The sequence below is a fragment of the Callospermophilus lateralis genome, chromosome 13 (assembly GCF_048772815.1).
Source record: "Callospermophilus lateralis isolate mCalLat2 chromosome 13, mCalLat2.hap1, whole genome shotgun sequence".
In the NCBI taxonomy this organism is placed as follows: domain Eukaryota; kingdom Metazoa; phylum Chordata; class Mammalia; order Rodentia; family Sciuridae; genus Callospermophilus; species Callospermophilus lateralis.
Genome location: NC_135317.1, coordinates 25,470,062 through 25,541,833, shown reverse-complemented (window position 1 = coordinate 25,541,833; position 71,772 = coordinate 25,470,062). Strand labels below are relative to the sequence as shown.

The 71,772-nt window shown below is 44.9% G+C and overlaps 1 protein-coding gene across 2 annotated transcripts; it reads right to left on the bottom strand.

Annotated features, from left to right (window-relative positions):
- Positions 1–43,157: 43,157 nt before the first annotated feature.
- Positions 43,158–62,712, bottom strand: Gata3 (GATA binding protein 3). Of its 2 annotated transcripts, none has more exons than XM_076831555.1 (6): positions 62,615–62,712; positions 61,646–62,248; positions 58,742–59,278; positions 53,339–53,484; positions 48,176–48,301; positions 43,158–43,922 (listed from the first exon to the last, which is right to left on the bottom strand). In XM_076831555.1, exons 2-6 carry the CDS (start codon positions 61,884–61,886, stop codon positions 43,638–43,640), a joined length of 1,335 nt encoding a protein of 444 aa, XP_076687670.1. In that variant the 5' UTR covers positions 61,887–62,248; positions 62,615–62,712; the 3' UTR covers positions 43,158–43,637. The 2 variants fall into 2 exon arrangements, with proteins under 2 accessions (XP_076687670.1, XP_076687671.1); XM_076831556.1 differs by having other exon boundaries at positions 53,339–53,481.
- Positions 62,713–71,772: the final 9,060 nt, after the last annotated feature.

The following is a 71,772-nucleotide window of genomic DNA, read 5'->3' as shown; positions in this document are numbered from 1 at the left end:
CCTCAGCACCACATACAAACAAAGATGTTGTGTCTGCCAATAACTAAAAAATAAATATTAAAAAATTCTCTCTCTCTCTAAAAAAAATAATAAAAATAAAATAAAATAGCTTCCTTCCACTATTATTATATTTTCTAATTTTGGGGGGCAAAGACGAAATAATTTTTACCTACACAGCCAACTCATTAATTTACCCAACCAACATGTATTGAGCACCTACGATGTGCCCAAAGGAAACTACCAAAATGAGCTTGATGAACAGACAAGTGTTAGAGGGTTTGATCCTAATGATGATCTTAATAGTTCTTTATTAGTTACAAATAACAAAAGATTCCCAATTTGTCTTTTAAGAGAAAAAAAAAAAAAAAACAGCAATATATCTTGCATGTTGGTGCCCCTAAACCTCAGGAACATATCCTCATGATTACTACAGCAAATAAAACCAAAAGTAAGCTCAATATTTGTGCTTTTCTTTTCTCTGAAACTTCTCCAACTCTAGGATAACGTGAATCACAAGAAATATTCAAGAACTGAATCTTAATCTCAACCCACCCCACCCCTCTCCCAAAGTGAGAATAATGTCATCTATTGTGTTCTCAGGACTCCTCTGCAAGAGCCTGGACCAATTACTCAATAAATAAGTCAATATCCAGTGGACGACTACTGGTCTGCTCATGACTCTAGCACCCACTACCACTGTCCAGGTTGGCAAGGGAGAACCAGAGTCCAGGCTGCTCTGAGCATGCTGGGATCTTCTCCCTGGGTCATTGACTTCCTCTTGCCCACACAGCAGCCCAACCTAGTACTCTTCTGCCTGTTGACATTCCCCTGGGCTCTCCCTCCTCTTTCTTCCCATAGGATTCTACTATCCAAAAACAGCCAACTGTCATTAACAAAATTGGAGATTTAGCCAGGCACAGTGGCACATGCCTATAATCCCAGCGGCTTGAGAGGCTGAGGCAGGACACGAGTTCAAAGATAGCCTCAGCAATGGTGAGGCACTAAGTAACTCTAAGCAAACAGTGAGACCCTGTTTCTATAAAATATAAAATAGGGCTGAGGATGTGGCTTAGTGATTGAGTATTCCTGAGTTCAATACCCGGTACCAAAAGAAAAAAAAAATTTCAGATTTAATTGTGTGCCTGCTCTCACAAATACTTCTAAAGAGCTAAGGGAAGGTCAGGGTCAACGCAGGCCTCTAGAGGTATGTTGCTCAATCTTGGGTCCTTGTAGCACAGGAATGGGGCCGTTATTCTATTTAAAGAAGAAAATCTAAGTCAGAGAAGTCCTGGATGCTCCTCCTTTGGCCACATCTCTTCCCAAGTGTTCTCATAGAGAACCATAGCTTTAGGAATCACATACATAGTAGGAATTCACAAATTTAGACCTCTAGCTCTGGTTTCTCCCCAGGAAGGCTCCGGACCCATAGATCCAACGTTTCCACTTGGATATCTCAAAGAGGGCCACAAATAAATGTGTTCCAATGACAACTATTGATTTTCCTTTCCTAGAATATCTTCCTAAGTTACCACCTCCTTAAATGAAACCCCCATCTACCCATTTGCTCAAGCAAAATGTTTTGCCTGAAATACTAAAATATTTAGAAAATGAAGATTGGGAGGTAGAATAGACTTCTTTGGTTTTCTATTCTTTCCTTTTGCATAGGTAGTACCCACCCTAGGATAATAAATAGGAAGTCCTAGCAAGACTATTATACCCAAATCCCTAGTCAAATAGAGTGAGTTCTAATATTTCCGAACCCATGAAGGTAAAAACTTCTACATGTGACTTGGAAAACCTCATGGCCTGTCTTATTTAACACAGAGAGTTTGCATTTTCAACAGATAAACACTTGTGTTTGGTGGTGTGGCCATTTTAAAGCAATTTTTAAAATTCCAATGTAACGTTTCTTGATAGAGGTTGTGACAAATCACATTGCAATCTCCAAACTCCTTATTCGAAATATTACACCGGTTTAGTTTGCCTGTTACCACAGTTTCAGTTAAGTACATGTATGTTCCCTTCATGTGCTACCAGAGTGACACTTTACAGACTGACTAGCAATCAAACAATCCTAACACATGGGGTCATTTGATTCACTCAATAAAACAACTGGAACCACTCGTCTCAGTAATTCATCTGAATGAAGATCCACCGTTCACTGGGCCATTTAGCACAAACTGAGTCCTGCAGCAACAGAATCCTGAGATTGACTTTAGAATCAAACTTGCCTGGTCAGTTTACGTGTATGTTAGGCGGCACCTACAAAAAGCAAAAACGAGATAAGATTTTCATCTCCAGTTCTTGTGATCTAGCACGTTTCATGCCTGGATTTCAGAGTAGGAGCACTTAGAAGCAAATGAAGCTTGTAATCCCAGCAACTTGGGAGGCTTAGGCAGGAGGATGGAAGGTTCAAAGCCAGCCTGAGCAACTTAGTGAGGCTGTAAGCAAACTAGTGAGACCCTGTCTCAAAAATTAAAAAATAAATAAATAAAAAGAGCTAAGGATATGGCTCAGTGGTTAAGCATTCTTGAGTTCAATCCCTGGCATTAAAAAAAGAAGGAGAAAGAGAAGGAGAAGGAGAAGGGTGAGAAGGAGAAGGAGAAGGAGAAGAAGAGGAGGAGGAGGAAGACGAGGAAGGAAAAGGAGGGGCTGGGGCTGTGGTTTAGGGTAGTGCACTCACCTGGCATGTGTGAGGCACTGGGTTCGATCCTCAGAGCCAAAGGCATTGTGTCCATCTACAACTAAAAAAATTAATTAATTAATTAAAAAATTTTTAAAAAAGAAGGAGAAGGAGAAGGAGAAGGAGAAGGAGAAGGAGAAGGAGAAGGAGAAGGAGAAGGAGAAGGAGAAGGAGAAGGAGAAGGAGAAGAAGAAGAAGAAGAAGAAGAAGAAGAAGAAGAAGAAGAAGAAGAAGAAGAAGAAGAAGAAGGAGAAGAAAAAAAAGCAAAAGCAAATGAGATTCCCGCAGACTTTGGGAACTACAGCTCTTTCATCACACAAACATTCTGTCTGGCAGGAACTCTGAATGAGACCCCTTTCGCGTCTCAAAGCTTTGTTCCTGGGCTGGGGATGTGGCTCAAGGGGTAGCGCACTTGCCTGGCATGCATGCGGCCCGAGTTCAATCTTCAGCACCACATACAAACAAAGATGTTGTGTCCACTGAAAACTAAAAAAATAAATATTAAAAAAATATATTTCGTATTCATATGGCTTAACTTGTTTCATATCTATTGGAAACATAAGAAAGTGAGCCCTGAGGCCCCTTCTTAGCAAATGTTGTTAATGCAGAGAAAAGCAACCTTTCGAGAATGGTGAAGGCAGATGCAAAAGTTGGGGCAGCCTGGAAGATGGGGGTATGAGGGTCCCTCTGAAATGGGGAGCTATTCACTATACCCTAAAGCAATCCCAGATAGCAGGTAAATACCATCAAAACACCTTGTTTCCATTTAAAAACCAAGACTCTGGGGCTGGGGTTGTAGCTCAGTGGTAGAGCACTCGCCTAACATGTGTGAGGCACTGGGTTCAATCCTCAGCACTGCATAAAAATAAATAAATTAAATAAAGGTCTAATAAAATAAAAACTCTGTAAGTGTATTAATTTTCACTAGCTCCCTAATAACATCTGTCCCTTGATTTCACCATTTGGAAATCTCAGTCAATGACCATGAAAATGTTGCCAAGAATGTGGTCTAGTAGGGGGGCCATGGAAAAAAGAGGTGCCTTTGTCTACGGAACACTCCCAAGGGAAGCCAAGGAAGCCCATGTTCCTGTCAATTAACTAGAGGGTAGAATGGGCCAAATCAGCATGGATTCCAATGAGTTCTTTCTCCTACGTCCACAGTGTACATCAGGCATACTTGGAAACATGCAGAGTAGCTACAGGAAAAAAATCATTTCCACCAAAAGGGAAATGATTCCACCCAGAGGGGGAGTCAACTTAAATAATAATGATTTGGACTGGGCACAGTGGCACATGCCTGTAATTCCAGTTGCTCAGGAGGCTGAGACAGGAGGATCACAAGTTCAAAGCCAGCCTCGGCAACTTAGCAAGGCCCTAAGTAATTCAGCAAGACCCTGTCTCTAATAAAAATTTAAAAAAGGACTGGGTATATTGCTCAGTGGGTAAGTGGCCCTGGGTTCAATCCCTGGTACCAAAATAAAAATAATAATAATGATGATCTTAAATGCAAAGCAGGAGTCTTTTGTTTTTGAAGTTTCCTTAGAAAATCTACCTTTTAAATTCATTTTTTCTCTTCTGCAATTCCCTTAATCAAAAGCTATACTACCCAACAAAACAACATATGGAAATGTGTTTGGGAATTCTGAAGTATCCACAAATATTTGTGCCAATTCATTATTCAAACAATAGGTAATAAGAACAATTTCTAGGTCACTTCCTATAAACAATGAAATATAATTCTGAATTCATAATTCTTTACTTTTGCAAACTTTTTTCCTCTCAATTCTGGGGATTGAATACAGTGGTGCTATTCTGCTGAGCTATATCCCCAGCTCTTTTAATTTCTTATTTGGGACAGGTTCTCTAAGTTGCCAGGTTGGCCTTGAACTTCGAATCCTCCTGCTTCAGTCTCCCAAATTGCAGGGATTACAGGTGTGCACCACCCTGCCTGGATTGATTTTGCAAACTTTTATTTGGCACCACCACGGTATACTTAATTGTATCTGGGCATTTAGGGATGAGAGTCATTCTTTGCCCTCAGAGAGGACCCCAGTCTAACAGGAAATTAAAAAGTTGTGGCTCAAGCGGTAGCGCGCTCACCTGGCATGCGTGCAGCCCGGGTTCGATCCTCAGCACTACATACAAACAAAAATGTTGTGTCCGCCGAAAAAACTAAACAATAAATATTAAAATTCTCTAAAAAAAAAAACCAAATTGTAAAAAAAAAAAAATGCCTTGATAGAAATAATCATCGATTATTTCTAGAGCAAATAAAAGCAGTCTTTTTTCCAGATGTGAGGAAAAGATCCAGTTTGGGGAAAGGCTTTTTAGAAGAGGCAACAACTGAATCCAGCAGAGAGCTCAGCAGAGGCACAAGTCAATAAGTGACAGTTTGAAAGGCTAAAACATGGATCTCAGGTGAATCAGGAGAAAAGGGGCTGAAAACTTTGGTCCAGCTGCATGATGTCCTTTGGGCGTCTGTGAAGTTTGGTTACTATCATGAAGACAATTGGGAACTCCTGAAAGTTCCTAAACAGAAGAGGGCCATAGACCTATTTGCATGGTTGAAAGCTCACTTTGGCAACAATATGGAGATCACTGAAGTGGACTGAGATGAGAGATGGGAGGACTTGTTAGGGCATTGTTGCAAAAATCCAGGTTGAAAAAAAAAAAAAATGATCAAGGCTTGAATTAACTCCATGAAGGTAGTTCCTCGGGTGACACCAACAGGGTTTTATGAGCAATTAGAGGTGAACAAGGAGAAATCATGGACTACTGCCAGCCTCTGAGTTTGGGTAGCAGGGTGGCTCACAGTGCCACGCACTAAAATAAGGAAATACGGTTTCTTTATTCCGCCTGCAGCTCTTGCTGACCTCCACATGATCCTCTCTCATAGCCTCAGCAAGGCACAGGGAAATGCTGCCTCAGTAGCTGATCCAAGTCCGCTCCTCTCAGGCTATTTGGATGAGCGCCTTCTTTTTCCAAAGGGTGGGAATCACAAAGGCATTTTAACTGTCAAATCAGCACCCCCATAGTCAAGACACTTTAAAAGAAATCTCTGAAGTGAAGGAGCATGAAAGTTTTGAAAGAAGGTTTTTACTGGGAGATGTTGGCCTTCACTCTGAGCTTACAAATGTTTACAGAGGTTGGATTCCAAATTCACTAATGTCCTTGAAGAAATAAAGCCAAATTTGTATCTTCTCTAGGTATACAGCCAAGGTCCAAATAATTAAGAAAAAAACAGGTCATAAAGTAAATGTATTAAATTTAAAATATCTCCCTCAGAGTGGTTAGCACTATTTTTTTTTTCTTTTCTTTTTTGAGACAGAATCTTACTCTTGCCCAGACTAGCCTCAAATTTCTAGGCACAAGCAACCCTCTCGTCTCAGCCTCCCAAGTGACTGGGATCACACATAGAGCACAATTGTTTTCCCTCAGTGCCAGGGGTTGAACCCAGGGGCACTCTACCACGAAGGTACATCCTCAGCCCTTTTTATTTTTTATTTTGAGACAGGATCTGGCTAAATTGCGGAGGTTGGCCTGAAACTTACAAGCCTCCTGCCTCAGCCTCCTGAGTCACTGGGATTACCCGCATGTGCCACAAGACACAGCTGGTAAGGTCCCCACTCATCAATTTTAAGGAGTTTCTTCCAGCTCAATCTGTACTCATTTTACTAAAATGTCTATATCCGACTCTTGTTTGGAAATTGTACCTGTGAAATGATGGCCCACACAAAGGTGAAAGAGTCAGGAGAAAGAAATGTTTTCTGACACCTTTGCTTCCTTCTCAATGGGAAGGAAGATTCTAATACCTACCTGGCAGCAGCATTTGGAAGGATTAATGAGTGTTTGTCGAGCACTCTCAGGTTTGAAGATGAAAGACACCCCATGAGCCCACGGTCTAATTGATGTTTGTTATTTCAAAGTTTCTCGAAAGGACTTTTCTCCACATAAATGAACTCCCATCCAGAAGCTTTGAAAGGACACAGAATTGAAGAGTCTCAAGTGTGGTCTTTCAACAACTTTTTTTTTTCTGCAATAATTTCTAACATGGCAATTTTCCACTCAGGAGTGATTATCCCTGCTAGAATATTGACTGCAGGTGGTGTGGTCCCTAGGATGAGTCTATTTACAGCCAAAACAAGCATTTAATTCCATTTCTGTGGTAGTGAATTAAATACATAGATAAATAAATAAATAAGCCCAAGCCTTTGATGGGTTAAGTGATTTACTTTTCAATCTACTTTTAAGCAGTGATGAAATAATTTTATTTTTCTTGTACATTGGAAATAAACTGGTGATCAAACATTTGGGTATAGTACTATATATTTGGCTTGAATTAGTTTTACAGTAATGTTGTTTTCATAATCCAAAGCTCAAGGAAGAATCAAATTGGCTCATACTGTGTTGCAAAATAGGAACTTTATCACTTTATAATGTAGCAATAAGTCATTCACCAGCTCATTGCCCCATTTGGTCAAATGTCTGTCCTCATGTCCAGATTTAGGACAAGAATTGAGGGCTATGGCATACCTGGGCACTAAGACAATGAACTCTCTGCCCAGATCTAAATGGAAAGAACTCCATCCTTCTTGGATGATCTTCTTCCCCCAGACCTAGCAACCTAACAATCTTCCATTCCCATTCTTCCATTTTTCCACCATAATTCATATTATTACATACTGGAAAAAAAAAAATTACAAACTCAACCCCACGTGCATCCTCAGCCGGCCAGAGTGCTAAATTCCGAAGTCATCAGGTAAAAATTAAAGGACACTGGTCATCAAAAATTAAATAGGGTTAAATAAGGTTTCCTTGAAGGTACCAATAACCAGAGGACGGAGACATTCTGTAAAGAATGGAAGGTGGCCACAATTTACATAGATCTTACCAAATCCAATGTCTTCAACCAAGCCTTAAGCGGGCTCTATAGAGTGGATCATTTCTAAGGAGATTGTACTTGAAGAGATATCTCTGTCTTGAAAGAAAACACTTGAGGTTAATTTTGGCTCATGATGAATTCATCTCCAAAGTAAGAAAAAAGACCCATGGCTGTTCCCCAATCTCAACCTTCAACCCTGTGCTCCAATCCAGGACAGGGAGGCACTCTTCAGGCCTCCCCTGTTAGGTCTGTCCCCTGCAAAATCCTCTCTGTGCTTCTTCTAACATGACCTTTAAAAAAAAAAAAAAAAAAAAATGTCTGGTGAAGGGGATCAACACATAGCATGATTGCCCCTGGGATCTGCACACCTGTAAAGATGGCCCTGGATCTTGAGCTGGAATTCAGAGAACAAGAGATGATGAGCTGGGCAATATGGAAACAGCAGGCCACACCTGACATGCTCAGGATGGGCACACACACTTAACAAGAGACATCAGCACTGGGCTGTTGGAGAAATCCAAGCAACATTCAGCTCCATCCTGAATCAGATTTTAAAAATAAAATAAAATAAAATGACCCACAGGGCAATGATCATCTGTTATAATAAAGGATGCCAGGGACAGCAAGAGCTCTGTTATCAGGCCAGCTGGGGGAGTGGCTGCTGGTCAGCTAAACTTGTGGTTAGGGAAGGCTTCTTCCACATTGCCCCCGGGAGTTTTACCTCTTATCTCTTCTCTAGCTCTCCCTTTTGTAAATGAAAGAAGGGTATCTGTTTGTGTGCAAGTCACCACTTAAGGTCTATGGAGATGAGGAAATAATTTTGTTTTTCCCAAAGCAGCAGGAATAGTAGCCATGGCTCCCCTGCCCACTCCGCCCTGGTGCCCCTGCTGTGTATTTACCTTGTTCTACTCAAGTTTAGGTGATTTTTCTAGAATCTTAGCTTAATCAGAGCTTTTTTATTAGTAGTAGTAGTAGTAGTAGTAGTTGTTCAAAACATTACAAAGCTCTTGACATATCATATTTCATACATTTGATTCAAGTGGATTATGAACTCCCATTTTTACCCCGTATACAGATTGCAGAATCACATCGGTTACACATCCACGTTTTTACATACTGCCTTACTAGTGTCTGTTGTATTCTGCTGCCCTTCCTATCCTCTCCCCTCCCATCTTCTCTCTCTACCCCATCTACTGTAATTCATTTCTCTAATCAGAGCTTTTTAAATTTTTTTTCTTAACACCTTACCTGATACTTTGAGGTTGATTTTGTTACCAAAATAGGTTTACCTTTTTAATTAAACAATCTTAAATAGACTGTCCAAGTAACAAAATACAGTAAACATAAGCCAAGAAGATTGACAGAAGGCCCCAGGGCCCTGGTGTCCCCAGATGCTCCAGCCTTCACCAATCATTGCTGTTATGAACTCAGGCAAGTCATTTAACTTCCTGGTTCTCCATTTCCTCATCTGTAAAATGAGGATATTCGATGAGGACACCTGTGAAGCCCTGTCCAATTTAGGATTCTCTCTGAATCTCCCAGAGAGAAAATTCCTTGCTCTCTCACCCAAAGGACACTCCAAATGAGTGCCACCATGATAATCCAGAGCACTTGGAAACTCAGTAAGGTAACACTGCTAATTCTACTGGAGAAGAAAGCTGGGTTGGAGTTAATCTAGTACAGACTCTTTGAAAATTCCCTGACACTCAAACTCATCCATCCAAGCTCAAGAACATATTCTTTCTCTCCCCTTTGAAAGTATACCAAGGGCCTCATCAAAAATGGTCTGTTGTTTGAAACCAAGGCATCATTTGCTGAATTCAGTACAAATGGAACTGGAATTGTGGGCAGGCCAGTGCTGTTACCACCCCAAGGGGATCCAGAGGTGAAGCCACTGCTCCCCCAAATAGGACCTTCCCACCCACTTGAAAGAGCGCAAAGATCAGTGTCACCTTCACAGTGGGGTCAGGCATTTGGCCTCATGGGAGAGGCATCTGCTACCAAGCCAGGGAAAATTGAAGCATAGTCTGTTGTTTATTGTGTGACTTTGGGCAAATTGCTTAATCTTCCCAAGCTTGCACTTCCTTTAACAGACAGTGGGAACTATCTTCCAGAATGTATGGTGAAGGCTAAATGAAATAATATATTCGATGCCACGTACCAACGCCAGATACTGGGCAGATGCAACTATTAGTGTTTCAGTGAGTGGACTGGGGATATCTGGGAGTGGTCTATGCAAATCCCTAGAAAATATTGGCGGGGAACCATCTTGCATTGGCCAAGGGAGACAGGACCAAATCACCTCCGAGGCCTCCTCTTTATGAGTCTAGAAAGGATAGCTATTCCTCAGGGGTGGTTAAAGGAGAAGGAAGAGAAGGGGAAGCTTCTCTTTGTCAGGGGCCTGAACTGACTCATTCCTTCTGGCCATAGGGAAGGGCCTGAGAAGAACTTTAGGAATGAAGAGAATTAACCCGTGAAGTGACTGGGCAGTTATCAATGTGGTGATAACAACAGGGAGGTGCCCTACAAAGTTAAAAAAAAAAAAAAGAAAAGAAAAGAAAAAGAAAAAAAGTCCTCAAAATTCAAAAAGTCCTCTGTGTATTCAATGAAGCAGGCCAGGTAGAGGACACAGGGACCTATGCTCCCTTCAAAGGCTTTATTCGCCTTCCTGGTGTGAAAGAAGAGAGGTTAATTGTTCTCAAGTGAAAAAAGGAAGTAGGAAAAGAAAAACCCAAACTGGAGAGTGTCCCATGACTGTCAGGACGCTATCACCTGATGCTCAAGCCCGACCTCCCAACCCCCAAACCAGAAAGACCATGTTCCCAAGGGACAGTCATGTTCAGTGTCTACCTTCACCAACAGCATATTCCATGCCCTGTCAAGCAGTGCCCAGGGGAAAGGCGAGAGAGTCAGGAAGGAGGGCAGATGGCAACCTGTGGAGCCCCCAGACTTCAAGCTGGTGTCCCACAGGGAGACTCAGCCTCTGGGCTTTCAGGAACCCAAAGGAAGGAAAAGTTAGAACCAGGGTTCCCTATATGGGGGCAATGTCTCTGTGTGACTGTCTATTATTAAAGATAATGAATCAAAGGATCGTATCATTACGTGGAAAAGAGGTCATTATTCGTTACGCCATCTCACTTTAAAGGGACTGCTTGGAACAAAGAGCGATGACTAAAAGTAATTAGGCTGGGGACTCACTGCAGCAGACATATTATTGGTGACCCTATGCTAGGTAGAAGGGTGTCGGACGTGGGGCCAGTTACCAGCTGTGGGTAGACAACATGGATGGTCTTGTCATCTAGAGCACTAGACTAGGGGCTGGGGATGTGGCTCAAGCGGTAGCGCGCTCGCCTGGCATGCGTGCGGCCCGGGGTTCGATCCTCAGCACCACATACAAACAAAGATGTTGTGTCCGCCGAAAACTAAAAAAATAAAATAAAATAAATAAATAAATTAAAAAGAGCACTAGACTAGAAGTCGTAAGCCCTGGTCTGCCATCATGGCTAAGTGCAAAAACTTGCAATGGAACTCAGAAGAGCCACTTATTTCTTGAGACCCTTTGTTATCTGAACAATGAGGCAGGACTAAGGGATTCCTCAGATTCCAGAGATAGGGGCAGCCATGGGCCTGGACCTGGTTGAATCCTGGCCCTATTCCTTAATAGCTATATGCTCTAGGCAATCTTCTCCAGCTCTCTGGTACAGCCTACCTAGCAGGTAGGAGGCCCCAGAACCACAAAAAAAGGGGAAAAAGAAAAGAAAATCATCTGCCTCATAAAACTTAGGGAAAATGAAATACATTGGTGCCTGAACATTGTGTGTGACAACCAAGGTGATGAAAAAGAGAGAGTCCCTGTCCTCCGTGGGTTTTTAATCTGTAAGCAGAACTGGCAGAAATAAATATCAACTGAAAGAATAAAATGGTTTGCGTGTGTGCATGACTTGTGTCAGTATATTTCTTTGTAAGAACTTATAATTAATCATAAGTATAATGCCTTAAAATTCAACCTGAAGATTCACATGGAAGCATCAACATCAGCCTCTGACGTGGGGTAAATGGGTCAGAACGGAACGTCGACAGAGATTCATGCATCAGAGCTAAGTGTTTAAGAAGAGCAGAGATTACAGAGGGAAATGGCATCTGAAAAGACAAGAAGGAAAAAAGAAAAAAGAATTCCAAGCAAAATCCATGGAATTGGGGCAGTCAAATGCAGAGGGATATAAATGAATGGGAAGCGTTTTTTGCCTGGCTGGTACTGGGAGGCATGTCACCTGGCTTCCCAAGGTCTCTGCCTCCCAAGGAGGACGCTTGATGGACCTGAAGTGTCTGGTCATGAGCGACAGCAGGGCCATTTACCTCAAGGAGGGCTCCCTGCCAGAGCACAGCTGGAGAGGAATATTCTCTGGGCAAGTAAGAAGGAAAAGGAAGGGCCCTGAGAAGAAGCAGCCAAGGAACAAATGGGTAGAGAGACAGACGAGTTCAATGACTGCTCCTGGGGCTAGAGAGGAGCCTCACCCACGGGCCGGTCAAGCCTCCTAAGGCCAGATCCCATCCCACCACCTCCCCTCGGGGTCTCTGTGAACCACAGAACAACCATTTCCCTTGGGGAACTCAGGAGGTTGGGAAAGCAAGCTCTGTCCAAAGGGAAATAATTCTGTTTATGCTCAAAATTTAAGGTTTCATTGGAAAAGAAAGAAAGAAAGAAAGAAACTGAAAGGCATTATGTTGAAAATTTTGACAATAATATCAGGTTAGTGGAATTATGGGCCATTTTCTCCCTGCCACCCCCCCTACGTTTCCTCTGGGCTTTTTGTTGTTGTTGTTTTGAGATGGGGTCTTGCTATGTTGCCCATGCTGCCCTTAAACTCCTGGGCTCAAGGGATCTTCTGGTCTCAGCCTCCTGAGTAGCTGGCATGTCCCACCACACCTGTTCTTATATTTCTTTTTTAAATTACTAAATTAAACCTTAGTACTCTTAAAGTTTAAAAAATTAATTTTTTAAAAACAAAACAAAAACCCATGACTAGCAATACCAAAGGTAAGATTCAGAATCAACTGGGCACCAGGTACAAGGAGACACTCCTATAATCCCAGCTTCTCAGCAGGCTGAGGCAGGAGGATCACAAATTCAGAGGCCAGCCTGGGCAAGTTCAAGGTTAACCTCAGCAACTTAGTGAGACCCTGCCTCAAAATCAAAATGAATGAACCCGATCGATCTTTCTTCTGTACATATACAGATAGACCACAGTGAACCTCGCTTTTATATATATGGATAAGACACCAATTAAAATACTACAAGTAAACAGAAGAAAGATCAGTAGAGAGAAGGGAATAGAGGGAAAGAAGAAGAGAAGGAAGGGGGGAGTTCTGGGGGCTGAATTAGAGCAAATTATATTTCATGTTTTAAAATTATGTCAAAATGAATCCTCATGTTATGTATAACTAAAAAGAACTGATTTTTTTTTTTAAAAAAGAGAGAAAAATTTAAAGACTGGGGATGTAGCTCAGTGATTAAAGCACCCCTGAGGTCAATCCCCAGTACTGCAAAAAAAAAAAAAAAAAAAAAATGTGACAAGGCTATCAATAGCAAGGGTTCCTCTTGGATTATTCCATCAACTGGGAGAAAAGCATTGGTTGGAAACATCTCTGCTGTATCTTGTCCTTGCTCTTAGCTCATGCTCCATTCTCATGACTTCTGGAGAGTACTCCAGAATTTCCAGACTTCTAAAACTTTACCTCCTCCTGTCCTTTTTTTTTTTTTTTTGGGGGGGGGGGCAAGGGATGGGGGTGGTGGAGGATGTTAGATATTTGTGCCATGATATCAAGTGGGACTATAAAAATCCTTGGGGCCAGAAACTGAGGCTCTTTCCTCTTTCTAGCCCTTCAGTGTTTCCTAAGCCTCTGTTGAATATGAATGTCATTGTCATGTGGATCTCCATGTGATCTTTCCCTGTTCAGCCCCAGCCTGGCCCCAGAATCCCCCTCATGTCCTTGGCACCTGCAGGGACTCAGCACCATTTCTTGTTGTTCTAGAGAGAGAATGAGCTGCTTTGTGCTGATCGCTGTCTAACCAGGTGCCCTCGTGTGTCACTCTTCCCCAGGGCCCTGGTGTTTTGAAGCACAGCCTCTGTGAATGTTGGGAGATGACTCCAAACCCATAGTTAGTCTCCACAGGGCTGGCTGCTTGATGGGGTGGTTCACATAATGATAATATTTACCCTTAAACTGCTGCTTCTATGAGCCTCTTCAAAGCCTTTTAGAATCATTAACTAATTAAGGCACAGCCCTGCCCTAGTGACTACAGTTATAATTCGCACTTGACAGATGGGGAAACTGAGGCAGGTATTGAGTTTGCTGCCACAGGCCAGAATCACCTTCTAGGCCAGCAACAGAAGTCCCAGGTGCATAATTCTTTATTTAAGCCGCTATACTGCACACCCTTCTTATTCTAAATAAATGTTTCCTGTGAGTGGGTGGCTAGGTCTTTGGCTAAACTGTTTTTTGAGAGATGAGTTGAATTCTCTCATTTGATACTTTTGAAACCCTCCAGACTTGAGTTCAACCTCAGACAGGGGTAACAAACAAACAGAAAACACATACACAAAAAAATGGACTTGCCATCAGGTTTTGTTTGTTTGTTTGTTTGTTTGTTTTGCTTTTAGGTTTTTTGCTTTTTTTTTTTTTTTCCTTTGATTCGGAATCAACTGGGCACCAGGAGACACTCCTGGATCGTACCCAGAGGCACTTTACCACTGAGCCACATCCCCAGCCCTTTCTTTTTATTTTATTTTTAGACAGGGTCTCACTAAATTGCCTAGGGCCTCACTAAGTTGCTGAGTCTGGCCTTGAATTTGCAATCCTCCTGCCTCAGCCTCCTGAGTCAACTGAAATTGCTGGCATGTGTGGGATTTTGTTTTCTTAAGGACACACTTATCCACTATACATGGGTTTTGAGCGTATGTAAAATGCATGTGGGATTTTAGAGCCTATTAAATATTATTGTCTGCTCTGGCCCTCTCGTCAGCTCCCTTGCTGAATGAAATTTAACAAAGAGAAAGAAAAAAGAGATAAGATACAATGTGAAGCTGTAGGAATCCTCTAGCTAGCCACAGTCCAGAGACATAGCATAGCATATGATTGGGGGGGATTAATACTTCTGGTCTTAGAGGTACAGGTGTTGAGAAGGAAATCTTAATTGACTTGTTTGGCAGGAAACTGTATGACTCCAACTCAGAGAGAAAACTCAAGATTCTTAAGTACTAAACATGGATTTTAATTTTTAGCACAGAATAAAACCACACATTTCATCCAACACAGTGTGTTTGGGATTTGGGTTGGATTTTTGTCCATTTTCTTTGAGTACTAGACCAATAGTTGAGGTTCTAAGAGATGAGTTACTTCTCTCCCTAAGCCCTCTCTGTTCTATGACAATACGCTAACCAGGTTCAGAGCCCAGAAAGAGGGCTGTGGTGTGAGCTCCTAAAGGATATCTTCTGGAAGGTTCTCACTTGGTGGGGTCTAGACAGATGGTAGAGCTGGGATTGCTGGGGAGGTGTGGTGAGGACATTCCACACTTTTGTTTGTTTGTGTTTTGGGTTGGGTTTGGTTTTTGCAGTACCCAGGGGCACTTTACCACTGAGTTACACCCCCCTTTGTATTTTCTGATACAAGGTCTTACTCCATTTCCCTGCCTGGTTTTGAACTTGCGATCTTCCGGCCTCAGCTTGCAGAATCACTGGAATTCTAGGCATGAGCCATCACGCCCAGTGACATTCCATACTTAGCACACATGAAGACACAGAGATAAGGAAGAGGAAGTGCTCTGGGGACATGGTAAAAGAAAGGAATGAGTGAGGGAAGGTATGCCCGTTGATTTTTAAATAAGACAGTTTTCTGGATTCTGAATCATGGTAACCTTTATATAAGGTTTCTTGGAGGGAGGGTGAATCTGAAATAATAGCAAGCAACCCCAATCTAAACCCCATAAAGAACACATTTTTTGTGCTTTAAAAAAAAGAGAAAATACATTTTATGGGTGAAGAAAATCTTGGGGCTGTGGGTGTGGCTCAGTGGTAGAACACTTGCTTAGCATGAGTAAGGCCCTTGATAGCCAGCACCACAAAACAAGAAAATAAAAAAATATTTAATGAACACCAAGCAATTAATGTTTACAACTTATAAACATTTCCACTTATAATTCCCTGGGAAGCTAAGTGATTTATCTCATGCTACTTACAAGATGGCTGAAAACAGAGAACATGATCTAGATCAAAATCAAGACCTCCCTAATGGAGGAGCCATCTAACTCGGACCCCAATACAAACACCAGGAGAAAATAAAATCCTAACTATTTAAGTCACAGAGTTCCTCCTCAGACATCCGTGAGAAGTTTTCGTGCAGACTAAGGGGTTGAATTTAGATTGTTTTGTTTTGTTCTTATTGAATTAACTATCAGAATTAAAGCAATTAAATGCTATTAACGTAACAGTTCTTGATTATTCTAATGGCCCAGGCTTGAAGCAGGTAGGTTCAAGCTGTATTTCAGATCCCACATATATGTGGGCCTTGAACTCTGTTACACTTCTCTCAGAGGGTAAAAGGGGCCAGGAGATAGATACAGGATGGCTCGAAAAGAGGGACTGAAGAATTTGGACTGTGCTTACAGTTCCTGAACTTGGCTTTTTTCATTGTATAGCCCTGGAACAAAGATGAGATAAAAAGGATGAGATAAGAGACTTGAGAGAATAAGACAGAGGAGAGATGTACAAGAAGCACATGTGCCTGTGAGCTTCCTCTATGGAACAAATTGGCTGGGAGACAGTATGAGAGGTCCCTTGGGCATGGAAAACCTAAAATCTTATCCTTCATAGAGAGGTTGCCAGACAAAAAGTTGGACTCCCAGTCAAACTTGAATATTCAGCAATGAATAATCCTTTAGTATAAGTATGTCCCAAATATTGCATAGGGCATACTTATGCTAAAATAGTATCATCTTTTATCTGAAATGCAAATTTAACTGAGCATTCTGTATTTTTTATTTGCTAAATCTGGCAATCCTGATCCTATCCAAAAAAAAAAAAAAAGTTCACAGTGTATAAAAGTGGAAAATCAACAGATAGGGATATAAGCATACTGTTCAGAGACATGAAGGTAATCATCACACACACACACACAAAAAAAAAAATAGTCAAAGGGTTTAAATCATTTCCTCTGGGAAATAGGAATTGATGGTGGAGAAAATTTCAGGCAGAGGACTGCTCTTCTTCTTAAGTAGTAATATTGGAATTTTTCAACTGTGTACTTACGTAATTTGGACAAAAATTAAAAATTAATTTAAAAAAAGGAAACAGACATCGAGGATTTAATTTCAACCTCTCTTCCCTTAAGAAAACACGTTGGTATGCAAAGTTGCCAGGTTGCAAGGGAATGTGAGGGAAAGAGCAAAAACTACGTAAAAAGAGACGCAGTGAATACTCTCTGTTCCTCACCCCCAGCCAGTATCCGGAGTCCACTCAGCCTTTCCCTACCAATCTATGGCCTGGAGAACCTGTCACAGTAGTGCCCAGAGCTGGCAGACAAAGGAGGTGGGGGGAGGCAGGTAGGTTTGGCTGCAAAGGGAGTGGGAATTAAGGAAGAGCTGCTATTTCTTAAATGCTTATTAAATGCCAAGTGCTGCATAAAGAACTGAACCTCATGGTTGCCTTTGGTCCCTGCAAAATTCTGTGAAATGTTGTTCTCTTGGGGGCTGGGGTGTTTGCATTTTTTTTAAACTGGGGATTGAACGCAGGGGTGCACCCACTGAGCTATATCCCCAGCCCTTCTTTTTTATTTTGAGTCAAAGGCTCGCTAAGTTGCCCAGGTTGGCCTTGAACTTGAGATCCTCCTGCCTCAGCCTCCTGAATAGCTGAGATTAGAGGCATGCACCATCACAGTCAGCTCTTGTATTGTTGTCTTCGTTTTCAAAGGAGGTAATTGAAGCTGAGATCCAGTGACTTGCTAGAGATCACCTACCTGTCTGACCCTAAAACACTCTATCCTTAATTCAAATGCTTCCCTCTGTCCCCGGCGAAATCCTGAGCCTGAGATTTTGGCAATAGCCCCTCTGGAAACTTGGGAGCCAAAGTTTCTTGTGATCACCAAAACTAGGTGTCACTGAGAATGGCCAGGCATTTCCTTGAATGGTAGGAGAGGAGGTAGCTGGATAGTGGCCTGGGATCCTGGTTTAGGTTTCATGACAAGCCCACCCAGGAAGAAAGCACACACCACTGGACACTTCCCCAAGGCTCCACCTGAGACACAGCGTCCATACCACAGGGCTCCCATGGCAGGTGTAGGAATCTCCCTGTCACTCAGAAAGTTGCCTTCCTCTGAGAGTCTCTAAGGCCTGGGATTTTCCTCATGCTCTTGCTGGAGCAAGGAGAAGGCCAGGAGGGAAGTGGCCATCACCAGGGAGTGCTAGCCCAGGTTACAGTTCAAAGCCAGGAGGAACGAAGAGGGCAGGAGCTTACTGCTCTGTGTGTGGGTGTTTTTGAACTTAGGTTTCTAGATATAAAACAAGCCTAGGGCAGCGGAGGAGCAGAGACAACAGGAGCATCTAAAACACTGCCACTCAATGGAACAACTTTCATCTTGGCTTTGATTCCTTCTAAACCACACCTGAGCGTGATGAACTGAGGAAGTTATCTCTGCAGATCAGAGTTTTGGGGAATTGTCAGAGTTCTGCTTCCTTCCTCTGCGATGGTGCAGATCCAGGGTTTCAGAGAAAGGACATCATGGCTATGGGCGCCTGGGGTGACAGTGGCTGCCATTGCCAATCACCATGATTATTATTTGCACAAAGTCCAAACTGCACATTCAGCAGGTTATAAACTCCCAGAGCGAGGACGTGGGGAGTGCCCCTGGTCATTCTCAGGGGAATCAGCTCAGGCTGCCCCTTGCCAGCATCAGATAATGGCTAGATGATAAGTTTCAGCTACCCGGGCTGGAAACTCCTCCAGTATTTGATCCCAGGTAGGCATCTGATTCCCTCCTAATGTGAGTTCTCTTTGATGTCTGAGATTCTCCCGGGGATAAGAAGGAGTCTTCAGAGGTGACTACTTGCTTCTAGCCAACTCTGTACCTTGCCTGGCTCTGTTTTGACTCTTGCAGTCCTTAGCAGTTGCCCCTACCTTGGAGGCCCCATGTCCAGCAGCCTCTTTCCCAGGGTCTGCAAGGAAGTTGGCCACACGATTTTCTAAAGCAAATATCAAGATAAAGGCTTTCTCTTTGTATATGCTAAGGACATAAATCTTTGGCCACCAAATAGGGGTTCTTTTTTTTTTTTTTTTTAAGAAACCAATGGTGGATTATTGTTAAGACTGACTTATAGAAGCTTCTCTGGGTTCTTCTTCTTGAAGGACCATCAAACAGAATTTCTGTTCCTTTAGTGACTCTTGCTAACTAGTTCACCATCATGTGACCTAGAGGGACAACTTGATACCCTATTTAATATTCAATCACACATATTTATGAGTTGGCCAGACTAGAAGCCTCTATTTCCATCTCCCTCAGGTAACTAGAAGTTGGCCAGCCCTCATGAGGGAGGGAGGTAATGGTTGGTGGCACAAAAAACCTAGCCAGGGAACTGAGCCTGTCACTTCACTTGTTGAGTCACAAAGAAGTCCCCAAACTTTCAGCCTGATTTGGAAACCATAAGAAGAAAACAGACTTTAGTACATAACCCTTTTCCTCTTCTTTGGCATGTGAGATTGACTGTCTGTTCAGTTGTTGGCAGCTATTATTGTGGGATGGTAAGGGGCTCATTCTAAGTCCAAAACTTCTAGACAAAGAAAAAAATTCTATAGAATGCAAATACACACACACACACACACACACACACACACACACGCACACACACGCACACCTAAGAACAATTGATAGCTTACATATGAAAACAAGATCAGCTGACTGGGTCTGATAAGCCAAGGTAGGGTACACTGCACAGATCGGGCATCAAATACCAGCCAGAGTCATCCTGCTGCTTTGGAATGTCCTCACCAAAACTACAATAGGTAGAACTAGGGGACTCTCTTCAATCCGGGGTCCTGGTTTTTCCCTAGTACGTGGGTGGCTGCCTTTGGAGTGGTCGGGAAGGTTAGGCAGGGCAAACTGGATGGATCCTCTTGTTTCTGCTCCCTACCACCACCACCAAGACTAAGAATGCAGGTGGGGTGGGAGAGAGAACAAGCTAGACCACAGGGCAAATTCCAACAGGCATGAATCCAACACAGGGAAGGATGGGATTCTTCTGCCTCTGGATCTTTTTTCTAGAATGGCATTCTTTCCCATTCTGCACTATGGCCAGAAAAATGAGGGACAACCCCAAGGGCTTAGAAAAATCTACACAAGCTTCTCCAGGGAAATAACCGCCACCCTAAGATCTACTCTCAGCTTCTGGAAACCTTAGCAAGCATCTCCCTGTTCCCAGCACCCCCTCCCGCTTCAGCGGGCATGCAGCAGCTCGAGAGAGCAGTTCCCTCCCTCTTCCCCAGGGAGGAGGAGACAGCCCCAGCAGGTGTCTCTGGCTTTTCTCCTGGGGCAAGAGGCAGATGCAGGTGCCTCCTGCCACTCCCTTTTTCCTGCTAGTGGGAGTGGGTGGCTAGGGAGGTGCCCAGCCACTCCCTCTGGCCCCCCAGGGCTGGTGGCTCAGGGCGGAACCTAGGCTACCAACTCCTTTCTCAGAGCAGAAGGCTGGAATCCTTAATCCAAACCACACCCTCCCTCACTGCTTTCCCACCAACCCTTCCGCTCTAAGGTTCATCCTTACTACCACGTAGTTCTGGAATTCTCCCTGGATCCTGAGTTGTACACCCCACCAGCCGGTCACTCGATCTGGCTGACAAGGTTCCCGTACGCAGCACTCGCCTGGCAGCGGGGCCCAAGCAGCACCAGCAGCTGGCAGCCTGTCTCTCGAGCTGCCTGCCCCAGGAGCTCGCAGTAGTTGGAGTCACACCCCACCCTAGTGCTCCAGCTTGTAAAATCCAAGGGTGGGAGAATAAACCCTGGCTTCCACTTTTGGTCTCCATGCAGGGAAGAAGGTAAGGGAACCCCTCAAGGAGACACAGGTCAAGGGTGGAGGATGGTAAACAGATCTTTCCTCTGTGCTCACCATCAAAAAAAAAATTGCAGTCCAGAACCTTCTACGCATATATCTGAATCTTCCCTGCGGATGTGTGTGTCTGAGAGCGAAGGCAGGAGAATGAGTAAGTGGAACACAGAAGGACCATTCAAGAAAGGGCCACCATGCATTACCAGACCCTTGCCTCCTTTCTGACTCATTCTGGGATACCCAGAGGAACCGGGTAAACTGAGTTAAACTCTTATCGTCCCAACCCCACCACCAAGAGTCATTGCTGTGGGACACAGAGGTGATGCTACCAGGAAGCATCATTAAAAAAAAAAAAAAAAAAAATGCCATTAGAGGAAGCAGTGCTCAAGGGAAAGAGAGCACCCCAAACATCCAGACCTCCCACCTCCGTCTTGAAGGGAATCCTGCAGAGGAGAGGAAGAGCAGAAGCCAGAAAATGCCAAGGAAAGCCTACCCGGAGGAGGATGGTAGTGACCTGTGGCCAAAAGGGGGACAGGAAGACGAGAAGAGGCTTGTAGTGATGGCAAAAATGACCCAACCTCGAAAATCTACCCCCAGAAAGGATCCAAAACCTTCAAAGTTATGTTTGTTTGTTTGTTTGGGGGGGGGTTGGCAGCACTGGAGATTGAACCCAGGGGCACTGTACCACTGAGCTACCTCCCCAGCTTTATTTATTTATTTATTGAGTCTTACTAATTTGCAAGCTGGCCTTAAATTTGCAATCCTCCTGCCTCAGTCTCCCAAATTGCTGGGATTACAAGTGTGTGACACCACGCCCAGCCTATGGGTGACATTTTATTTATTTATTTATTTATTTATTTATTTATTTTAAAGAAAGAGTGAGAGAGAGTGAGAAAGAGGGAGACAGAGAGAGATTTTTAATATTTATTTTTTAGTATTTGGCGGACACAACATCTTTGTATGTGGTGCTGAGGATCGAACCCGGGCCGCACGCATGCCAGGCGAGCGCGCTACCACTTGAGCCACATCCCCAGCCCTAGAAAGTATTCTTTTTCTTTTTTTTAAGAGAGAGAGAATTTTAATTTTTTTTTTTTTTTTTTTTTTAGTTCTCCGCAGACACAACATCTCTGTTTATATGTGATGCTGAGGATCGAACCCAGGCTGCATGCATGCCAGGCGAGCGCGCTACCGCTTGAGCCACATCCCCAGCCCTAGAGAGTATTCTTGAAGACACGCATTATTAAATTCTGCTGCATCTCTTCCTCCAAGATGTACCAGCAAGACACCTGGAATGACACTACTATCAAAGTGGAGTATTGTGGGGCACCGTGGAACAAACCTGTAATTCCAGGGGCCGTGGAGGCTAAGGCAGGAAGATCAAAAGTTCAAAGCCAGCCTCAGCAATTTAGCAAGGACCTAAGCAACTCAACAGGACTCTGTCTCTAAATAAAATATAAAAGAGGCTGGGGATGAGGGTCAGTAGTTAAGCGACCCTGGGTTCAATCCCTGTTACCAAAAAAAAAAAAAAAAAAAGTGGAGTCTCCTTCTCTTTCTTTTCATCCAGTGCATCTTCCTCAACCCAGGGCAGTTGATCATCCTCTTCTGCACATAAATGCTACAGGAGTCAGGTTGACAACTGACAAATCTACCGATAGGGAAAGTGAGGTACCAAAAAGAGAAGCAGTGCATTTTGGGGAGGATGGGGGAATCATAGTGAAGATGATTCTTCATCTCCAGGAGCTTGAGTCTTCTGGAGTCTCCTGGAGACTCCAGGAGTCTGGAGTGTTCTGGGGAGCTACAGTTTCCATTCTCTCTACCTCCGGTAGATAGAGAGGAAGGTCTGTGACATTCTATCCCTCATCTTGGAACAATATAAACTGAATTTTTAATATGCTTCTCCAAAGTATGTAACCACCAAACATGTTGTTTCTTACCTCTATTACTTCCCATGAAATTCCTCAAAAGCAGTAGAACTACCATCAGATGAAGCAAAATTCCAAAATCTCTTGTGAAACTCCTAACCTAGCTTTTATCTACATAACTGAATGAGATCAAAGTGCATTAGATCTTAAGGCCTTCCGAGGCTATTCATGCCCTAACTCTGATCAGACAGATGAACCAAAGATATCCATGGGTCCAAGAAGACTAAGAATCAACAAAACCAGCACAGAATACCAGGCTCCTGACTTGCAGTTCGCCAAAAGAAATTAACAAGAAATAAAATCAAGAATTAGTAAATGAGATGGACTCAAACTAAAAAGCTTTTTCTCAGCACAAGAAATAATCAATGAGGTGAAGAGAGAGCCTACATTTGGGGAACAAATTTTTGCTACATACATGTCAGAGAGAGCACTAATCTTCAAGATATATAAAACACTCAAAAAACTTAACACCAAAAAACAAACAACCCAATCAATAAATGGGCTAAGGAGCTCAACAGCCACTTCCCAGAAGAAGATATACATTTGATCAACAAATATATAAAAAAAAATTCAACATTTCTAGTAATTAGAGAAATGAAAATCAAAATACTCCAAGATTTTATCTCACACCAGTCAGAATGGCAGTTATCAAGAATACAGACAACAATAAATGTTGACGAGGATGTGGGGGAAAAGGCACACTCATAATTGCTGGTGGGACTGCAAATTGGTGCAACCAATCTGGAAAGCAGTATGGAGATTCCTTAGAAAACTGGAAATGGAACCACCATTTGACTCAGCTGTCCCTCTCCTCAGTCTATACCCAAAGGACTTAAAAACAGCATACTACAGGGCCATAGCCACATCAATGTTTATAGCAGCTCAATTCACAATAGCTAAACTGTGGAAGTAAACTAGAAGCCCTTCAATAGATGAATGGATAAAGAAACTGTGGCATATATACACAGTATATGTATTGTGAATATTATTCAGCATTAAAAGAGAATAAGATTATGGTATTTGCGGGTAAATGGATGGAGTTAAAGAATATCATGCTAAGTGAAGTAAACCAATCCTCAAAAACCAAGGGCCAAATGTTCTCTCTGACAAATGAATGCTGATCCATAATGGGGGGGACATGGGAAAAATGGAGGAACTTTGATGGGGCAAAGGGGAAGAAGGGTGAGGAGGGTACATGGGAGTAGGAAAGATGGTGAAATGAGATGGACATCATTAACCTAGGTACATGTGTGACTGCACATATGGTGTGATACTACATCATGTACAACCATAGAAATGTAAAGTTGTGCTGCAATTTGTACAATGAATCAAAATGCATTCTGCTGTCATATATACCTAATTAAAATAAATAAATTAATAAAAATAATAAAATAAAATCACAAGAAAATTTGGAAACTGGTTGTAAGCAAATCCTCAAAAGTTTTGAGAGAACTAGAGGGTGAAATTGTTAGTCAAATTGCACTACTTTTAGAGCAAATGTAGCAATATCAGGGTAAAAAGCCTTTCAAGGTGACTGACACCCAGAAAACACCTGAGAATGCTTGTTAAGGATTTGATTCTTTGGTGTCTGACTTGGCCGAATATGCCTTATTAAACCTTTTATTTATTTTTTTAAAAAGAAATTAACATCATCATAAATATGAAGCACCTTGATTCTGGCTTATAAAGAGTAAGACGCACAGTGCTTATTAGTCTAACTTCACAACCACAATTTGAGTTATTTAATAATATAAACAACATTACTTTTGAGGTACAAAGTCAGTGGTCCCAAAGTCTCAAAAGAAAATATGCCATTGGGGCTGAGCACAGTGGCACACACCTGTGATCCCAACAACTTGGGAGGCTGAGGCAGGAGAATCATAAGTTTGAGACCAGTCTCAGTAACTTAGCAAGTCCCTAAGCAACTTAGTGAGACCCTGCCTCTAAATAAACAACAAAAGGGGCTGGAGATGTGGCTTAGTGATAAAGCAACCTGGAATTCAACCCCCAGTTACAAAAAAAAAAGGAAATGTGACACTGGGGTTCATAATGATATAGACAGTGCAGGTACGTCTTGCTTCCTGAGAAAAATTCTGTATTATTGAATTTATATTGAATTTTTGTCATAACATTTGAATTCAGGGTGAGTTAGCAATATAAACTAATCCTATGGTGCATCCATTTTATTAGCAAAGCATCTTTTGGCAAAGCCAATAATTCTTCCTGATGTTCATAAATCAGTTTTACTTAAACAGAAGTGTGTATCTGTACTGAAAGCTAATCCTTATATTATTCTGAGCACACGTCAGATTCCATAAAGGGCATTACTTAGGAAGCAGCTTGGGAAGAAAGATTTGAGTAGGAGGAGATTCAGGAGATGAATCAGGTAAACCCACGTCTTTCTTCATTTCTCACATCTTCTTCTAGGTATCTCTTCACTAGAGCAAAGCTCCAACCATAATGCCCTCAAATTAAGACTTTGGAAAAATTTTATGGGAGGAAAAAAAATAATTATTGATAGGATAGAAAAGGAAACATGTCTTATAGTGAAAAGTAGAGGGTATCAAAAGGCAAACATTTTGGAACTCTGGGGCAGCATAATTCCAAAGGGAAGACACCAGAGGGCAGATCCAAGATAGTTGAAAAGGGAGTCATACATTGGTTAAGAGATTTATAAGAATCAAATAAATATTTTTAGATAGATGGAGCGAGTCCATTGATTACTCAGCTGGCTGGTTTGGTTGATTGTTTTGTTTGTTGTTTGTTTGTTTTAAAGGCAAACTATAAAGAAAAATTAAAGGACCCAGGATTGCTTCAAGGATTCATCGAGACAGGGCGTCTCCATGGGAATGAGACGGCCAGTTCCTCACTGTTCCCCAAGAACCGCAGGGAGAAATCCAGTGAGCAGAAAGAAGGCGAATGTTATGCTAGAGTTTTCCTCCTGACCTCTGAGGACTACAGCAAGACAGGTTCATTGTAGAAAATCTAAAAGGGAAAAGTCTAAACCCATAACCCCAACACACAGGTATCCACTGTCCATTTGGGGGTAAGTTCCAGAACTCTTTGAAGACAGAAAACATCCCTTGCTTTTTTGAAATGGCATAAACAAGGACTTGTAGGGGGACAGGACATTTTATTTTCCTATCAAAGGTACTAAGTTGTAGTTCCTGTCGTAGGAGACTTTGCATTCCATCTGGTAAGATGAGTAAAGCTTAGGGTCCCGGAAAACAGCCACTCCACCTTCCCAGGGCCCCTTTGCCCCACAGCAATGGGGCCTAACCCCAGGGAGCTGCCGCCTGGCCCAGTCTCTAGCTTGCCCTTCTGCAACATGAGACACCCATCCAGGTGAGGGTGGAGTACTCCAAAGCACTGACAAATGGGAAAGCATCACCCTGGGGCACTCACGGCTCCTAAATCGAGTTCTCAGTTCAGGGAAAAAAATAAACCAAGAGAGGAATTTTCCACTGTCCCATTAATCATGAGAGCAGCCAGCTTGGAGCAGGAAACTTCAGGGCAGGCATTCCAGGTCTTTGGACCCACGAACCCTACCAGTCGTTACCACTTCCCTAGTGGAATCGCCACCCATTGTCTTGACCCAGATGGATGTGCTTTTGGGTGAAGAGTTTTGAAAATTTTTTGCGCATAGGATATAAGCTGCATGGCAGGCTCCATGGCCTTAGCTCTGCATGGTTCCAGTAGGAGAAACAACCTGAATAATGAGAGAGGAAAGCGCCTGATCAGGCCTCTTCCCCATTTGGGGTGCACAGTGGCTAACAGAGGTTCCCCTGAGATGAGACTCTGAGGACATTTCCCAGCCCTGTGTTTCTCTCAGGACTTAGTTCAGAAGAGTGGGTAGGAGGTCACTCCACTACTCACTAACTAGCTGTGTGAACCTACGCCAGCAATTTAACCTCTTTCTGTCTCTCTATCCTTGGATCTGTAGATAATAACAATATTTCTCCCATAAACTTGTTATGCAGATTCAACAAGATAATCTTTGTACAAAACCTGGAAGATAAATACTCAGTGAATGTTAATTGTTAATGTGCTACAACTCATTCATTTACCAATTATTTATTGACAACCAGCATACCTCTGAGGACATGTGGTTTCTGCTGTCTGGGATATTATAGTCTAGTTGGGGTGACAAATATTAAAAACAATGGTGACATCACATGATAACTTCTGTGAGGCATGTTACAATCACCTTTTTACAGATTATCTCATATATCTTCCCAATAATGCTACAAGGTAGATATTAATGCACCCACTTTACAGTTGATGAGTCTGAAGTCCAGAGGTCAATCTGTGCATTTGAACTCAGCTCTTCTGAGTCCAACCACAGTGGGTTTTTAATCCACATTTATCACTCCTGCCCTTTCCCTTTTTCTTTCTAATAGGTTCCACTGAACTTCTGGTGGGCTTCCTGAGGGTGACTCAGAACACTTGATGCTGACCACAGTTTTCAATCTGAACACAAGTGCACTTACCATATATGTCGGGGTCAACTCTGTTCATGCAAAATAGCCTGAAGATGTCCATCAGTCATGGTTCATGCTGTTGCTGTTGCTGCTGTCATTATAGCTTTGCAACCCCGAATGTCACTCCGGGACATATGGCCCTGGGACTGTAAACTGCCACGAGGCCATTGCTGCTGACAGCTGCCCCTCAAGGCCTGACAGTGACGATTAAACATTGCCTATTAAAGGAGCCATAAAGAAGCCAGACATCCTGCGTGGATGATCAGAGTGGAGCACAAACAATAGGCCAGGTTTTCCTGTCTCTCAGGGGAGTTGCTCTCTCGTCTTTCAGAGAAAAAAAAAAAAAAAAATCATGCAATGAAAATCTAGCAGAATAAACTAAAGAGGTCCTAGAGGTGGGAGCTTCAGAAAGGCAGCTAACCACAAATGCTTACCTCTACTTTAGTGCCCACATTCCTGCCTTAAGTTAAGAAGTGGAAAACAATTTCATTTCTTTTTAATTCTTTTTTTATTGGTACTTTACTTATTTATTTTTTTCTTCTGAATTCTAATCACATGGCTAGTTTGCATTATTTACTGCCCTTTAAGATGGGAATCCCTCAGTCCCAGGACAGCTGGCTTCGCATTCCAAGCCAATGTACAATCTCAATCTAATTTCCCCATTCTGGTCCCCAGATTTCTGAGTGTTGCTGTAGAAAAGACCCTAACTTCACCCAGGCCTGTACTACCGCTTCTCAAACCTTTAGTTGTCTCATATGGATTCTCTACTACATTGCCTATGGGGTTTTCAAACAGTTTCCAAGGGGATTCCTTGGAATCTCCAAACTGCCTGCCCTACTGTCCTTCCTGGACAACCTGGCTCCTTACCTCACTGAGAACATGGTTCCTGCTATGACCTCCCTTGACTTCTGTGTCCATCATAACCTCAACCAACCAGACACACCACATCTGCAGGGTGACACTATCTTCTCTACCCTGTCTTCCAAATTTTGAATCTTTTTCCATCTCCTCTTTTTCTCTCTTTTCAAGAAAAGTCTGACTCTACCCCCATTCCCAAGGCCTTTGTTCCTGAACCCTCTCTCCCCCACATCCTGTAGCCCTATCTCCAGCCCCATATGTCTTGCACCTTTTAATCTTGCCTTCTTCCAGTTACTGCTTCTCTTCTGCTAAATAACCTGATTGGTCTCTTTCCGTCTAAAATTCTGAACTACAACCCTCTCACCCACGCCCAGTTCAATATCCCAGTTTTACTCCTACAAAGATCTCCAAGAACAAGTCTGAATGACTTCAGCTTCCATCTCTCTTCCAAGACATGTTTCTTCCTCCTCCTCCTCTTCTTCCTTCTCCTCGTTCCTTTTTCTTTTTTCCTTGGAGTGTTGGGGATTGAACCCAGGGCCTCATGTAGCATGGGCAGGTGCTCTACCACTGAAGACAGCAGACAAAGATTGGACTTAGGAAAAGATGAACACGGTAAGTTTTTCAAGATGGCAGAATAGAGGAAGAAGGTCGCTTTCCTGGTTGCTCTGTGGCATGAAATCAAGAAAGCAGATAGGCAGTTTCTCAGCAAGGTGGGTGGAGAATAAGAAGAAGAAAAAGGAGAAGGAGGAGGAGGAGGAAGAAGAGGACAAGGAGGATGAGGAGAAGAAGGAGGAGGAGAAGGAGAGAAGAAAAACATATGGAAGTCTAGAATGAATTCCCGTTGTAGTCATGGTAAGGCTAAGCACTTCAGCACTTCACATTCCTTCTTTTTATTTATTTATTTATTTTAATTAGTTGTTCAAAACATTACAAAGCTCTTCACATTCCTTCTTGAAGCATCTCCTATCTTGGCTTCCAGGAGGCATTTTTCCTAGATTCCACTCTCACCAACAGCCTTTTCTACCTGTTCCTTCTGTCTTCCACCTCTGAGATGGTGGTGAACTTCAACGTTTTGTCCCCATTCACAAGTTGAAATTCTGGACTTCATGCTCTCTTTGTGATCTCCCAGCTTCACCATATTGGCAAGGGGAATTCTACACAGATCACCCCAAGTGATTATCTCTCCCCAGGTCCAACCTTCACCTGGTGAACAACTTTGTCAAGATTCACCACCAATGAGTCAATATATTTGAAGCTAGTTTTGTCCTCTTTTCTTAAATCAAAGCCTCCTGGACTTGACATACACTCAGAAGTGGCCCCAGGGATGTTGGGGAAAGCAGAATGAGTGAAGATTCTGGAGACATTTCCACTGTCCCAAAACCCAGGCCCTACCTGGGCGTCTGAAAGGGCTCCTGGTTAGTTTCTCTTCTTCCTGTTTTTCTGTCCCCTAACCCTTCCTGTGTTAGTTGTCAAATGTACAGGTGTCACTCCTCTGCTGGAATATATTTAGTGACTTCATCCTGAGCAATAGAGAATGTCCCAACTCTCTAACCTGCATTCATAATCGAGCCCCAGCTTTTGTCTTGGCTTTTGCACATATAATCTTACAAACCTGGACACTGCTGAGCCAGGGTCTTCTCCTTTCCTGCTTCCATGTTTGGTTCATACCATTTCCTCTGCACACAAAGTACGTTCTCTTCATGTCACTCTACCCAACACCATCCTACCAAAATCCAAGTCCAACGACATCCAAATCTTTCTTGGCCTCGATGTTCTACACTATCTTTGAGTTGGCACCTCCCTTATCACACTGAATGTACTGTTATTTATAATATGATTCACTTTTCCTGGTAGATTCTAAGCTTTTCAAAGGTTAGAGCCAAGCCTTTCACTTCCGGGCTTGCCTCCTGGCCTCGTCTTCTGCCATGCTATCTCTAGGTAGGCATTGTTGACTCTACAGCTGGAAAGTGTTGCTATCATTAACTACATCTGCAGAATCCTTGACATGAACATCTTGGTCACAGACACCTGACATCTTTGTTTTGAGGAAATTTACATTGCAGCAACAACCCCATTTCAAAAGCAGTAGGTGCTGTGTTCATATTGGGCCTTTCTAATAATAATAGTCACCATCTGTTGAACATCTATGTACTCTATGCCATGCATGAGGCTAAATGTCACCTTATTTAATCTTCATAGAAACCTACATTTAACAGATGAGGAAATTTCTTTTCTACAATCTAAGAATGTGTGATTCATTGATTCTCCACTCCCACTCCAGCCTCTGAACTCTACTTAAGCTCTGGAAGCTGGGGAAGTTCAATGGCAATTAGCCTTGGTGCCTAATTTTAAGAATCTCGGAGTTTATACAGCCACTAATTCTCTTTATGAAGAGCCACTCATCTGGAATTTGCCATGGCTATTAATCAGCTCTAGCCACAAGTCAATACGATATCAGTGGCAGGAGAAGCAGTCAAACCTGTTTGTCTTAATGTGTCTGAATCATTTCTTTCTCAGGATTCAAGTTTTATGCGTCTTTCCTACTATAGGATCACCAGGCATTGCACTATGTCTGGGACATAGTGAGCATTCAAGAAGACTTCTATGGAACTGTCTTGCTTTTAGTATGTAATCAAAGGATTGTGCATACGCACCTGTCATGAATATCCACGCAATTTTACTCTGTTCACATGGAAACACATCTGCCAAAGGGCAGAAGAGAAACTGTTCTCCTCTTCCCTTCCAGGATCCTAAGACTTCCATGTTTGGGAGAGTCAGAGTCCTGCATGATGGCTGACTGCAGCCCTTTCCCGAATGCTTTAAGAAACTGGTTTGGATCAGAGTTCAGGGGATGATTAGCCCTTGAACAAAGCCAAAAGGACCCTTCCCAGTCTCTGTGCTCCACAGGAAGCAGAAACTCAGCATAGCAGAAAGCTATCTGTGGAGAGATCAGCACATCCCCTATGGCTCCCTCACTGATGGAGAATAGGGCCCTGAGTCTTTGTCACAACAGGTCCCCAATCCAAATGCAAGAAAATCAGAGTGCCTCTGGCTATCCTTTTCCTCCAGCAAGATTAGACCTACTTAGAAGGAATCCCTAAACAGGATTTTCTTCCCTACTCAAATACTGAGTTTCTGATATCTGCCCTAATAGAAGAAGAAAAAAACCAGATATTTCATGATGATGAATAAACCTAAACTGACTGACAGGTGAATTTGGAATGGCAACATGAATGCACAAGCATGTAAACACAGGCATATCCATTGAGAAAGATGCAGACACCTATTTTTCCAGACATAAATACCCACTTTTGTGACCATCCTCCAGATGATTTTAATGTGACCCTATTACTGGAGGTCACTACCCAGATCGTGTTAAGCTTTATTAACTTTTTCCTTTTCTGAGGATCCCCTCATGAATACATGCAGGGCACGTGTCCAGTCCAATGTCAGTACCGCCAATATTTTACCTTGGATGCCAAGAGTACATTGAGACATTGGGTCGAATAGCATATTGTATTATAACATTTTCCGATATTGTCCAACTACTTGACCTCATTCTGGGCTGGACTAACAACCCTTGGGAGTAACAAAATAGGCCACAGTGGAGCTGACAACAGTTTCTTATTGATACACCCTTCACCAAAGGACCTGAAAGCAATAATGACCATGATGTTCTGTGGTCTTAAAATGAGGAAACTGGAGCCTAAGGAAAGTGAGCCCCTTGTCTGCTATCAAGTAACAAGTGAAAGTTAGGACAAAGACTAAGAATTTAATGCTCTACGTATTTTTCATCACTTTCTTTCATAAACCTTGATTCCAAGAGGAAGAAAAGAGAAGTCAAAGGATCGAATCCAAGCCTTGGCAGATATCCATGTCTCTCCATACTGACGATTTTCATTCTTGCCTTTTATAGCACTGACGGAGAAAAATACAAATGAAAACCTGAATTGTACTTACCATTGCTAGAAGTCTATGGATTTAAGAAAGGGAAAAAAAAAAAGAATTTCAAGCATCAGAAATTTTGAAATTTGAGTTTATTGACCAATTCCTGGTAATAGCAGCTTCCATAACCCTATTTATTGCTGCTGTACAACTGATCCTTTCATTGTCCAGTAACTGTCTTCTTTAAGTCCAGGAGCTACCTTGAGGAAGGCAAGTTCTAATTTTCATGTAGTTCAGGATTGTGATGAAGGTCTCAGTTTGTTCTGATGTCCCTTAATGGAGGTCATATGAGGCAAAGTCAGGTGCAGCCACCTATTCAATGCAATGGGAATTGTTGGGTTTTGCCAATACTCTGATTTCCAGAGTAATGCCCAGTAGTAACAAAGAATAGCACTCTTATGTATAATTATAATCCACCAACAAAAAATATGGAAAAAGAATAATGTACACGAGTGAATCATATTAGCCATCTTTATCTTGTATATGACAGATAGTAATTAGTCTCCTTCTCAACCCCTGAAAAAACAAAATGATTGCCCTCCTCCCCTGCAAGACCAGCCTTCAATTAAAGATTCCCACTTCATACATGTGGAATGGTGCAGAAATGCGATAGCCCAGTCTCCTTGGGAGTTCCCTCCCAACCCAGCTGCCTTCTCAAGTTTTCCTTCCAGCATTGTATCCACCTTTCCTTCATGATTTCATCTTCCATGCTTACTCTAGAAGTTTCTCCCAATACGGGATGTTTATCTTAAATAAATTGCTTGGAATCATTCTCCAGAGCACTGGTTTTTGGCTCTTTTGGCATCTCACATTCCCACTCCCACTGTTACTCACAAATGTGTGACAGCAGTTTTTAAGTCCCCTGTTCAAGGACCACTGGAGGACCTCAAACCAGATTCCCAAAGGCAGAGCCAGAACAAGGTAAACACGTCTTGGGCTCTCCATTGTCCCTATCCAATGATCCTGGACCATTCAGGATACCTTTCCATAGCCTGATTTTAAATAATTCTTGCTAGGTAACCCACTGGTAACCAAACAATGGAAAGACATGAGTGGTGAAGAGGATAATAACAACACTTCGATACTGTGAGCTGAGTTGTCACCCAACGTGGTCCTAAGACATTTCGTACAGTATTTCCCTTAACTCCACAATGACCACATGCATGAAACAGCCCCCTATTTCAGATGAAACAAATGAAGCCTAGAGAGGTCATTTCATTTGCTACTAAGTGACAGAACCAGCATCTTTATCCAGATCACCTGATTACAGAATCCATATTCTTCACCACTATGCTACAGTTAGAAAGGTGAAGCGACATATGTCTGCCCTATCCATGGCTGACCTTGACTTTGGAAGTCCAGATTATGGCTCAAGGACATCTATTGGGCCTCCCAATCCTTATCTCTGGAGAGTGTCTTCTAGCTGTCAATTCCCCATGAGTGCTCCAAATTCATGAAGATTAAAAGAAATGCAGCCTGACACATCCCTTTCTAAAGGAGCTACACCTTCTGGGTCTGCCCCTCACCTTCATATGCCCTCTCAAGGTGACAGCATCCACAGTCTGGGTCCTTAAGAGCCCATTTCAACCTCTTCATGGCCAAGTCCATACAAGTCTCACTGTGGTGAAGTATGCAGCAACGTTAAGGCAAACACAGGCTTCTGGAGAGCTGTCAGAATGTTCCTTCTGTTCAACCCGATGTGAAGGATGAAAATGTTAATCCCACCACCTCCGCCCCCCAGGCAGAGAAGCAGGATAGGACCCCAAATAAAAGTCAAACAAACAAAACCCCATGCTTTATTTTCTAGCCCCATGTGTAGTTCCAACAGGGCCAAACCATATTAATTAGCATTAGCCAGTCATTCTCAGATCTGGGATGAAAGGCAAGAGGCCATGTAGAGTATACTACTGTTAATATTATTATTATTATTATAATTATATTTTATGGCAGCTTCCCTCACCTCTCTACTGCTCAAGCCCAGTTAATTTCTCCATTATAAAAAGAGGGTTCTTTTATTGGACAAGTGCTTTGTGATTAGTTTGGTTGAATTTTACCAGCCGAGGCATAATTAAGGGCAGCAGGTCTCCACGTGGCGCCTGGAACCCCGTTATCTATCGAGTGTGTGGGTAAGCCAGCAATCTGGAGGAAAAGGACCCTTCGTTGAAAGTGGTGCAATAAGAAAAGCAGATCCTCCTTCTGTCTTGGAAGGGGATTTTAAGATAAGAGCATCAATGCTGGAGATTATGCTGGGTTCCCGAAAACTGCTGATGACGACCAGGCAATTAAATCTAAACATAACCTGCCTCTGCCAAGAACACTCCCCCAGGGACACCCAGCCCTGAGCACTGTGGTTGTGAGCTTTCACCCCAGTATTGACCTTTGCCTGCCGTGAGATGTTGGGCACGTAACTTAACCTTTTAAAGGAGTGATTAGGCTGGGAGAGACTGCAAGAAAAATCACCCAACAGAAAGAACTAATGGAAAGCACTCTAAGAAAAAATCCAGGGTCTCAAGATCCTTTCTTAAGCTTCTATTTCTAAAAAAAATATTTTTAGTTGTAGATGGACACAATACCTTTATTTTATTTATTTATTTTTATGTGGTGCTTAGGATCGAACCCAATGCCTCATATGTACAAGGCAAGAACTCAGCCACTGAGCCCCAACCCCAGCCCCAGCACAAAGCTTCTATTTTTGATTGAGGAATCAAGTTAGCATCCCTAAACCTCTGTCCTCATGAAATCAGGATAATAACACCCATGTCAAAGGATTTTGGGAGAATTAAGGGAGACAACATATATGTGTCAAGCACATAGTAAGTGTTCAATGTTCAGTGGTCAACAGGAAAGAACATAAATGGTCTATTGATATTAATTTCTGTTTCCATACCTAAGGGCCACTCAGAACATGAGCTGGTCATTATTATTCAACAAGTTGCACTGTGTTTGCTGTTGAAAGACAGCTAAAGGCCCTTTTGCCCCAAAATATTATATTTCCCCTAGTACCAAGAATTCCCACAGGACTCACTTGCTTAGGTCAAGTTGGAAGGCGTTAAAGGCTTCTTTAACATGCAGAGCTCAACAAAGAAGGATAACATTAAGCCGGTAAGAGTCATCAATACTTTAGCTCCAAAAGAGTACGCGGCTCAGACTTTGCAGGGAGTAGGACTCTGAGCCCAGCTCAGATTTGCTCAGACAGCAAAGGAGCAATTGACATCATCCCAGAATACAGGCTCTGCTTGAGACGCGGCCCAGCAGCAAGTGGGTACTTCCCAGGAGTAGTACCAGGGGCTCAGCATCATAGGGGCAACATACCAGAGGGAGCAGGTGGGCACCCAAAAGCGAGAGCAGAAGCAGATTCAAAACCAACTTGGCTTTCTTGAGTTAGTCACCTCTTCATAATCCATCTTTTGGCATAGCTCATGTTCTTTAGGCTACCATCCTATGATATAAACATCTATTATATCCCATCAATCTACAGGAAAATAAAGGCTCTTTTTCAGGTGGAAGATGATTGTTCACTCACCTCTTAAGGTAGCATGAGAAGCCTTGGCGGGATTTCTGCATGGCGGCAAAAATCTCCATTATCACTGGGAACTGATCTCAGTGGTGAAGCAAGATAGCCCTCCCTCCTTCGCATGGCTTCAGACAGACTATGGAGTATGACATATTCTACTTTGTTTATTACTTAAGACTGCTCTAAAGTGTCCTCTAGATGTGCCAGCCAACAACTTGAGCAAGGCTGTGCTCTTGCCACGGTTCTAGGCAGGGTGGTATTCACCCCGAAGCTGGAGCCGTGCTGAGGATCAGACAAGAAGGTTGGGCTGGAGGGGTGTGTGTTCTGTATTAGACATTCCATATTTCTTGTGGACGAGTTTGATCCTTTAAGCTCTGAAAACACCCAGAGGGCAAACTGTCAGCACCATGCACAAGAATTTTGCCCTGAACAAAATGACCTTTACGTTCTTAAGTGGTTTCATGTTTTTTAGGTCCCCGCATACATCGTCCTCTTTGGTCATTCCCTAACATCTTAAATGCATTTATTTGCTGGTAAGGTTTGCCCTCTCTGGCCAACAGTCACTGATTAACATCTAGTCTGCAAACCATGTAGAAATGTAATCCTTAACAAAATGAGGGCGGCTCCCAGCAAGCCCACACATTGTATTGATTTGCAAACTCCGGCCCAACGTGGGCATCCCTTCTCACTAAACGGCAGCTTTCTCTCTCCAGCGAAAATTCATGCTCGCCATCCCGATTCTAGGATCAAGCTGGGACCCATTCTGGTCACACCCACGAGAGACTTTACATTTCATGGCTGGTAGGTACAAAGCGCATCTGGAAGACATGTCATGGGACATTCATTGACAAGAATGGAGATTCTTTTTTTGAAAGAAGGAGTCAGGGTGACGATTTCCACTAGGGGTACCTTTATCTGGGGATCAAACATCTTCTCAGTGGCAAGCCAAGGCAGTGTATTTCCCGTAAACTTAAGACTTACCTGTGGGTTTTTCTTTTCTACTTTTACTGTTAGCGCTAAGAAGATATACCAGCACTCCCACAATCTAGGTCAGGCCCTTGGAGATGGGGCTTTCTGTGTCCTTGGGTAGCTCAGGTGTATCCCCAGAGCTTCAGTTTCCCAGGTCGTGACAGACAGAAAACACAGGCCAGAAGTCTACCTTAGAGGGCCAAGCTGATGGAAAAGGGGGATTGACACATGCCTCTTTTCTCCCTCCTCTCCTTTCGCCTTGGGCCAGCCAGCTGGCCATGGGGGCAGACATTCTGCCAGGCTCTTCTATCTAGGGTAATGGAAAGCAGACACCTAATCCCCAAACCTCATCTTAGACGGGACTGTAGTTTAAAACCTCCACCTTCATCAGAGCTGCTAGTGTTATAAAGCAGGCTGGCAGGGTGCTGTGGCCTCTCCTTGCCCCTGTCCATGGACACGCTTGGAAGCAGAGGGTTGGGCCAGGTCTGGAATGTAGTAGAGGAGAAAGACAGAGAAGCAAAGGGCCTATCTAATCCGTGAACTGGATAGTCAGCCTCTGACGCCAGCAAGGGCCGTGATGCACTGAAGTAAGCTCCAGGCTGCGGCCCATCATGGCACCTACTGTCACACGCAGGGCCCAAGTAGCAGCTGCAGGCCCCCTGATCCAATTAGGGAGACAAAGACCTCCCGTCTCTTTCTGTGAGCACAGGATTGAACATCCAAACTTGCTCAACCGGTGAGCCAGAGGCTTCCTCACAATTTGATTGTTCTTGGGCACATCTTGTTGCCCCATAGAGATGCAAACCTCTTAAGGGAAGGGTTGACTCCACACATAGATGGATTAGATGCTCACTTGCTTGGTATAATTTATTGGGAGCTGAGAGAAGACTGTCTCCCACCCAGAAACCTCCCGCTTCTCACCCACTATGGTCTCAGAAATTCCATCCTAAAACAAAACAAAACACCCTTTCCTTTGGGCAAAATCCTGTCACAAAAATACCTTCATTTACAACAAAATTACAAAGGGAAGTATAACAGAGGTCACTATCATTACAGAAAGGCCCAAAGTAGCAAGAAGTCACCGAGAGACAGTTTCCTCCCTGTCTTACTGAGACATCTTGCATGAAGTCATTGTGTCAACATGCCTCAAAGTATTTGTCCTAAAGTGAAGAACATCACACTCCCACCTCACCTGGAGATCCAAGGAACCAGAGTCATCCCGTGTGAGAAGCCATGTATAAAACTGCCTGGGGCTTAGGTAAGGCATTTTTTCATTTCCTGGTTTCCTTAACCAGTAGCTTGGTCTCAGGTAGACCTACAGTCTGATGCCAACTTCAGTTGATTAGTTGATTCGTGCCCAAGGAAAATAAAGATGAAATGGTGGGCTCCATCCCCAGCTGGGTCTTGTTAATTTTGCAGAGTACAAAAGCTTCCCAGCTTCACCCTGCACACTCGACACAGGGAGGGAGGGAATTAGATCCCTTCCCTACTGTAACCTCTCAACCATATCTGTCTGCAGGGCAAAGGACAGCTCCTATTTTTTGACAAAAGATGTGTAGAGGATGTGATGATGGACGCGAGAGGTTGGAGTGATGTAACAAAGGGTCATGAGACAAGGAACAAAGGCGACTCCCCAGCTAGGAAAGGTAAGGAAAGAGATTCCACCTAAAGCCTCCAGAGGAAATTGACCCAGCCACCATCATGACTTTAGCCCAATGAAACTGATTGCAGGCCTCTGACCCTCGGAGCTGTAAATGCACAAGGTTCTGGGTTCAATCCCCAGCACGACACATACACACACACACACACACACACACAGATTTTAAAGTGACAGGCAGGGTAGGAATTCAATCAGCATCCAAACTGCCCTAGGCATGGCTATGAGACAGTGGCCAAAAAAGAATGGCAGAGCCTCTCCTGAAAAAAAGAGAGAGGGGCCACCTTTCCCAAGGTGGCTTCTATTACCAACACCTTCACATTCATGAAATGTAGTTTTAAATGCAAACACTGGAGCTGGGGATGTAGCTCAGTGGTAAAGTACTTGCTTAGCACGTTTCAATCCCCAAAACTGCTCACAAGAAAAGAAAACACCGAACTTGAGTTCCCCACAACCCCACCGCAGGAACCTATAAGACTCATGAAGGTAGTCAAGCTAAACTGTTCAAAAGACTACTGATAGGCAATTCAACAGCGATGATGAAAAGCCTATTTCTTCTGCTTCTTTTAAAAAATGTTTTGGGTATTTACGAATTTGGTCAGTAAGTATTAACTATTATTTTTTCATCAAAGAAAAACAGAAACTTCATTTTTTGAAAATTTCTTATCCCTACAGAGATTCCCTATCTTGACCGCCCCCCCCCCCCCCGCCAAAAAAAAAAAAAAAAACAAAAAACAAAAAAACAGTTCACCTGGTTTCTTTGTAGACTACCTTGTAGTTCAGGCACTGTAAAGACCAAATCTCTGAGGTGGCTTTGTATCTCCATTTTACTCTCCTAAGTTATACAATTCTAGGCCCAAAGTTGCTTCTGTAGAAGCACAAACTCCTCTCCAGGTGTCTACACACCTCTTGGGCTCTTACTGGGGACCAGGCACCCTCACCAAGGGCAGTAAGATGAGTGTTCCACCGTAGTGCAAAGGTTTTGCTTAGCTGGAGACCTGGGGGAGGCAGGGCAGGGTGAACGGCTCCACTCTCCAAATCCCCACTCCAATGTGCAGCCTGCCAAACTGCACACAGACATGACAGGGGATTGTAAAAATGCACCACAGACAATGTAGCTAATGTACCAGGATCCCCTGCAAAGGAGCTCAAGGGCTAGCCAGGAAGGGACCAGGGATATCAGAATCTGGACCAAGCACCCTGAAAGGATCTACTTTTTTTTTTTTTTTTTTTAATTCCCCCACGTTGATCTACTGACTGTTTATCCTCTTCTCCCAAAGGAAAGAGAGAGAGGACAAGGAAAAAGAAAGATTGGACTCTGGCTGTATCCCGAGAATAGGCTGTAAGCAATTCAGGCAGAATTTCTTTACACAATGGATGAGAGAACTATGGACCAGGCTGCCAAAATCAGCAGCACTAGCAAGTCCTGTGTATTCAGCTCGAGAGGAGCCTGGACACATTTCAGAAAGCAGAGAATCCAAAGACGGAGACGCTGACTCTTGTCCTGGGTTGACAATCATAAAATACAAGTTAATTTGTGTTTTACCAGAAAGTGGAAGGTCCGTCACCAGGCTTTTCGAGCACCACTTTCCAAAATTTCAAAATTTAAATAATAAAGGATAGTCTCAAAAATATATATGTATCCTATGGAATCACGGCATTTTTCTCCTTTTAAATGGGTCTTAGAGATGCCTAAGAGATTACATAGATAAGGAGAAAAATCAAACAAATGGCCTCAGAGCATTCTGCTAATTAGTGGCAGAGCCAGGAGTGAAGCCCAACTTTCCATGCTTCTAGGATAGTCCGAGAAACACGTTCAAAGATCAATGAGTTGCCTCTGAATTCCAGGGTTTTCCCTTCCCTGGACTCTTTCATTAGGGTGTCTGGACCCTTGGACAAAGTCAAATCCAGGAAAGTGTTTGCACTGTTCAGCTGGGTGGTATAAACAGAAGTGAAAATGCTTCTCAGAGCTCGATTCATTTAGAAATGCGGGAAAGGGGTTGCTATGCTGCTCAGTTGATCTAGACAATAGCTACAACTTTTGTCCCGTACATAAAACTATATGCCATCCTTCCAATGTTTTCTTTGGGCCTTTTAATCTCTCCTTTGCTTTGAAATTACAGAGGGGTCAAGAATGACTTTTGTCCAGGAAGGATCACAAAAATGGCACTAGGAGAGGAGGTTTGCTGGAGGGGGGAAGGATATGGGACAGGGGAATGGAACAAAATAGAAAAGAGAGTAATAACTCCTTTAACTCTTTGAAATGCCCAAAGGACAATTCATCATTGTGAGGAAAATATCAGAAGCAGACAATGAACTGCATGTGAGTTTGTGAGTCTGTGAGTTTGTGAGCTGTTGTAAGCAGGTACTTTACAAAACTCAAGTCAGGGGTGCAGAGACTGGGATAATTTGCACAATTCGACTTATGAAATACTAAAATGTAATCTCGTAATGAGGGCTAAGCATTAAAAGGACTTTTTAAACCTTAGGTAATAGATACTGATCTCAGAAGGCTGGCTCTGGGTACCCCAGCTCTACCACAACTCGTCTGCTTGGGGACTAACCCAGAGGCCCAGTCAGGAGCCTCACCACAGTTCATGTAGTTCATTGTAAAGGGGAATAACAAGGTAAATGTCACAAAGCAAGAATGACATCATTGGAGTCTTGTTTCTCTGTTTCCTGGTCTGATTTTTTTTAAAGCATATTGTTAAAAAGGTGGTTTTAAATGAACTTCAACCTAGACACTCACTAGGTGTTTGTTGAATAAAGGAAAGAAGTGCTTAAATCCAGGGTCTTTACTTATAAACTTCCACTGTTAGGTATATGAGGAGTTTAGAAATACCAAACTGTAGTTTACTATTTTTTTCTATACATAAGTTAGTGTAGTTTTTTAAATGTTTTAAAGAACTAAACCAAATCACAAGTTATTTCCAAAACAAACAAACAAACAAAAAAAACATATTTTTCAAATATTTCTCTAATGGATGAGCTAATGCAACGATTTCAAAAGTAAAGCAAAACAGGACTGAAATAAAACAAATTATATTCTATGCATGTATGATCATGTCAAAATGAACTCCACTATGATGTATAACTATAATGCATTAATAAAAGCATTGTTAACAAGCGAGGAAAAACTGAATGAAAACTAATTGAGGGTACAATTTAATATATTTTAGATGCACAATCTTGCTCTGTTTTTTCTAGATTAAATCCTGGCCGCTCTTGCTCTTTCAGTGTTTTATATAGACAAAATCACTGAAGCCATGAAAACATGATAACAATCTAAAGAAACTGAACCATTGTTATTATATATATATATATATATATATATATATATATATATATATATATATATGAATGTATTATATATGTTTTAAAGCTTTTGCATCATCTTCTAGAAACAGCTTGGATTAAATCAATGTACACAAACATGAAATGGCATCTCACTGAAGGACTAGGAGGAAACAGGCCAGTAACACTACAGGACCTAAAACAAAACTTAGCAGAGGTACTGACTTTGTGATTTTTCTGTGCCCCCCCCCACCCCACCCCTTCCCACTTCAAGAATGTCAAGAATTTGAACTCCCAGATCTTAAGGTGAAAGGGCATTAACTCAAATCTGCTCATGAAGAAAATAAAGTGGCAAACCCTGGGACTTGGAACTCTACAATAAAATCACCCAAGTTTAATGTGGCGATCGATGATCATTTCGCTTAGTGCTTCAAAGATAATCGGAAACAACATTCAGACTTTGGTCATTAATCAGGAGCCAGTGAGATCTCTATTTGCATCTCAGTGATTCTCTACTCCTTTATTTCAACATTTAGCTTTAGGTTTAAAATATTTGCTAAGAAAGCAGAGAGGCGATTAACAGAGATATTTAAATGTGTGCCATAGTTACACATTCTGTCGACAGAGTAAAAGGAAACTATACAGCGTCAGTTACAAAATGGTTATTTCATTTTTCCCAAACATCCCAATAAACCCTCCACTGTGGTGTTATTCAGTTCAACAGTAGAAAAGCAAATCAGAAATGAACTAAGAGCAGCCGAGCTAACTTACATGCAGTGGCTGCCACTTTCACCTGTGAATCTCAGCCGGAAACCTTCCCACTTTCTCCTTGAGATTATCAGTTAGGTATATCAGGAGAGCGGGCAGAGAAACTGCAGCTCACTAGGGGACCCCAGAAGTTGTTCTAGCCGCAGGACAAATTCATCTGGGCTCCAGCAAAATCCCAAATACTCCCAGCTCCCCAAAGGAATAGGTGTTGCCCATCTGGGGTCAGCATTGTCTCCCAGTGAACAATTGAACATGTCTGGGTTTGGGTTTTCTTTTTTAAAGACTCCTTATTCTTAAATTAGCAAGAGCTACCAGTTTCTCTAAGAGCTTGGCCACCACTTTGATACGATGTCATTTTGGTTTTTTAAAATATTTTAACTTTATTATTATTTTTATAGCATTATTAACAGACTGTTTAAAGACAGTGATCACTAACACGGGACATGACAGTCAGCCAGGCTGGCTCTCAGGATGTGGCCTGTCCGGTTCGGTTCGGGAGGCTGACATGCAAGCGGGTAGCTCATACACTGCCACCCTCGTAGCTCAGGCCGCAGGAGGAATGAGTGAGGAGACAGATACTGCTGTACCCTTAGAAGCTATTTAATAAATATCATCCAAAAAATAAAAAGGAAAAAAGAAACCCTCCAGAGCACAACCACCTTAGGTCAACTGAATGTAATCTAGTTTATTCAACCAAAAATTGAGAGAGAAGAAAAATATTTAAAACCGAAAAAGGAAAAAAAAAAAAAAGTAGTTCTTAACACTAGCAGTAAATAAATTTATACAACAATTCAGTCTGTATAATATGATGAAATAAATCTACATCTTTTCTTATTTTGGTGCTTTGAATTATACATACAAACAACAATTACAGAGACTTGTTCACAAAGCATGTAGGCCTAGAAATGACACTCTGAAACCCTCGATGGCAATTTGTGACTTTAACAGCAATTGCCCAGAACTGGTATTTCCTTTGCAGAGGCCCACAGCTTTGAACAAATGATTTGCCTACAACTTTTTTTTTCTTTTTTTTTTAATATATATTTTTCTTTTTTTTTTTTTTAATTTTCTTTTTTTCTTTTTCTTTTAATGCATCAAACAACTGTGGCCAGTGAAAGGAAACAAAACTGGCAGTTTGTCCATTTGGATATCGGACCTAGTTTCTTCTGAATTTCCATACTTTATTTTCCCCATACTCCTTAAAAATCTTGGCGTCCTTCATGCCTTTCTTACAGCTACCCAGGTGCAATAAAGTCTTCCTCAAATGTACAGTATTTCTTACAATATAAGTTATATGCAATGTTCAGCAATTTTTCACAGCACTAGAGACCCTGTTAAATAGGGAATATGAGTCTGAATGGCTTATTCACAAATGGGATCCAGATTCAGTGGTTGGAACACAGACACCACAGTGAGCTCCTTTGCAAAAGTGGCAAACATCATTTTGCTTTCTGCCTTCAAAAACATATATATCCATCGCTTTTAGGCTTCATGATACTGCTCCTGCAAAAACGCAAGTAGAAGGGGGTCGGGGGGACTCTCTCTCGCTTGGAGACCTGTGCACATCAAGCAGGGCTCTAACCCATGGCGGTGACCATACTGGAAGGATGGTGAGGTCCGAAGGAGAGACCAGAAGGCGGGTGCATCGGCGTGGGCGTGGTCAGCATGTGGCTGGAGTGGCTGAAAGGGGAGATGTGGCTCAGGGAGGACATGTGTCTGGAGAGGGCAGCCGGGTTGAAGGAGCTGGTCTTGGGGAAGTCCTCCAGCGTGTCATGCACCTTTTTGCACTTTTTGGATTTGCTAGACATTTTTCGGTTTCTGGTCTGGATGCCTTCCTTCTTCATAGTCAGGGGTCTGTTAATCTAAACAAAGATCAATTTTTTTTTTTTTTACTTTTTTGCTGCCTTTGAAATGGCACAGGCTTTCGCACAAGGACACAGGTTCCACTGGCTGCCAGTCAGGGGACCTGTTTCAGTTTGGGGTCCTTTTCAGGAATCCAAAGTACCACAGTCCAGGTATCAAGGGGAAGGGCTCCTATGGCTGTCAGAGACCAGAGACCACAGAAGAAGTTCTCCAAGCACTGCTTATCAATTAAGATCATCAATATAAATAATTTGGAAGAAATTTTTCCTCCAGGAACTTTGCATTTCCAGGGGCCCACCTAGTAGAATTCTATTTCTTTGGTAACTGAAATAAAATATAATTGGTCTTATTTCTCCAGAGTTTCTTAGATTAAGGGCTGAGGATTTAGCTAGCTGGTAGAGTGTACACACACAACTCTGGGTTCTATCCCCAGGTACTTCTCCCTGGTACTGACTCTCCGCTTCTGACTAGACAAACAGCTAAGCGACCAATCAACAAGTCTTTAATATCCATCTATGGGATCCAAGGCACTCCATTAGCACAAAGGTGCGCTCATCTAAAAATGTCAGACCAAGAACAAACCAGAGTAAAGACAGCACGACAAGTATCACTCTCTATCTACCACAGCCTACCCACCCTTGTTTGCTGATAAAACTTCATTGTTGGCTTTGGGGGCCCAGAATCAAAATCAGTTGCTGTGCGAGGCAAAACCCCACAGAGTCAGCATCAGGATGATCCCAACAGCATGACAGCCAGCTACACATCTGGATGAGTTCCCCGGGAAATGTGACAAAGAAACTCAAGGAGTATCAGGGGCCAGTCATTCCTGACTTCCTCGGGAGGATGCCCCTTCTGGCCAGTGTGGAGACACAGGTTCTCCACTTCAGGATCTACCTATCTGCTACTGAAGCTAGAAAATGACAGTTAAGGAATAGAGGATCCAACTGGCCAAGAGGGATCAATCCACTTGGCACAGCAAACGTGCAGCTCCCTGGAGCTAGAGGAGGTCACAAGAGAGGAGGAGGGATGGAGCCCCCTGAGGCCTTATTTCCCCACCCCTGTGCCAGGATAGGCAGAGTGAGTGAAGGCAGAAGAGCCAAGAAAGGTCATGGCCAGAAGAATGTTTCGGGGTTCCTTCTTCAAGTTATCATCAAGATAAAGATGCAGCCTACAGAGATGACAGGAATCTACTCCCACATCAAATCTCCACGTCTAGAGATAACGTCTAGATACACTGCTCTGTACACGATATCTAGATACACGTAGCCAGGTATCTGAATATAATATCTAGTTACCAGATGGCCACACAGCTTCAGATAACTAGTCCCAACACCACTGAGATATGCAGTTATCTAAATGCCCAGATAAGAAGAAGGCAACTCAGTGGCATAGTGTGTAGATATCTGCATGGGCAGGACAAAATGCTCTGTGATGAAAATGGCATTAGGTTATTTTCTCTGCTAAATACATATACATCACCTCCTTCAATGAATCCCTATGAAACTAGAGAAGACATAAAAACACATACCTGATGATGAGGAAATTTCTTTCTCCCCCACTGGTGCCCAGCCATAAAGACAGAGCCAATTTATAATCAGTAGGAGGGGCTGGGGGTATAGCTCAGCTTGCCTAGCACTCACAAAGCCCTGGGTTCCAGCCAGGATACATACAAACAGGGTAGCAGGAAGCAGTGAAGAAGTGTCCTTAGATTTTCTTTGATTTGGAAAATTAAGTGGGCTAGGGGTGTGGCTCAGTGGTAGAACACTTGCCTAGCATGCTTGAGACCCACCCTGGCTAGAAAAAAATTAATATTCTTCAGAAATACACATACACATACATATCATACATAGATACATATGGGATACAAGTGAGATTAATAGCTCATCATGACTAATTATCAAAGTTCATAGATAATTTCCCATAATTCCTATGCTTGCATGGAAATAGGAAAAGAACAGATATAGGCACAATAATTCATGAAAATTCTGTTATATTTGAGAATAAGAGAGTGTTGGCTTTCCAAGGCTCTCCTATTGGTCCTTATGCCACCACCTCCCAGAAAGGCCTTCTGATGCCCTGAAATCCGCCAGGATCCTCTCTACTTCGTCAGTCATTTTACCTTGCTTAAGCCACTTGCTTTACTGAGTCATAACTTCCTCAACAAAACTGAAATAAAAAGAATTTCTGCCCTGTCTACATCACAGGACTATTTGAGGCTCAAATGTACTCAAGAAACATGAAAGTTCCTGAAAAGTTATAAGTGACAACTCAAAAAATAACTTCACAGGCTGTGCAAATGACTAAATTGCTAATAAACACTAATGCCCCAAATCTGCCAGATTTTTATCACAAATCTTTCTATCTCCACTGCACTGAGTAAGTAAATTCCCCAAAGTGAAACCAGAACTTGGGTTTAATTGTTGATAAATGTACATATGCCAACAGTCCCAGCGTCAGAGGGAGAATAATAGATCATCCATAGCAAGACTCTAGATCGTTAGTACTGGGCACTAACTACATGGAGACATGTCAAGAGACAATGTGACATCGCAGACAGGGAGAGGACTTTATAGGGCACCCTGGAATCTGAGCAACTTGTTCCCCAAAATTGAAAAAGAGGTAGGGTACTAGGGGGTCACCCTGAGAAATTCTCTGTGACTCAAAACAATCTAACCAGAAAAGCTTCCACCCCAATTGCCGGGTATTCCTGGGTAAAATGAATTTGCTGCCAGAACAGCCCCAAGCAAAAATTCCCACCTCTTCCCAGTTCAGTCTAGCAGAGACTTTAGAAGAATCAGAAAAAGCCAAAGAGGGGAAAGCAAAAGAGATCACAATGACAATTTTTTCTTTAAAATCAATGAAAATTTAGGCCTCCCTGGGCGTGATGGCACATGCCTGTAATCCCAGCAGCTCGGAAGCTGAGACGGGAGGATCACGAGTTCAAACCCAGCCTCAACAATGGCAAGAAGCTAAGCAACTCAGTGAGACCCTATCTCTAAATAACATACAAAATAGGGCTGGGGATGTGGCTCAGTGGTTGAGTGCCCCTGAGTTCAATTCTCAGTACCAAAAAAAAAAAAAAATTTAGGCCTCATTTGGGGTCGTGGCCTGTCAACAGGCCAAAAAAAAACTGTAAAAAGGCTGGGGTTGTGGCTTGGTGATAGAGCGCTCGACTGGCACACGTAAGGCACTGGGTTCAATCCTCAGCACCACATAAAAATAAATAAAGTAAATGTACTGTGTCCATGTATAACTAAAGAAAAAAACCTGAAAAAATTAAGGTAAAGATATTACAAAATGGGAGGACCCTAAATTAAAAGATTAGAAAAGCTAAGCCCAAGTGACTAGCAGTTATAATTTTGATACTATGATATAAGAAGGAGAAAAAACATTTTCTTTTCCTGGTGTGACAACCTCACGGAGCGCTGGGCTCAGGAGTTCTCTGTATGGGAAAGCTGTTTGGGACAAAGACATCAGATGAAATCTCACAGACGATTTCACTGCGCTTCGTTTTATACAGAGAACCCATTTGAAATTCACGGCACAGGTTTAGCCAAGACTTTTTACCCTTCAGTAACTGAATCGGTCTTCTTAGTTTCAGGAATTGCTGTGCTACGCATTACAGTTCTATTTACCTTTCTCTTTCACTCTCTCCCTCAGGCACACCCGCATCTTCTCTTTTTGCAAAAAGTTTAAAATGCAAGGAAACATCAAAATAGAACTGGTGACTCCTTGTGTTTTCTAAGGAGAATATTTTTCTCCCTAAAAATTCAGACAAGCCCACAAAGCATATCAGATTGCTGCATCACATACAGTATATTCAATAATACTAAGTGGGTTTGTGCTGCTGTCTGTCTTTAAAAAACCTTTCCATCTCAGCAAGGCTACGATGACAAAGTCATTTTCTATTAACCTTTTTTGGTTCCAGGAATTGAACCCAGGGGTGCTCCACCACTGAGTTATGCCCTCAGCCCGATTTTTTTTTTAAACAGGGTCTCACTAAGTTATCCAAGTTGGCCTTGAACTTGCGATCTTCCTGCCTTAGCCTCTGTAGTTGCTGGGATTACAGGCATGCGCCACTGCACACAGCAACAAAATCATCGGGTCCTACTATATCAATTATCTGAGGCCCATTACTTGACCCAAAGGATGGTGACACAAATCTATCATGGGGTCTGCCTGGGACAGTGGTGATGCTGTCATCAGGCATTGCCAGGGGGAGACTGTTCCTGTTGGTCCCAGTTCCACTTACATTGTGCAGCTTGTAGTAGAGTCCACAGGCATTGCAGACAGGGTCTCCATTGGCATTTCTCCTCCAGAGGGTGGTCGTGGTGGTCTGACAGTTTGCACAGGATGTCCCTGCTCTCCTTGCTGCCGACTGGGAGTGGGGAAAGAGGAGTGGGTAAAATCAAAACAAATGTTAAATGTGTTGGCAGAAGTACTACTGAGACAAGCTTGAAAAAAAAAAAAAAAAGTCAGACATTATCATTGAAATCAAAACTAGCAAGTGGCCCACATGAAAGTTATAAAGATCCCCAAATCTGGCTCGAGAAGAAAAATAAAGCCATCCACTGGATAAGAGAGTCTGGGACTAAGGTAACATGAATTTTCCTGCTGTTCTCTAGCATGGAATGGGGAGAAGCAGAGAGCCAGTGCCATCTCCCTGAGAACAACATCCCCTTCCTCTACCCTCACAAGGCTCATCTTTAAGGGAAGCAATTTTGAGTTAGCAACTATTTTGGCACCAGGCTTTCACTGCTCCTAGTCACCAAGCCCAGACCCACAAGAGGTCTTTCTCAAGCACAACTCCCACACATTAGTCCTCAAATAGGCGACTAGCCATCTAGGACACACGGAACAGTAAAAGGAAGAACAAACCCAAGCATTTGACAGATCCTAAATCAAGAAATGCTAGATTGCAGAGGAAGAAAACAGTGCAAACAGCACCCAGGAAACTCATTCCCCAAGAGGATAACTGTGCATGTATGTGGCAGGCCCCTGTGGGCATCACAACCGAAGTCAACATGCTCGTGTGTAATTCTACATAAGCAACACTTTGGGACCTGGTCACCTGCCACTCCTAAGACAACCACTCTCAACCTCTTTAGGTGGGCATCATTTATTGAGACAAAATGAAAAGAACAAGTAATTTTGCTATTCAGCAGGAATCCTGAACCCCCCTCTTGCTCTTATGACAACTTCATGAAATTTATTGTTCACCGAGAAACGTGGCAGGTCACATGGCAGTCTCAACTTGAATTTTAATTCTTTGCTTACATTGCTACCTTTATTTTCCAGAACACACAGGTTCTTTCACTTTTTTTTCTTCTTTTTTGTGGCACAGGGAATTGAACCCAGGAGTGCTCTACCAGTGAGCTACATCCCCAGCACCCCTCCCCTTGCCTTTTTTTTTTTTATTGCAGATGAACACAATACCTTTATTTTATTTATTTACTTTTTATGTGGTGCTTAGGATCGAACCCAGTGCCTCACTTGTGCTATATGAGAGCTCTACCACTGAGCTACAGCCTCAACCCCCTCAGCCCTTTTTATTTTATTTTAGACAGGGTCTCACTAAGTTGCCCAGGCTGGCTTTGAACTTGTGATTCTCCTGCCTTAGACTCTCAAGTTGCTGGGATTACAGGTATGCACCATGGAGCCCAGCTTCTTTCACTTTCGGATGCATTTAAACTTATCAGGTGACTATTTTCTATGTCCATACTTTCTTTTTAAAAAATTAAGCTATTAAAACTATTGAAAAAAATACGAACTTGGGTCACTTCTAAAATATTCCTCTTTCCTTCTCCTCACCTCCCATGATGAAAACAAAACTGCACTGTAAAACTATTCCTGCTCCTAGATTCAATATTATTAAAGAAAAGGCAAGAGAAGGAAGAAGAATACATTTACTCTTTATCTGTGATCAAGGAAATTCTGATATGGAGGCTCAAGCTGTAGCTCAAGGGTAGAGCACTTGTTTAGCATGCACAAAGCCCCAGGTTGAATACCCAGCTCCAAAAAGGAAAGAACGAGAGAAAAAGAAGGAAAACTCTGCTATGGTTAAACATGGAACGAAAACTACAGCTCTTTTCTACACTGTCCCACCTTTGGTACTGGGGATTGAACACAGGGACTCACACGTGTTAGGCAAGTAAGTGTTCTACCACTGAAATATATCCCAGCCCTCTTTCCTTTTTTTTTTTTTTTTTTTTTTTTTTAGTAAATATATATTTATTTTGAGACTGTCTCCGCAGGCTGCCCAGGCTGGCCTCAAACTTTCAATACTCCTGTCTCACCCCTCGGTTCCTGGGATTAACAAGCCTATACCACCACGCCTGGCTTCTATCAGTATTTTATCAAGCAAAAAGTTAGGCTAAGCACAGGAAGCGGCCAGATATGGAAAACCCAGTGGCAATTTTGAATTAACCAGACTAATTCTTTTCCTTTCAAAGCTACTAAATTGTTCCTCAGATATGTTCCTACGGGCTTTAAATAGCAAAGCTCCGACTTCTTTTTTTTCTTTAATTATTCTTTCTTTTCTGTATTGTAAGAAACTGGAAATTTAAAACAGCCCTTATCTATCAAAGCGGAGAAAGCGCTACTTTTTTGCGGTCCATTTTGAACATAATTCATCAAGGTCCAAGAATGCTGATTTTAATTCCACATGCCTATGCCACCTGCTTTTATGACATGTGCTAATTTAATAAATAACTATTTCATTTGTGTACTCTTGGGTAGAAAGTCCTATGTGAAACTAGTGCTTAATGATTTTTGACAAATATGTTACATGCGATCATTATCATCGTCTTATATTTTTTCTTCTTTAAAAGAAATAGTCAGATAACCCAGACTGCCCAGCCAGACAACTGTGAATGTATAATACAAACACATAATGCCAACTGGGAAATCACAGTTTCAAACAACAATGTTCAGTATGCAATATTTGGCAGGATATAGAAAATAACACAAATATAAGCAGGCTCAGGGTACTTCTCCAAAACTACAGACTTCATGCAAACCTAGAGAGCCTCTCAAAGCCACACTGTTTGGTTTGCTAGAAGGAGCAGAGTATATTAATAAAGCAGGCTGCTCAGCTTTTTGCTACTTGTGAGACATGAAAACATCAGGAAGGAGAAAAAAAATCTATGGATTTTCACTTCAGTTATTTCTTCTATTTTCTGCATTAGTTTATTCTGCATATTAGATATACATCTCACAGAACAGCTAGCTACATTATGGGTTGGGTGGTCTTCAGTGAATCTGCCAATGTGTGAAGGAACAGGAAATATAGGAAAGAAGAAACTGAAGGTTCTAGGGCAAGGATAGCGAACACGCTCAGCACATGCTTTACCAGTGGTACAAGCACTTAGCATGTATAAGATCCCGGCTTCCATCCCCAGCCCCAAAGATTAAAAAAGAAAATAAAAGGTTCCAAGTATACAAAAGCCAAAAACAAACCAACAAAAGTTCTGAATGTCTTTTGAATGTCTCCCTGTACTATATGAATTCTATGGAACTAGAAATATCAAACAACCCTGGGCAGATGATGAAGATAGAAAAGACAGCTTAAAATGTGACAACCAATGAACTCTAAAATTAAAAACAATTATTACTCAGAGTTCTACAGATTTCCTATGAAAGGTGAGTAAAGACCAAATGATGAAAAATGGAAGTAGACCCCCTCCTCTGCAATCTGTGCAGACAGAAGAAAATGTCGAATACACTTTTGTGCTCATCAGCAGCCTATAATAGGAGACCCTTTTCACCTTTTTCCTTCTTTACCTTAAACAAACAAAAAAACCTATAATACCATGCCTTATATTAACAAGAGGGGCTTTGTTAGTTTTCGTTTTCTTTCTCTCTCTCTCTCTCTCTCTCTCTCTCTCTTCCACTAAGGCCAGGTTTTGAGTGATTCAGAACATTCTTTTGTGGTGTGATCACATTCATTCTGTGCTAACACCTCCAGCCATTTTTTTTTTTTTTTCAAACACTTCTTGTTCTGATCCGTCCAAACATCTTGATGTTTAGGTTGGGGAAGCTGAGTTGTTGTTTATGAGTTATCTCTAGTGCTCAGATATCCGGCAGCTTTTTCCTAGGAAGTTAGCTTTGCACATGAGAGCAAGGGAAAAAAAAATACCAAACTGCAAGAAGAGAAGCGGGGGGAGGTTGAGAAAGGAGGAGATGGGGGCAAAGATCAGAAAGAATAAAGCCTAGAGACCTGAGACGGCCAAAAATTGAAGTTGTGGGCGCTCCCATCCCTAGAAAGCTTTTCCTTTTCCTAAAGAGGACGTGAAAGGTGTTCTACAATCTGAGGGGAGGACGAATAATGCTTTAAAAAGAAGACGGAGGGTTTTTGCTGCTGCTGCTGTTTTGTTTGTGTTTTTTGTAGGGTCTTGTTTGCTTGTTTGTCCCTTAGAATTTGATGGATGCCAATTCATCCATTAATCTGCATTGGGAAATCCCTTCCTTCCCTCTCCACTTGGTGAATTTCAGCACCATAAAAAGCATTTTGATCTCTTGACTGTGGTTAGTTGGCATCTGCCAAGTCTGCTTTTATTTGTCTCTGTAAACATATACTCTGTATTCAATAGAAGGTTCTAAAGGTAAGCTTACAAACGAACCCCTCCTGGAAGTTTTCATAAATGCTTGACAGTATCCGGTTTTCTTCAGTAATACTAATAATCAAGAAGTTAAAAACAAAGTAAAAAAAAAAAAAAAAAAAAAGGTGGGGGGAGGGGTAGTTATCACCCTATTGATAGTAGTTCAAAGAGAAAACAACACCATATGCTAGTTGAGACCAAGAGGCAAGACAGGAATCACAAAACTTTTCCCACAGGAATTACCTGAGGAAAAGTCCTCAATTTCTAAGACCAAGAAGGGATACAAAAGTATAATAAGTTTAATATCTATTGCTTCTGAAATTCAGCTAATTGGCCCCCTCAGCCTTAAAGCAAGAGCACAAGAGATTCACCCACAGCACCCAGTCTGTGATTACTTCCTGAGAGCCCTCCTTCTACTACTTCAGGAGCATGTTCTGGATGATTTCTGGAATAGTCCATCCTCAGACTCAATTTTTCTGTCTGTGACCTGGTGATTTCCTATGCATTTTAAATCGGCTCTCCTGGTGCTGCTAAACACAAGTATCCTATTGGGGAATACATTTCAGATTTGATAACTCAGAAACCAATGTCCTGGAAACAGGTGACTTTAAAAACACGATGGGAAAAAAATATATACACATCATTTTTCTCTATGTCTAATTTGGGGGAAAAAAAAAAAAAAACTGTCCTAAGCAAGCTGACATGACTTTGATCTATCCTAACCAAATACCTGTAGAAAGTTTCCCTTCCTAGAGAGAAGAAATGGAAAACATAAAATGGGTAGTGTGGGATCTGTCCTTCCAGGGAGAACTCACCAGCCTTCGTTTGGGCTTGATAAGGGGCCGGTTCTGTCCATTCATTTTGTGGTAGAGCCCACAGGCGTTGCAAAGGTAGTGACCGGTGCCATCTCGTCGCCACAGTGGGGTGGAGGTTGCCCCACAATTCACACACTCCCTGCCTTCTGGAAACAAGATCACAGATAAGTCACTTATGGAAGGAAAACACACAGAAAGGCAGACAACATTCAGAATTAGGAGGAAAAAGTGAAACTGAAAATTTTTTCTTTCTTCCCCCTCTTTTGGGGAAGAATTCCCACCCCCATCTCCTTCTAAGTGCTCCAAAGTGGCCCAGATTTACTGCCCTGGGTTGATGGCATAACTGTTCCCTGTACACAAACAGATCATGTCCAGAGAAGTGGCAGATGAATAAATAGCCACAGAACCTTGTTCTTGGCCTGCTCAATCTGATGGGGAAGATCAGGTAGGAAAAAGAAGAAAGGCAGATTTCAACTCGAAATACTTCCCTGAGAAAATTCTAAGCCCTGGACAGTGGCAAAAGCAAAGCACTTCATTCATTTCCCTCAAAGGAAAACAAAGGTGACCATTATCATCAGTAGGGTTTGTCTATGTAGATTGATTAAATAATGAAGATTAGAATAGGGAAAAAGGAAAGATTAATCAATGGCTAGATAGATGAACAGATAATAAATAGATGTATAGATTGATCAATTGGATAACTTATTAGAGTACTAGGGCTTTAGATTTTACTTCCAATAAAATTGTAAATGTCCCTGGTTGCAAAGCAATAGATTAAGACCCAACAAGGTCCATTCATTTCTCATTCTCTGTTTTTTTTCTCCCTAGTAAATGCCAAGATTTTTCTCAGCTTTCCAGTCACTATTACAGGAATTGAAGTTGAACTGTGGCCCTAGCCCAACCAGCTAGGGTTCCTAGAGGGAAACACAGTACAAACTTAAGGTAAAGAATCTACAAGAGGGGGAAGTGGGGAGAATGGCAGAAAAAAAAAAAGGTTGGAAGAGACAGAATGAGGATCAAATGCAGATTTGGAGTTAGCCCAGGAGTGGGTGCCCCTTGGTCAGCTCACTATCCAAGGTCTCCCTGCAGTTTCTCTTTCTCCAAAAACACAAACAAACAAAATAAACAGAACACTCAACCAGGCCAGGTTGATCCAAGGGCATTCATTCCCAGCTCCTTCACACTCAGCCCCTATAAACACAAAGTTCTTTGGGACACTCCCTTAAATTACCATTTTAAGACCTAGGAGAGTTTGCTGAAAAGGAGGATACTTTCTAAGAGAATCTCCTTCACTTTTAGGGGGACAAGGGATGGCCCTTAGTGACAAGTTTTCTTAGTACCCAGGAGGGAGCTGGGACCCGAATTCCCTGCAGGAACAAGAGCTCAACTCAAGTTGGTCCCACAGAGTTAGGCCCAGGTGCTGGGAGGGACACCTTCAGGGTGGGCAGGAGAGAAAGATGAGTCCTTAAGATTGCTTTGTCTTGAGAAATTCATCAGTGAATACCAGCCTACCAGGAAGAAGACTGAAGTTGGAGAAGAAAATCCAGACAGGCACTTATTTTGACTTCCCTAAAAGGAGGAAAAACCTGCCTTGGCAGCCCTGAGATCTACTGGGCCTTTGGAAACCCCCAGATCAAGAACAAGGGAACTACGGGTGTTCACACCTGTGGGCCTGCGGTGTTCTCCAGGGACAAATCTACAGGAAAAATAAAAACTTGGGCAAATGAAAGTGAATCTGGTCCTCTTTTCTGTCGGTCAGGAATGATGCAAGTAGTTTTTGTCTTATTTGTGCTTTCAATAAATCTTTGAGCAGAAATTTTTTTTTCTCTCTCTCTTTTGCTCCAGATTCCAAAAAGGTTCTTAGCCTGGGGTCTACAGAGAGCCCTCTCTGTGTCCAAGAGCACCTATGATTATACACAAAAACCCTTTACGGGGGGCCAAAGGCTCTTTCCTAGGTACTCAACAGCTCCTCTCAGTCTTGTAAGAAGGCTTTGGAGTGCCTCACACCCAGGTACCTTTCATTTGGATCATGAGCCTGAGGGAGGTGGCAGGCGAGATGTGGGGGAGGTGTGAAGGAAAGAGGAAAGGGCAGTGGGCAGGAGGTGCCAGCAGCAGCCCTCGCCTGGAGGCTCCAGGCCCTGCTGCTTCCGTGTCCCAAGTGAGGCTGGGTCAGCCCCTTTCTGGGGTCAGGGCTGGGCTGCCAGGCCCACTCCCCATGATGTCCAGACAGGGCTACTTAGGGACTCTAGGCTGAAGGGCAGAGCCAGGAGGCTGGGGGAGGGGGAGGTTCAGGCTTCCTGCACCAGCAGGGGGCTGGGCCCGGGTAGGGTGGCTGCTGAGGTGAACAGTGTGGTCGGCTTCCCTGCTCCTAGGCACCCCGGCACTGGTGGAGGGTGGGGGAGTTGGGGGGGGTCTCCTGGCCTGACATGACCAGTCTGATTTCCTTTCCTTTGTCAGGCAGGAGGGAGGATGACAGCTTCCTTTTCAGAAGGCCCTTGAAAGCAAGCAACGGTTGCTCTTCGGCAGAGCTCTGCACACTAGAGCAATTTTCTGTCTTGATTCACTCGGCAAGTTTGTGATTGCCTCGTGAGGGCTTTTCTTTTTTCTTTTTTCCTTGTTGCCTCTAGTCTGTGACTTCAGCACACAGCCAATTTTCCTAATGGAGGCCCTGACTGTCTCCTGCTTTCTATCTTCCCCTTTCCTCGCCCCCTGCCTATAGTGAGCTGCTGGGGCAGACACCTCTTTCTTAGGTGACAAGAACCACAGAGCTGTGAGGCCTCTTGACATTCAACAGCCATTTTCAAACACCCCTTGGGCTTCGGACTGAAACCCTGAAACTGGGCTGTGAAGGGGGTAGGAAGAGGGCAGGAGATTTTTCAGAGGAAGGTAGAGATGCCCATGGGTCAAAAGGTGTTTGGGGAAGCTGAAAAATGGTCCTCTGCAAAGAGGCTTTGTCTTTTGTTTGCAAAGACATATCCAAGGACTGAAAGCCCAGGCGTTAAGAAAGCAATAGGTGCCTAACCACAGCTTCAACCGTTTTTTTTCCAAAATGCAGCAAACAACCCTGACAACCCTCTCTTTGCCTCCTCATTCAGTGAATGCTTTTGCAAAGAAGAGGAAAAGAGAGAAGAGGGAAGAAGGAAGAAAGCACTAAACCCAAGAGAATTCCCTCCTCCAGAATTCCCACCAGTCCACCCTCTGCACAGAGGGCTTCTGGAAACTTCCCCTCCACACTCCAAAAGTCCCAGCTCCTTCACTGGCCAGGTGCACCATTCTTGGTTTCTGTGTCTGTGAGAAAGGAATAAGGAGGAAGTAAAGACCCAAATTGCAATGGCCTCCTCTCCCCTCCTCTCACTGAAAAATAAAATAGCTATGCAGGTATCCCTAGGTTTGGTAGAGGGAAACTCCAGCTCTATTTTTTTTTTCCTCTCCCACACTCACAACCTTAAGGAATGAAATGACAGAAAAGAACGGAGCAAACTGAAGACAGAAAGTGTGCACAGTCGAAGGGGTGGAAATCAAACACAGAAACGAGGGCAAAGAAACCAGAGTCTTTTGGAAAAGTCACTCTGTCCCCTCCCCCAACAAACCACCGCACGGCCTCAGAGACCACGATCTTCCCCCAACCTCACAACCCTACCAGTAAAAAGAACTTTAAAATACACAGACTTGCTGTCCAGCCCCTTGTTCTGAGCCAAGCTGTAACCCCATTTCTCCCCAGCCCTCCACTTAAACCCCCAAGCCTGGAGGGCCACTATGCTCGGCGGCTCTCCCTAACTCTTGCTTTCTTTTTGACTCCCCAACTAGCCAACCTCCCTCTCCCTCCTGCCTACTTTCATGTACTGAACATGCAGGTCTGAGTTTTTCTGTCAGCCTAACCGCATCCGGACTCTATTAAAGTTCCTGGCTCGGGATAAACAATGCAACTGTCGCGTGCAGCAGTCTGAAAATAATTGGATTAGCTAAAACATATCAACTAAATAGAGACAGTCCTGCTCAGGCAGTCAGAGTGAATGTCACCCTGGAAAAAACCCTGAAAACTGATCTCATGGTCACTGGGCTCCCAGAACCTCCCTCTGAAGTTTTCCAAACCAGAGCTTGGGGAGCGCCCATTTGGAGACTGCTCATCTCAACCTTACATGACAAGTGCTTTTCACCACCGCTTTATATATATAATCTGTACAGATAGACAGCAGTGGCAAAGACAGTTAGAGCAGACCACAGGATAGATGCCCACCCTGAAATGAACACTCCTTTGGAGACATGAAAATCATCTCGAAATTATGTTTAAGAGAATCACTGTCTCTGTTTTGACTAAACTGCTTCAATTAGATACAGAATTGGTGATGGATGATTTTATTCTCAAAGCACAAATCTGTTTCTATGTGTGCTCCTATTTTTGTTTTAATGCAAGCAACTACACCAATAGACTAACTATGCAGCATGCCTCTAAACAGGGTTTGTTTTTTGGAAAGAGAATGAGCAGGGTTAGAAGATACACATACACCTGGAGAATCTTTTTTCGCTTTTTTTTTTTTTTTTTAACTTTCTCTGGCTTCTGATCAACAGAGGAATATGTGCTAAGACAGCTTCCTGCCCCTGCCTGCATTGAGAGCTCTAAGCGACCTTGCAGGTAACTAACTGGGCCACGGGACATTTGCTTTTCATACTTCCCCAAAGGGAAGCCACCTCCAGCTCCCAGAAGTTGGGTCTAGAATCCCTTTTCCAGCAAAGATATATTCGCTGCTTTTGCCAGGTTCTTTCCTCCTCCTCAAAACATGTCTATCTATCTTTCTCTCTCTCTCTCTCTCTCTCCTCTTTCCTCCACCCTTCCCCCACATTTATTTATACATGTCTCTATAAAGGACTGTCCTCTGCTATAGACAGAATGACCCCCTTTGAGTTGAGCAGAGAGGAACAATCAGACTGACAGAGGCCAAAGGGGTCATAGGAGGGACCTGTGTTTGTTTAGGTTTGAGGAGGTTTCGTTTTAGCATTAAACACTAAAGATTTATTTTCCCCGACCTTCCATTTGGTCTTAGAAACCCGCTAAAGGTTACCGCAGAATCCAGAAGTCCCTAGACTGGCAGCACAGGGCACTACTTTGTTTTTGTTTGCTTTTTCTTTTCCCAGCTCACTGGGGGGTTTTAAATCAGATCCCACTTCCCCTAGCTTTCCAAGATAAGAGATAGGAGGACACACCTCATTCTTCTCATTCTTCTGGAAGAATGGGAATAAAGGTGATCCATCTCAGAAGGGCTTGGAGCATCCCCAGCTCCCCTGAGGGTCCCCTTTGGTGGTCTCTTTTGCCTGGCTCTGGATTTAGGAAAAGGAAGCAGGAAGAGGCGGGGGTGGGGGGGGGGTGGAAAGAGAAAGGAATTCTAAGGCAGAGGTGGCTCCTACCTGTGCTGGATCTCGCCTTGGGCCTCGACTTACATCCGAAGCCAGTGGGGGAGCCCCCCAGCAGGCTGCTTGGGGGGAAGAGTCCGGAGCTGTACTCGGGCACGTAGGGCGGGTAGGTGGTGATCGGGTGGTGGGCCGACGAGGAGGCCCCTCCCAGGGTGGTCATGCTGCCGCGGGAGTGCGACGCCTCCAGTTTCATGCTGTCGGGCAGCGGCACCTGGTACTTGAGGCACTCTTTCTCGTCCTGCCGGGCCGAGCCAGCTGAGCCAGGGGTGGAGAGGGACGGGTCCGGGGAGACATCCTTCGGCGGAGTAGGCGGAAAGGTGAAAAGGTGCGGGCTGGAGTGACCCGCCGCCAGGGAAGAGGACGAGGCCGGCGGGTAGACGGAGAGTGGCCCAGGGGAGCCGTGGTGGATGGACGTCTTGGAGAAGGGGCTGAGGTTCCAGGGTGAAGCAGTGTGGTGGCTGCCCAGGGCTTTGCCGCCGTCCAGCCATGGCAGGGATCCGTGCAGCAGAGGCGGGCGGCACACCTGGCTCCCTACGCCGGTGGTGGGAAAGGGACAGAAGAGAGAAATGCCTATGAGTGTGGCTCTCAGACACACGTGGGGACTCTCCCCGTGGCACCCCAGGCTCCCAGTTGAAACCCCCAACATCCACCCGGAGCTGGGTTCAGGCCTACTCTCTAAGCCCTGTGGTCCCAGGAAGACCTGACCTGCACGCCTTGGGTGCAGGAGGACTCCCCTCTCTCCCACACCCACATCTCATTAAATTCAGCAGAACTAAGGGCTCAGTGCCTGACTGATGCTTGGAAGGAAAGGAGCAAGGTCCCTTGGCTTATTTGGCCTCTCTAGGTAAACTGCCTAAATCACATTCCCTGAGGCCCCTCTCTAGAACCTGACTAGATTTACTGGCTTCTTTCAATGGCTGGGATTCCCCAATCCAGACTTAATCCCGGTCAGCCTGATAAGAGAGTCAGCTGTGAATGATGAGGCCTGAAGGACAGAGCCTGGTCACACCAAGAGAAAACCTGGACCCTAAACTGGACCCAGTCCCAATGCGGCATGCAGGGAAAAGGCTTAGGGAAGAAGAAGGGATGTTTTAGGGCTATCTCCAAAAACTCCAATGCAGCACTTGCTCAGAATTGGCAAGGCTGCTTCCAATGGGCCTGAAATGGGATTTGCAAGGAAATTTTCATTGCTCAAGCTGTTGAAAGTTTCCAAGGCTGGACCCTGGATGGCAGTTTTTTCTGCTTTTCTCAACCTCCCAAATCCTATAGAAGAAGAAACTAAAACAAGCCTCATATACCCTCAAAGCTGTGATTCCACCAGTTCAGTATCTGGATTTTCACCTGAGCCCCCGAGACACAAAATTCCAGTTTATGTGTATTTTAAACTAAGGATGACTCATACACAGAGTATATTTAGCTTTCATTTAAAATACACAATTCTAAGGTAGCCATAACTTACATAAGCACACACTCTCCAAGAGGGAAACATTTAAACTGCTAGTGCAAATCCACACACTTATTGATCTTTTAATACAGGACCTGCCTCACCATTTGACATTATTTTCAACCATTAAGAACAATACTGAAACTAAAATCTTAAGAGAGAGGAAAGGGAGGGGAGTCTAGGGGCTCCGAGTTCTCTGAACACTAAGGATTAAGATTCATATTATGCAGGAAGTAGTATAGTAAATAACATTAAGTCTGCATGTACCGCATTTCCATTTAACTGCTGATCTGCACAGAACATGGGCAAAGAGCGCCCCATCCGCAGAAATGATTGTTTAAAACCTGGCGGCGGCAGGGCAGAGGACGCCTGCTGCCGGAGGGGCTATGTCAACGGCGCCAAAGCCCGCTCTGAGTAGGGGGACTAGGGCCCACCCGTCTGGCTCAACTGAGAAAGCCTCATGTTTTCTCACCCTGAATTTTTGCTCCTATTTATTCTTTAGGAATAAACTTACAGCTGGAAAGTGTTAGAGCTTTCTTCCCCTCACTACCCTGGGCTGGACCTATTTTTCAGAACTCTCCTAAACTTCTCAAGGTGAAAAGGGGGGGAGGGAGACAACTGGAATTCTTCCTACTTAAAAAGAAACCCTGTTGGATCCAAAATTTCCTGTAGGAGCCTAAGGGGACTACTGTAGGCCTCAGGAGAGAATAAGGCCAACGTTGCAGGCAATGAGGCAACCTGAAAGCAAAGACGCAGGAAAATTCTGTGCAGCCGGGACTCTAAAATCCCTCACATTTAAGGCAGTAGTTTTTCCCTCCTAGACTAGTAAAAGCACCTCAATGCCGTTTCCTAAGCCATGAGTGGGAAGATATGCCTAAAAACCAAATGCACTAACTTTTGGGGAAAGCTTAAAAAAGAGAGGAGTGGGAATAAACACGTCTCTTGGGCCTTTATCAAAATGTGCCCTGAGAAACAAATTGAGGGTCGCTGGCAGAAGCGCCCCTTAGGAGACCTACTAGATAACAGGGAAGCCCTGTGAAAAGAGTCGAGTTCCTGGCCGGTTTGGCTAGCGCTGGCTGACCCGCCTCGGGATCCTTGCTCGGCGGAGGCAGAGCCTCGGCATCCCGCGCCTGGGACCGAGGGCCCCGTAACCTGCAGCCGCTCGGGGACGGAGAGCTGCAACTCGGCGCCCGCCAGGTGAGCGCTAGGCCCAAGGGACACCAGCTAGGAGAGACGCCTGCTGTTACCCTTTTTCAAAATACACTTTCACAACCAGTGAAACGGCTTCCTCGCCCATTTCCGGGCCCCAATTTTCTTTCTCTCTTTTTCTTTTCTTTCTTTTTTTCTTTTTTGTAAATGCACCAGTAACGGCACTTAGGGGCTTCGGCTCAGTCCCCCTCCTCCCGACCAAAGCGGCTCGGCTGGCAGGGTTCCAGCACTCCAGGCGGACTCACCGTGGTGGGTCGGAGGGTACCTCTGCACCGTGGCCCTGACGGAGTTTCCGTAGTAGGACGGGACGTGGTTCCCTTGACCGTCGATGTTAAAAAGTACATCCACCTCCTCGGGCAGGGGGTACTGCGCTGGATCCATGTAGGAGTGGCCGAGGCCAGGATGGTGCGTGTCCGGGTGCTGTCCGTTGAGGACCGCGGGGTGGTGGTGGCTCACCCAGCGCGGCTGGTCCGCGGTCACCTCCATGTCCTCGGCTGCGCTCGCGCCCTCTCGCCGGGCCCGGAACCCGCGCGCGAAGAGGGAGGGCGGTCGGCCTGGGAGGTCCGCGGACTCCTGCTGTCCGAGAGCTGGAGAGTCGTTTAATGGTTGGTTTCAATGGGAGAATGGGAAGACTGGGAAGGAAAGGTGAGCAAATGAGAGGGTTGGGGGGCGGGGAAAATCTTTGAAAGATAGTGTGGCAAAAAGAAAAAGAAAAAACAATCCAAAAACTTGGTATGGCCGGATAAACGGGGGCCGAATTGTAAGAGGAGGGGCAAGGACGCTTGAATTCTGCAAGTGAGGCTCCTCTGCACCGGGGTTCCTCAGCGCTCAGTTTTTCCTCGGGTCACCTGCAAGGGAGAAAAGAGGAGACCCGCGTGAATCGGTAAATATTTTAGCACCTGAATTTCTGAAGGGTTCTAGATCCCCACGAGCCGCCCCGCGGGCCGACGCACCCGGCACACGCACTCGCTCGCTGGGACACAGCTGGAAGGAAGCAAGGCTCCCAAGGACATCCCCAGCTGCCAGGTTCGCGGGAGCCCCGAACTGGCTGGTTACAACTTGGAGGACAAGTCCCTCCCTTGGGGACAGAACTTCTTTCCAGCCACACGAAACCCTCCCAGAAAGGAGAGCTGAATTTTAATTTTTTAAAAAGTCCTCCCAAGTGGATGGTGGTAAATCAAACTTTAAAAAAAAAAAAAAGTTACAGTACCAACCTGGGTAGCAGGAGCAGAGAGGAGGAGGAGGAGGAGGCGTGTGACCTGCTCGGTCAGATTGCGTAGTTCGCTCTGTCTCGCTCTCTCTCCGTCCCTCTCTTTCCTCTCCCTTCCCTATTTTTTTTTTTTTTTTTTTACAGGGAATGCATTCTTTCTGAAAGTATCAAGACGGCGCCAGGCAGCTCAGTGTTCGCAGACAGCTGTGGCGCGACGCAACTTAAGGAGGTTCTAGTGTCATCCGCGCCGAGGGGAGGAGCCTGGCGCTGGCGAGGAGGGGACAGGATCCCCAGCACAAGGAAACTGCAACCCAAACCTGCTCCAGGACTTCACCCCCACCCCTCGCACACCGCCGCCCCTCCTCCCACCCTGCACTGACCGGAAAGGGGCGCCGTGGAGGGCTGCCTCGGGCTGAGGGGCCGCAGGCAGGGTGGGCGAGGCCGGCCCGGATTTGTGGCGGAGGGGGCGGGCAGAGGAGATTTCGCGCTCTGGCCCTTTAAATGTAGCTTCAGCTCCTACCGGCTCGGTAGATTATACCGACCCGGTGAAACCCTCCTGCTCCATTCATAAAGTTAATTTCGACTTCTCTTTTTCAGACTTTTTTTTTTCATGGACAACTTTATTATTCAATATAGTGTATTCCTGAGAATTTATCAATTTGGAGCTATGTGCATGTAACACCGATCAGGGAAAAAAAATGTTTAAAATGAACATACTTTTATTAAGATTTGCTTCTTGGGCCAATTTCCTAAGAGATTGAGGAATCAAGTGAAGGGAATATGGATTTGATTGAACGTGTTACTTTTGTTGTCATTGTCACCATATTCCCCGGCCTTTTGCTTTCACAAGCCTCTCCAATGAAAATGCTTCAGCTGTTGTAGCTGTCCTTTCCAGACCTAATATTTGTAATCGATGTGTGCTTCTGCCTAAGTGACAATCATGATGGGTGAAAAGGGGGTGGCTGGTCCTCCAAGAAGAGTCCGAGTAGACAAAACTCTTAGCTCCAATTACCAAACTTCCCCTTTCGCTCTACTTACTCGGGCTCCCAGCGTTTCTCCCCCGGCCGAGAAAACCGGCCCCCTACACCGACCCAAATCCCGGCCTCCCGGACGGAACTCAGTAACCACCTAGACAGGGCTCTGCGGGTCTCCCGGCCTCGGTCGGCCCTGTGAGCAGCCGCGGGCGGAGGGAGCGCGACTTCCAGACGCCCGGTAGAGGGGGCGGGGCCTTGTGGGGCGGGGCCTGAAGAAGGGCCAATCAGCGGGCGAGACTTTGGCCGGGCCGCAATTGGCCCGCCCGGCGGGCTCCAACCTCTCCGGCCCCATTCGGTCCTTTGAGCCACTGCATCCCCTAGTGGCGCTAAGGCTGCTGCAACCGCCCGAACAAGCTGCCCCAGAGAGCAGGGCCAGGCGGGAAAAGAAGACTCCACCCAGGTCCACCCCAGAGCAAAGTATGCCAGTAGAAAGTGTGGGTTCCCCTGCTGGCCTTCTCACCGACTGGGCTGAGAGGTTTGCTTGGGTGGGACTGTTTGAACTGAAGACCTTATTCCGTCAATTCTCTACCCCGTCAAATTTCCCATAAATACAAACTATCAGTATAGAAGAGGCTATCCCCAAAAAGTAAGTCCTGAAGGATTCTTTTCAGGATGAAGGGAAAACATCAATATTCATTCAGCTTCAGTTTGGTGTGTGGGGAATGTTCTGTTTAAACATAATCCTTATAGGAAGATTGGTAAAATTTGGAAGAGTGGGTCCTCACGGTCTTGGATTTGGACCTTCTTTTGCATCCTCACCTTCTCAAACCTGATATTTGTTTGAAACCAGGGTTGAAATTCCAATATAGAACAGGAAGAAAATTTCTCAGTTTAAAAAACAAAACAAAAAAAACCTCTTGCCTTTCTCTACGCCCACCTTGGTCTCCCGTTTATTAGGGCGGCCCAGTAAGGAGCATCGATTTTCCTTTCACTCTTGACCACTTGTCTCTCCTGGGCCAGTCAAACTGCCAGCATCTCTTCCAGCTCACGGAGCTTTCAAACCTTTTAATTATTTAGTTGCTGTCTAACATTCACCGGAAACCACTCCATAAACAAGGAGAGAGAACGCACACACATTTTTGCTGAAAGGCCCGGGATTAAGGATGGAAGTTAAAAGAAAAAAATGAAAAGAGTTTGTTTGCGGGTCAGTCAAGACGTGGGTGTCAACCAGCCTCCAGTTCCGAGCCTCTCAGAAAAGCCAAGTGTAGCTCTTTGGTCCTGGGCACCGAGACCATGAAGCCCTAGAAAGGGCAATAGGGAACCATCCTACACACACACACACACACACACACACACACACACACACACAGCTTCTCAAAGCTGGACTTGAAATGCTAATTTCCGAGCCGAAGGATAATGTTAAAAGACAAAAAGGAAATTTTTGCAAGGAGGCCTTCCGGTGTAGGGGTTCTGCAGTGGGAGTGTGTGTGTGTGTGGTGGTGGTGGGGGGGATTCGTTTTAATTCCATCACAAGCACCAACTCGGACTGAACTGGGATGAAGAAGGGCAACCTCTTCCCCTTCCACATCCTTGGAAAAAATAAAAGATCTCGAAGACCCCTCTAGGTCTAGATGGTGTGCGGCTGGCCGAGAATGGTGGGGGGCCTAGGGCTGGATGCCCGGGGAAATGGAGCCAGCCGGTAGGGGGTATTTAACATGTAATTCCCAGCCGGTCCGCCCCTGTTCCCGGACTGACAGTGGGTAATTGGGAAAGAGGACGTTGCTCTTTTGATGGCCCGCGCCGGCCAGTCTCGCCGACGCCACACTGGGTTTGACGTCACGGGCCCAGCCCTAGAGTCAGGAGCACAGAACGGGGGGAGGGAAAAGGCGGGGAGGGGGATACCAGAGAGGGAGGGCCGAGGTCGGCCCGGGGACCCACGGGGAAGGAAGGGGGAAGGGAGCGAGACCGGAGAGGCTGCGGCGCGTGGCCTGAGGCAGAGAGCAAGGCTGCGGGGGTCTGGGCCAGACCAGGCGCCGGCCTGACCCGCCTCGCCGGCAAATGCAGGCCGGGCTTCCTCCTCCCAGGGCGGGCGGGGGAGGGGAGGGGGCTCAAAGCCGGGGGGAAGGAGGGAAAGGTGGTCCTGATTCTCTTGTTGCCAGAGCCCACAAAGCTGATCCCCGCCGCCTATGGAGACGCATCAGAGCCCTCCTGTAGACCTGCCGAACCCCTCTCTCCAGGCACCCGGGCTCCGGCCAGGTCTAGAGAGTGTCCCGTCCTCCCGGAGAGCGGCCGGCGGAGCTCCGTTGGAGGAAAGAGGAGACGACCTAGGAGAACACTGCCGCTGCGGTTGCTGTAGGGTCCCTGGCTCCCGTAGTGCACGAGGCCTTCCTCATTAGGGTAAGGGGCTGGCGAACGGCCTGGATGCCTGTAACCCAGCATCCTGGAGCCAAGCAGGCGACAGAGCATCCACCGCCCTCAGAAGAGCCTGGTCCTGGTGCGGTGCGTGAGTCGGCGGGAGCCAGGTTGTCCTATGTGAAACCCCAGGCCTCAAGGCGGCTGCTTTAGGCGTCCAGTTGAGCGGGGTATGTGTGCCCTCTTGGGGAAAGGGTAAGAAATGGAGTCTGACTGTCTCTTCTGGGTTGGGGTAAACTGGGACACCCCGCCACCAACACATGTCCATATGCCAGTTCCTCCCACCCGCCCTCTTAGGGGCGCAGAGACCCTGTCTGTGTGGAAGTGGAGAAACCCGGTCTGCTACAGAAGCCGAAGGCCCAGGCGCAAGCAAGTGGAGCGGGTTCCGCGACCTCAGCCCTGGGGTTGCGGACCCCCAAAACGGAAATCCACGCAACCACCCGAGCCTGGCTATTGGCGAGTCCGGGCGAGCTCCGCGGGGCCGAGATGCGGGAAAAGACAGCCCAGGGGCCGGAGCGCTGCCCGCCGAGGGTAATCTGCAGAGCCAAGCCTCGGGGTCCAAGTCCTAAAGTTACTAATCCCGCGCTGAGGTAGTGAGCGTGCCTCAGACCGCCCGGGGCGGTCATTTGAGCGTGTTTACTTAAGGACTTTGCAAGCCTAGCGCGCGCGAAATAGTCGGATTTCCAGCGAGGCAGCAAATATTTGCAGGCGGGAGAAAGAAGCGGAGCCGGGCCGCGCCGCCGCGTCCCTCCCCCTGGAGCCGCGGCGCCGGCTTGGGCGGACCCGACCGCGCTGTTAAAGACAGAAAAGAAGCCGGGAACCTGCTAGGCTGCGGGGTGGGGGGTGGGGGCGTGGGGGGCGGGGACGGCGCCGAGCGGTACCAAACACCAGAAACTGGAGCGCAGTCCCGGCCCTGGCGAGCCAGAGAGCTGGGGGAGAAGTCCCTGCCCATTCCAGCTCGATCAATCTTCCTGGCTACTATCAGTCAATAAAAATGGTGTGAAGCGGCCGTGGTCGCTGAGAGTCTGGAGAGGAAGTGGAGGCCAGAGGTGTTGAGGCCGGCGCCGGCGCCCCTCACCAGCCGGGTTCGCGGCCCTGCAGTCTGCAAACCTCAGGCCCGGGCCCGGTGCTTTGCCAGGAACTGCGGGCGGCCTGGAGGGGCCTTTAATTGCGTGTCTCAATTTTAACAGTGTCCATTGTTGGAACAATTAGCAAGAAACAATAAGCACCAGGTGACATTTGATTCCCTGTGCGGGCTGCCGCCAAAACCAGGGTGCTCGGAAAGATTGGCCAAGCTGTCTAGGAGGGAAGGTCTGGTTGGGGAGGTGCAGGTTCCTTTTCCCTGCCTGTTTTATCTCAGCCGTGGAAGCTGTAAAGAGGAGACTGGGGCAAGAGTAACCTGAGCCAGGCCACGCGGGAAGCCGGTCCCCAGCCTCGCTAGCTCTTGCCAGGAGCCCTTGAGACCGCAGTGCCTTCTGGCAGCGCGCGTCCCCGCTGCAGTCGCCGCGCGCGAATCCCCAAAGCCTGTTAGAGAAGAGCCAGGAAGACTGAGACGTGGAAGCCGATTTCCTTTTCCCTTTGCCTTGGGTTCCCTCCTCGGTCACCCGAACCACAGCCGAATTTCCTTCCCTATGGGAGGAGGAGGAGCAAAGGAGAGACCCCTGCTCGTGGCGAGGTACACACCTCCCTCCTCACCGGAGCGGGTCTCACTGCCCCCTCCTCCGACTCGGTCCCCGGATTAGGTTACCTTGGCCGGGCGAGGATTTTTACTGGATACGAGAATAGCACAGGTAAAGCTGTATAAACAGCTCTCCGGCTGCCGGGCGGGAGGGTTACGCCGGGGACACTGCCCAAGGCGCCACTGCCGGGCCAGGCTGTGCTGGCGAAACCACTGGGGAGCCCGCTCCGGCGCGGTGCCCGACGACCGCACAGGTTAAGTACATATTATATGTCATTGCAGTTCCCACCCAGACTCCCTTTCTCTTTCCCGCATAAGCTGAAATGCAGAGTGGGAAACAAAATCAAAACGTGCCGAGAAAGCAACAGACAGTGGACAAAACTAGTTGAGGATTCCGGCTCGGCAATGTTGATCCTTTTCGAATAAACTCCAGGACTTAGAATGTAGAAAAGGACCCAAAACACTCGGCAACGGGAAAACGTTGGCGATAGAAGCGTCCAAGAGGGAAACCCATAGGAATTCGGGCAAAAGATTTCTGCACGCGCAGCTCTTTCTGGCTCCCACGCCCACCCGCCCAGGGCCTGGTGTCTACATTCCCTGTGAAATGAGCCATCAATTTCAGGGGGTGTGTGGTTCGATTTACTGTTTTTTGGTTTTGTTTTTTTAATTCATCTGTCACCATTTAAAGCTAGGAAGGAAACCCGCCCAGGCCAGGAGGAGCAGCGAGCGAGCTGTGGAGAGTCAGAGAGAGAAGAGCTGTGCTGGGAGATTTCCCCCTCGCACTCCACCCCCAGCCCCAGCCCCAGCCCCAGCTTTGGCAGGGGCCTCCAGCTTCAAGGGACCCAGGCCTTCCCTCCGCCACTACCACCTTTTCACGGGTTGAGAAAACCCCTGATTGTAGTTAGACAAAATTTGGGGAGGTAGGGATGTAGCGGAAAGGGAACACCGGCCGGGAGAAGACCGGGGATTTCTGCTTTCGGGTTTAACAATGCACGCGTGCGGGGGGTGTTAACGAGGGGAACCCCGAGGTTGGGTAGGAGAGAAAGAGCTTCCCTTAAGGGTGATTTGAAAGGAATTCGAGTCACCCTGGAGGAAGGGTGAATCTCCCAGCTCGTCCAACCTCCTGGCCTTGGCAGTTTGGAGGACAGGTGGTAGCCCCAGGAGAAGAGGAAGAATGGGGGTGTCCCAGCGTGGCGACGTCTGTCTCTTCGGCCACAGGCCGCTTACCCTGCCGCCTACGGCATTACTGATTCCAGCCAGGGTCTCGCTGCTTTTAGATCATGACTCTCCTTCCAAGACGACCCTCAGGCCGAACCGCTGAAACACCCAACTCTGGCCCCAGAGCCCAGAAAAGGCGAATCCGACGGTGGGATGCACCATTTGAGCGCCTGGGATACCGGGTCGAAGCATTTTTCGGGTGAAAAGGGGTGCTCATGGGGCTTAGGCCTGTCCCACTCCCCTTGGCCTCCCAGCATTCCCAGCTGGTCGCCCACCACTTTGCGATCACCCATCTTCAAAGCCACTAGTCAGCCATACCCTCTCTAGACTCGACTGACTTCCCTTGGTCCCTCTGGTTTGGCATTGCAGGTGGGCTTTATCTAGGGGTATTGTGCGGATTTTTCTTTCTTTCTTTCTTTCTTTTTTCTTCTTCTTCCTCTTCTTCTCTAGATTAGCCTGAGGAACTGGAATGTGATTGTTTGGAGACAATCGACCACGGGCGTGAAGGTGGGGGGCAGTGTTCACAGCATGGGTAAGGAAAATGGGGAGGTGATTCCGTACAGATCCTGGAGACACTGGAGGCAGGCTTTTAAAACCACTAATCATTTCTGTCTTCGGAGTGCTGAAGATCCCTTAGTAAAAAAAGCCATGAATCCACCCAGCTCAGAGGTGCAAAAAAGAAGGATTTGCTCGGGCTCTTCGCCTGGCCCTCGCCTGGTCAGCGGCTGTCCTCTGCCGGAGGTCTCTTCCAGCCAGGCCCCGGCTCACCGTCGACTCTCCGCTGCCTGCCACCTCCTGGACTTCAGCAATTTGTTATATAAAATAAAACACCAACTAGACACACGCTTCTATTCTTCACTGCGCTGTAAACCCTCAGCAACGCGAAATATGAGGACCATGGCCAGGGGACTTGGCAACTTTTTTTTTTCTTATCCTTTCTGACAGCCGCACCCAAGCAACCACACCTCCAGTCCCAGTTGGCCCAACAGCAAGGATGGGGTCTCCTGTGGCTTACCCCCCTCCTTGTTGCAAAGCCTCTTTCTGCTTATAACAATCATTAAGAAAAAGATTAGAAATGTTTGGTTTGCACACAAAGACAAAAGCAGGACAGAAATGTACACTTAGGTGTAAAATGGCTCAACCACCAAGCATGTAATATTGCAGTGCATCTTAGAAAAGGTTAAAAATAACCCAGTACTAGAGAACATAGAAGGCTTCTTATTTGCCCCCACAAAAGCTATCAGGATCCCTAATTCTTTGCCACCTTCTACAGTTTCTGGACACAAATTGCCAGAAGGGGTCTCAGCCATTTGGCTCCTGTGTATCTGCCCCTTCCCCAGTTTTTTAGTGTAACTCCAGGCTGCTGGACATCCCAAAAGAAAGACTCTACCAATGAGTGCCCAGAAGCACGGCTCTCCTCCCTTCACTGTACTTCTGCTTGACCCCATTCACTTCTTTTTTTAAAAAATTTTTTTAGTTGTATATGGACACAATATCTTTATTTTTATTTGGTGCTGAGGATCGAACCCAGGGCCTCATGCATGCAAGACAAGCGCTCTACCACTAAGCTACAACCCCAGCCCCCCCATTCACTTCTTATGCAAGAAGGTGGAGTGAAAATATTAAATAAAGGAAAGTGCACACTGCTCCATGTCCAGGCTTTTGGTGGGGAACAGAATAGCCCCAGCACTGTTTCCCCCCAATACTGGCAGAGGCAGCTTAGTAGGATGGAGGGTAAGCTGTGGACCGCTGCCACTCATTCACATCCTCCAAACCCAGCTACCTTCTCAAGCCAGGAACCTTAGAACTTGCAGAATGACTGCCTTAAATAAACCGAAAAGTTGGGCCTTCTGTTTGATTCCACTGTGAGAATCAATCAATAAGCAAAGCCCCATGCGACCCGACACCCACTTCGGTCTTGGACTGTCTGCACTGACACCACATCCCAACCTGGGTTCAAACCAGCAGGAAACAATTCTATTCTTCTGAATGGCACACAATTTAATAGTAAACATCCTCCCCATAAACAGCACGTTGGACCCCCACCCTCAAAGCATCTCACTTAGAAACACCTGGATGGACTCAACCTGCCCGGCTGGTACTCCCTGGTCTGCAGTCTGTCAACCGGAGGAATAAGCCACCACCACAGCAACAGAAAAAGGATAGAAGGACCTCTGAAATGCTACTTCAGTGTTTGTCTCTTCAAAGTTCTCAGTCTCCCATTCATTACCCCAGGGTTCTAGTGAATTTGGGCTATGGGGGAGGAGAAAAGGATCAGAAAACATGGGAACCAAACCCAAACTGGGGGGGAGATGCTGCAATTAGACTCACTTCCACCCCGTGCCCTGGAGAGAATCACCAGTGTCGGTTTCTTCAAGTACCCTGCAGTATCAAGAGTAAGAAATTACATTTATAAAAGCAACTGCCTGGCCCAGATTCACTAGTCTTCCCATTATCTGTCTTTGTGGGGAACTATGAGCGATATCTTGCAGGTCTAGACCTGGGAGGTCTAGACCTGGGTCCTGGGAGAAAGTCCAAATCTTGTCCCAGATGCCCCTTCTGGTCCTCACAACCCCGGTTACTCCCTCCGGGAAGCTGCGGTTTTCTCCCCACCTGAGGATGCTTCTGAAAGCAAAGGTGTCTCCTGACCACCAGCTCCTAGAGATGATGCCAGATTCTGACACATCTGGGCTCCAACTTTATCGTGGAGTGCACATCTGTTTCTTTAATTATATGCAGAGACAATGAGCTCAACATACACTTGTAGGCAGAGGAAAATAAACACGAAATTGACACTTGGACACTGCAGCCACCTTGGGAGAAGGTTCCTGAGCAAAATGGCTTTTCTCCAATCCTCTGCCCTCCCTGCAGAGGAAAACC

Bases quoted from the DNA above. Each gene is read 5' to 3' on its own strand.
- Gata3 (XM_076831555.1), bottom strand. From the start codon at position 61,886: ATGGAGGTGACCGCGGACCAGCCGCGCTGGGTGAGCCACCACCACCCC. The intron at 53,485-58,741 runs GTAGGAGCCACC...TCTTGTTTCCAG, and splicing joins CAAGGCGAGATCCAGCACAG to AAGGCAGGGAGTGTGTGAAT. The intron at 43,923-48,175 runs GTAAGTGGAACT...ATCTTTGTTTAG, and splicing joins TCTACTACAAGCTGCACAAT to ATTAACAGACCCCTGACTAT.